Genomic DNA, 72,089 nt, shown 5'->3' with positions numbered 1-72,089 from the left:
AAACGTACTTTCTCTATATAAGCGTACCTTTTTAATGATTCCTGACCCCCAAAACATAGAGGGTAGCTGTAGTCTGGAAGATGTGGTCCCAAAAAATAACATTTTAGCCAGCTCAATTGGGCGAATAGTTTCTGAGCTTTTCTCTTTAAAAAAAAAACTGAAAGCTTGGTGACTTGATCTTAATGAATTTTTATTTACTACGAAACGTAACGCTTACTTTCTCAGAATACTAAATAATTAATAATTACATTATAAAACGTAACGCATACTAATCTTTACTAAATTGCAAAGAGCATCAGTAAATAATTTCAAAGGTAGAACAATTTTGCATTTATACAACTAGCTGTATGTTTGTGTTAACGCTTTCAACGTCGAATGCTTCTCCATGCTTGGTAAGATTTTTTCTTTTCTTCTTTTTTTTTTTTAACCAGAAAACATCTTTTGTGAAGTTATCTGCCAGGATAAAAAAATGGGCGTATCTGTTTCACTCCCAATTCCAGATCCCAAACGAAGTACAGATTTTGAGCAGCGAAGATGAATGGTGGACGTCAACGCCAATCTTAAGAAATTGATTATACAGACGGATTTCTAACACAATTTTTGCTTTTTCTATGAAACTCACACTCAGTCATCGTTAGTACAGAGTAGGATAACCGAACGTTGAAATAAATTACACCAATTTTTCTCCAAAACAATTGGGTACGAAACTGAAATATCAAAAAAAAAAAATTATTTTAATTACTCGTATAATTGTTTTCTTATACTAGTAATGTTTTCACAATTTTTTGCATTTATGCAGATTTTACCTAAATCGGGTGCGGAGATTATGTCCCCCAGTGTCATCTTGTATCAAGCGGTGTGCAAAAAAAAATTTTTTTTCTTCTTAATTTTAAGGATGTATAAATGTTTCTAAACCTTTTTCAAACAGGGACGATCAAGGGTATAATTGGTAACAGAAATGATGAATTCTTTTATTTCTAAATCATAGTAGAGTATATTTTTTAAATTAGTCTTTAAGCGCTCTCTTTATGGGTTAAATAGCATGATAATTTAGATTTAGACTTAAAATCTCAAATTTCTAAAAGTATTAAAATTTTTACACCCTATTTTTCAATTTATTTTGTTTCTTATTTACAAATTAATTAATAAAAGTTTATTAATTCATCGAAATTATAATGCACATACGCCTTTTGGTTCATTGCTTTTAACTTCTTGTGAAAGAATTATTATTGTTTAATTAATCATTCTAGTGATATGAAGATGAAATGTGACTTATTAAAATAAGATTTGAGTTGGAAATTTTTGGAACAGACAAAGCGGTTAACGTAAAAAGAAAATAGTTTTTCAAAACTTCGTCGACCCCCCCCCTTCCCCTGCAATTGGAAATGGTAAACCTGAATTTGATGGAAAAAAGGCATTTTTTCTCTTAAAAAGTACGTTTTTTGATCAAAATAAACATATTTCGCCACGGTTTCAGTTTGGTAGTGCATAGCGGGGGGATGTCTGTGATTCCTGAGGAAACAGGATGACCCTTCAAGGCATCTTTTCATGCATGCGCAGTAGCGCAGTATACTAATCATGATGAGTAACGCCTCCCTGTCCTGCCTCCGAAATCACCACAAAGACCGATCCTGACTCAAAAAGACCGGAGAAGAGAAGGAAAAAGAAGAAGAAGAGAAAGCTCTCTGAATCGACTCCTGCACCTCTCCCAGCTCCGAAACTTCCTGAACCCACGAAAGAGACCTCCTCTGATGTTCCACCAGTTCCAATCAAGACAAATAGAAAATTTCTCATTCGTGGACTTCCTGTGAACTTTGAATCCAGTAAAATTTCACTAGAAATAGAAAAATTAAACATAGATATCCTCAAGATCGTCCAGTTCAAGAAGCGAGTGGGTGGACCTATAGGCTCCTCCCACTTTTCCTAGTGATCGTTAAAGAAGCGGCCAATCAGCATCTAGTTTTCCACATCGATCGGTTCCCGGTCAAAATAGAGAGATTCCGCGGCGGCAGAAGTTCACTCCAATGCTTCGATGTCATGCCTACGGCCACGCACAAAGTGCATGCTCGGCGCCGCCGAGATGCCTGAAGTGCGCCGAAAGCCACTTCTCATTTGAATGCCGCAAGGAAATATCTACTCCACCTAGATGTTGGAACTGCAACAAAGAGCACACTACAAAATTTTCGGGGTGCGAGGCCCGCCCCTGGAAAAAATTCCAACATCATAGAAAAGCATCAACATCAATTAGGCTGGTCAACATCATCAAAGAGCTGCAGGAGGTCTTAAATAACGAAGAAGCGATATCGCTTCTGACCTCCATTCTCCGGGGTAAATCCCCATAACTCTGATGATCTCATGCACAACAAAGAATCTCAACTCCCAGTTCCAGTTGCCTACTTCAAATATCTACAAAAATATCCAATCCCACTCTTCCCTTATTGACTCTTATCTTCGATGGAGAAGTAGATAGCCCTTCGGGCTAGGAACTTTGTAAGAATTAGATTATATCAGTATCCCTGTCCTTAGTGCAGACGACTACAGAACAGAAAATGGCGTGCTTATGCGACAAGAATGCGACAAATCAAAGCGTATCAAGAAATAATAAAAGATTATTAAAAGGGTATGTAATATTGTATGTTATATTTTATTCAAAGTAATGATTTTCTGCCTTTTCATTAGAAATTCGTATTCTCTTAATAGTTGATGGATAAAAAGCTTTGCAAGAATCAATGTTCAGTTTCTTTTCTACTATCTTTATTCGATGTTAAATGTACAATGACTGGTGATTAAGACGTTAAAATGGAGCAATTGCGAACTGAAATTCAAATAAATTATTTACAGTTTTTAAATGCAAATATATTTATGCAATCCATAGTATTTAACGATCATTCAATGTAGAGAAAAGGCAGCATTTCATGTATTGAATAAAATATATTTACAAGAAGATCGCTGTCCTCTTTTGTTCACTCGTTTTTAATTGACTCAATAAAGTCTTCACATGTGATTACTTAATAAAAAATACATAAGAAATACACTCTATAACAAAAAAATCGAAGCACCAGGAAGAAGTTGTCCGATTGAAACGAAAATTGGTGGATAGGAAGACAATGTACAGAATAGTAAATGATTAAAATTTCAGAACAATTGAATAATTTATTGCAGAGTTGCAGTAACAAGTTCAATAAGGTGTTGACCCGCCTCTAGCCTGGATACAAGCTGCCACACGGCGTGGCATAGACTGATAAAGCTCCCGGATGGTCTCTTGCGGTATTTCCTGCCAAATTCGATCCAATTGTCGAGCGAGGTCATCAACATTCCGTGCCAGATACAATCGCCTTCCTATCATATCCCAGACATGCTCGATGGGAGAGAGGTCTGGTGATCTGGCAGGTCGAGGTAGAGTTTGACAAGCTTGCAGACAGTTCATAGCAACACGTGCCGTATGTGGTCTGGCATTGTCCTACTGAAAAACCAGCCCAGGGTGCTGCAAAAGGAACGGTAGCAAAACAGGTCTTAGGATGTCGTCGACGTACCGCTGTGCAGTAAGTGTACCTCTAATGACGACCAAAGGGGTCCGGCTGTCAAAGGAAATGGCACCCCAGACCATAATGCCTTGTTGAGGGCCGGTGTGGCGTGCAATAGTGAAGGCAGGATCCCCCTCTGCCCTGTGCGTCTCCAAACACGTCTTCGATGATCGTCAGGGCACAGTTGGAAGCGGGATTTGTCGCTAAAGACTATACGTCGCCAGTCGGTATCATTCCAGCCTGATCGAGCGTCGATTTTGCGCGTCTTAGTGCGTCGATTTTTTTTGTTATAGAGTGTATTTCATAAACATAATAAAATGCGACCCAAGCATACATGTGATGCATTTGCTGCTACTAATATAAAGCATGTTACCCAATTAGTCTAAGCAATAATGTAAGATTTTGAGACACTTATTTATTGAGTGTAGGTAAATTTGAGGGAGGTATGAGTTCATAACAAAGTGATGAATTCTAAAGCTTTAAAAAATTTTAGGCTAATGTTTTTAACTTTAATGCGAAATAGAATGAACTTTATTAAAATCATCGACAAAATGAGGAAATTTTTGCATTAAATTGACTTGCATAATTCGAATCAATTTGAACGTATCATTTTGGAATTCTTTTCCCAAACTCAATGCATTTAATTACCAATTTGCACAAATCATTTTAAAAAATTTATATTTCAATAACGCCTTTGTAGATGGCACCACCACTATCGATCTAAACTTTTTTTTTTTTTTAAGTGATGCTTCCCTTCCCTTCAACAACATTTGTGAAAGAACGAAAAACTTACAAAATAGGCTGTCTACTGTGTAGCAATAAATTATGAAAGATGATTGAGAGGATCCTAAATATTTCAGATAAGAGTTAAAAGAATTGAACTTATAAGCATTAAAAAATGAAAAGTATTTAGGGGCACCTAAAAAGAGCAATCACAAGGCATAGCATGAATAATTTATGCAGTTTCATTATATATATGCTTTGTCATAAGAAAATGTTAAGATTTTTGCGCTATTGTTCAAGTATACAGCTGAGTTAGAAAATTGAAATGAAATACATGAACAGTAAGAATAATTAATAAGTTCGAAAATTTGTACAACAGTTACCGTTGAAATATCAATATTAAGTTTTTTGTGATAATAATGTTGTTCGACTAACACATTTGTTCTTTAAACTAGATTGTATTTAATAATTATATGCAATTTTTTCCACATTTTATTCATTAAAATTGATTAATTCTTTCTTACACAGTTGAAAATTCAGATGAAACGCAATCTTTAAAACATTTTTTTCCAATACAAATTTTACAATTTGTTTTCAACTTCAGAATTCCATCCATCCTGTACACATGCCACATTTATATCAAAAATAATTTTTCCATTAAGCTTTAATTTTCAGATAAAAAAAATCCCTATTGTCCATATTTTCTTTTTTTTCCAGTTATATTTTTAACTTTTTGTTTTTATTTGTTTTGTTTAAATTTTGTTTTATTCTTAGACTATTCACAATTTTTTGAAAAATATTATATGAGACAAGAACACTGTGAAGAGACAATCGGAAATTTATAGTCATTCATTTTATTTTAATTTATAATCATTCATTTTATTTTAATTTACAATCATTCATTTTATTCTAATTTATATAAATTTATAGATTTTAATTTAAATTATTTTAATATGAATTAGCAAAGAATTAATAATCACGATGAAAAGGCGGAATTTAGAAAAGTACATTGTTACTGAGTAACAGCATTGAATTCATCTAATAGGGTGCACTACCTTTCTGAATGAAGGGCTACGTTCCCAAGAGTTTAGATATATGTAAACATCATAAGTGTTTTACACACAGCTCTTTTCATCAGTCACTAAGGGATAAATTTCCAATAAATTAAATTATTTTAAATAATTTTTATTCTTTTTTTGTTATCTTAATTCATTCAACTAACGCTTTCTTTTTTATCAGTCAGCTTTGTAATATATTTGTATAAAATTAAACTCTCTTAAACATTAACATTAACAACTGAGGAAAACCAAAATAATACTCTAATAAATTCAAATATTTCCTTTTTATCAAAAATAAGTAAATAAATACACAGATTTATCGAAAAATATAAAGATAGGAAAAAAGTGACTGTTTTATATCACATCAAACAAAAAAGTATAATTCAAAATCAATTAACTGTAATGTTCTTGAATGAAAGTAAAAAATAAAGAGATAAATATTTTTTGAGAACATAACTGCAAATTAAATAATTTAATTAAAGAAATCAAATGGGGTCTAAAGTGATTTAAAATAAAATTAAAAAACACGCATTATTGCTCAAAATAGGATTCAGTATTCATTTGGGATTAAGTTCCATATATTCTTAACCTTAGGACATTGCTAATTAGTTAATTATAAGAGATTTCATGAATGTTAAATCATAAAAGTTTTTTCTTATTATTTTTTTAAACTACCAAAAATTAGAAATTAAGCAAAAAAAAATCAAAAACGCTTTAAATCTTACAGTCGAATTTCGCGTTGTGTAATAATATTGTTGTATTGAAAAAATCAAACTCGAGACATAAAAGAAAAGGGAATGGCAATTTTAAAAAGAAAAAAAAAAAAAAAACGATTGTAAAATAACATGGATGGACGATGAAATCGGCAGTAGTAAAACACATCAAAATTAATGATTAAAAATGCCTGATTCGAAAGTTGCAAGTTGTTATAATGCCAGTTCAAGAATATCAGGATTTTTGAAATCCTGTGGAGAAGCCTATCAAAAACTGTTGAAAGAACGATAAAAAACCTCTTAGATTTTCGATGAAATTGGCACAAATAAAGTGCATATTCTCGATTTAGTGTCGTATTAATATAGTATATTAAAAATATCTGTATTTTCAAAACCATGAGGAAATGCGTATTGTCGAAAGTAAGCAATAGAAAAATAGCCTGTTTTTACGATAAGACTGACGTAAATAACGTACACCAAAAAAGATTATTACTTGCCCGATTCGGAAGTCTCGAGCCGTTATAATATTGTATTTAAAAGATCGGACAAGAAACATTTGGAAATTCGAGACAGGGGGGTTGGGTAGCTCTTGGAAATTTTACTTCCGGTAAAACGCGATCGAAAATAACATGGATTAACTATGAAATGGGCTCAAATAAAGAGCTTTAAAAGCATTACTAAAATTCGAAATTCGCGCATCATAATTCAGACGAGTTAAAATTGCCGGGATTTTAAAAACTATGAAAATTCGTAGTGAAAAACAATGAAAAGCGAGATTAAAAAAAAATAAATAATACATTGATTTAGATTTCGCGCGTTCAAATAATCGTTCACAATTTAAAATTCCTAACTTTTTTTCCTTTCTTCTTTTTTTCTTCATATTTTTGCAAAAAGAAAAAAATTATAGATTTTAATTATTCATGTTTTTATTTTATTATAGTTTGTATTTTATTCATGCTTTTATTTTATTATAGTTTTTATTTTATTCATGTTTTTATTTTATTATAGTTTTTATTTTATTCATGTTTTTATTTTATTATAGTTTTTATTTTTTTTATCGTTCACAATTTAAAATTCCTAATTTTTTTTCCTTTCTTCTTTTTTTCTTCATATTTTTGCAAAGAGAAAAAAATTATAGATTTTTTTTATTCATGTTTTTATTTTATTATAGTTTTTATTTTATTCATGTTTTTATTTTATTATAATTTAAAATTCCTAATTTTTTTTCCTTTCTTCTTTTTTTTCTTCATATTTTTGCAAAAAGAAAAAAATTATAGATTTTTTTTATTCATGTTTTTATTTTATTATAGTTTTTATTTTATTCATGTTTTTATTTTATTCATGTTTTTATTTTATTATAGTTTTTATTTTATTATAGTTTTTATTTTATTATAGTTTTTATTTTATTCATGTTTTTATTTTATTCATGTTTTTATTTTATTATAGTTTTTATTTTATTTATATGTTTAAGAGATACTGCAAGCCGTAGAGGGCTCACCAATATAGATGAAATTTATTAATTCCGGAAATTTATTAATTCCTTATGTATTCCTCCCCCCCCCCCCGCACCGCGGCGACAGATGAGGTGTTATTTACGCCACTCTGTTTGTTCTAAGCCAGTGTTTCCCAAAGTGTGGTACGCGTACCCCCAGGGGTACGGGAGCAGTTTAGCGGGGGTACACGTTCTTATGCGAAATATCTTGCAAGAAACGAAAATTTCAAAAACTTTTATTTAAAAACAAAGTTAGCCATGAAAATTTACGCTTATGCATTTTTCTATAGGCTATTTTTTACAGAGTTGACAGTTAATAATTAGTGGTGTCAACAGCCAGTTGTGATTTTTAACTTTTGTGCAATTTTTTCATAGTAAAGGTTTGTAATAAATTCTACTTATTTTGATTATTTTTACAAAATATAACTTAAATTCCTAACATAGAATATGGATCGTCGGTTGGTATCTACAAAACTTTGTACCAAAAAAGAAAAGGAAACATATTTTTAAAAAACTACAAACATTTTTTTGTTAGTGGTACACATCGTTATGAAAAATGTAGAAAGGGTACACAAAAGTCATAAATTTGGGAGACACTGCCCTAATTCATTCTTAATAAAATGTTTCTTTGGACAACCCGAAAAAAAAAAGTAAATTTATTTCTGAGGATGTAAGCAAATGCTTGCATTAACTCATTTAAAACTGTGTATTTATGTATTGATATAATTGTTTTATATGAATGGTCACTTAAAAATTGCTTTTTTTAATATTCATATATCAGACTTCATTTATATAGTACATCAGGGGTGTCAAACTCGCGGCCCGCGGGCCGCATGCAGCCCGAGATGAACATTTTTGTGGCCCAGTCAATATATCCGACGCAAAGTAAAAATAAATTAGAAATGTGAATTAGAAAGGAAACTAGCATATGAAATTATAATATACTTTATTTATAAACTATACGGATCATTTTAACTTGTACGCGCGAAAATGTAAAATTCTAATTGGCTTGCGGCACCTGCCATTCCAGGGATACTGCATCGTATCAAAAATACGCAGAAAAAATTTCAAATCTTCGAACGGAATTTGAAACAAGGTTTAAAGATTTTAATTCCTCGGAAAACAAATTTTGTTTGTGTTCGTCGATTTTCTCAATAAATATAGACTCAGTAGTATGTAAATGGAAGTGATTGAGATTCAGTGCGACTCAAATTTGAAGGCAAAATTCATTGAAGTGGTTATGCCTGAATTTTACAAATATTTACCAGCAAGATTTGAAAATACTCGAAAACTCGCATATGAAATTATTTCCATGTTTGGAAGTACTTATCAGTGCAAGCAATTATTTTCTGTTATGAATGGAAATAAATCTCCTGTCCGAAACCGGATTAATAACGCTCATGTTGAGTTAATTTTGAAAGTAGTCTCGGCCAAAAAAATGTCTCCCGAAATAGGAAAGACAGTAGCAGAGAAGAGATGTCAAGTATCAAACAATAATTTAACTTTATATATGTTTATTACAATGTGCTATTCAAAATAAAAATATTTGTTTCTATGAACATTGATTTTTTTTATTTTATTTATTTTATTGTTTATTTGACCCAGGTTAGCTTTTGAGTTTGACACCCCTGTAGTACATAATTTTACTGTTTATTGCTAGAGTGGATTTTGTTCTTATTTTATATTTTTTTAAACTCTTAAGGCCTTTAAATTTTTGAAATTGGAACTTCGAATATTTTATGCTTTTTAGTAACTTTGCTTTCATTCAAAAATGAAATGCAACCTTTATTTAACAAGAAAATCATATTTAATTTAATAAGAATAAAACGCAATTAAATTAATAAAAAAGCTATGAACATTGTTTCGTTGGGAATAACTGAAAAAAAAATGTGTCATCATTTAAAGTATTTTAGTTTAAATAAATCACTGTTTTTAAGTCGATAAAAAATAAAGTTATTCGAAAAAATATTTTATTTCGTTGTTTCGATAATTCTATCTACTTTTACGAGAAACTTTCTTGTATCAATTCTTAAAGATCAGCATTATCCTTATTTTATTGAAATTAAACTTAATCTCAAGTCCTTTGTTTTCATTGACAAAAAATGGCACATATTGCAGTTTTAGATACCTAAGTAAAAAAAAAAAAACTGTTAATACAGAAAACAGAGAAATAACACGAGTGGGTTGAGTAATTAATCTTCTTTTAAATTTACTATTTTATTCTTATTTTATCATGCAGCGGATTGATCGTAAAGATACGGTTCCCAGTAGAACACTGAAGTCAAGCATATCACTGGTTGCTGTCAGTAAGCGGGTGGGTGATCACTTTGATCAGCCTGCGCGTAGGGACCGAGGGTGCAAGATATCGATCCTCGTTAAACTGATCTACCGAAAAGGGTTCGACTTCGTCAGCAGGTCTTCGTGCTACCGAAGCAGGGGAGTCATCCCCTCGGCAGAGAATAAAAATTGCGATGGCATGTCTTCGTATCATCATCAGGGATGTTTCCCAGATCGCCACCAATTGCCCATTGTGCAGCTCTAGTGTGACGTAAATAAAGTACTTGCCTTCCTACTTATTCTAATCTTATAGGATAACGATGTTATGTAGAACAGAGCTGAAACACTAAGTCCGTTATATATTTTTTCTCTTTTACTTGAAATGAACCATATAAAATATCATTTATACACCGACAATAATTTATATAAATGAGGGTCAATTTTGTTTCATCACAAAAAATTAATATCAACTTTTACTTTAAACAATTAAAATAACAAAAAAAATATTTTTGCTACAAAAGTTTCATCAAAAAATCCGATAAAATGTTATTACTTTCAGTAATAAAATCGATGTATATAGAGAAAAAAATTCTAATTATTTTTTCAATTGTGAATTTTTAAAATGTGAGTATGTATGCCGATAAAAAAAGAAAAAAAAGTTTATAATTTCCTTCAATTTCCATAATGCGAGTTGAATTTCTTAATTTGAGACCAATAAATAATTATAATTTTTATAATGGTTTGTTTTGAAAAGACCTTCCTACCTATATAGTATCCGGATTCAAGAGGTTTGTAAAATCTTATGATTAGCTTTCTATTTGGGGGATACTGTGGACATGGGGAGGGGAACAAGAGTAAAAAACATGAAAAGTTTTATTTTTTTTCCTAGTCAGATTTTCCCTGTAAGATGTCACTTTCATAATTTCAAGTTTCCAAGTCTTATAGATTTTGAGCAGCAAAGAAAACTGTAATAAAAAAATAAAATAAACAGTGGAAAAAAAAATTCGGAAAAAAAGCATTTAAAATTGGAAATAACATGTAAACATATAACATATAAACATATAACATATAAACATATAACATATAAACATATAACATATAAACATATAACATATAAACATATAACATATAAACATATAACATATAAACATATAAACAAATAACATATAAACATATAACATGTAAACATATAACATATAAACATATAACATATAAACATATAACATATAAACATATAACATATAACATATAAACATATAACATATAAACATATATTTAGAGTTTCCGATCCTAATGTAAATATGATTACTGAAGAACATGGGTGAGCAGATGATCCATTTTTTCAGGGGAACGAAATTAAAATACACAGTCAAACTAATTCTCTAAATTTCGCTCATTACGAAAAGAAAAGAAAAAAAATTTAAATCTGCTAAACCAGTCATTCTCAACCTTTTTTTGAGGGCGGCACATTTTAAACGATTTCGAAATTTGACGGCAAACAATGAAAAAAATTAGTTTCAAAGTTGTTTACTTACCTACACGTGTATACACTGTGTTAAATAGTTTGTGATAATAATTTTGAATGTGAAATAAAACAATATGTACTCCAAAAGCACGTTTATTAAGGGATTAATTATTTCTTTCGACTAATTTTTTATTTGTTAGTAACAATTATTATTTTTTTGCTAGTTATTAATTGTTAGCTTGTTTTCTATGACTAGTAACTGTTACTTTTTTGTGATTTCTTGATAACTAGTTCTTTTGCTGATTATTAATTGTTAGCTTGCTTATTTTTTTGTTAGTTATGCTTTGTCAATTTGTTTTTGTAACTATTAATTGCAAAGCTTACTCTAATGATTAACTTTTATTTTCGTTTGAAAGTTAATATTTAGCTTGCTTAAAGAGTGGAAAAATTATAAAATGTATATATATATATATATATATATATATATATATATATATATATATATACATTTTATAATTTTCCACTCTTAATATACTTAATATACTTAATGATTATATATATATATATATATATATATATATATATATATATATATATATATATATATATATATGCAATATTTTATGTATATACACTTTTCTTTAATTTAAACTTTACTCGTAATAAAAAAAAAAACATTATTATTTTTATTGCATCATTTCTAATATTTGGTGGCACACAAAAGTGCCTCGTCACAGTGGTTGAGAATCACTGTGTCAAACAAATGTAAAAAAAGATGTATCATTTTCTTGCTTCTTTCTTTAATGAATTGAGAAGATTGAAGACTGTTTGTCTGAAATATTGAAGGGGGCTTCTAGAGAATTTTTTATTGCTGAGGGGGAGCAACGCCTCCGCCGCCAAAGACTGAAGAATTATGTGATCTTCGCCCTTTTTTCCCCCCAACCGAACTCAACTATTGAAGGGGTGGAGAAAGAGAGGGAAAGCATGCTTTCAATCCGTTTTGTTTTATTTTCACAACCAAACTGATCCTGCTAGACACAAGGCTGTTACACAACTACAATCTGAGATATAAAGGTATTTAAGATTCTCTATTTATTTTTCATGACTATTATACCAAATATATTTCTTCAATCACAATGCTTTTGATAGGGAATATGCATTTGTCTGTTTTTAGATTTTCGATAAGCAAATTTGATTGCATGCAATTAATGTTAAGTGAATTTTTTTAGCTTCAGCCAAACCGCTTGGCTTAAACTGTATTAAAATTAAGCGTTAAGAAAACTAAAAATTGACAAACTTGTAGTTTTAAATTTACTTATTGAAAACAACAAATCGTATTATTTATTGCAATGAAGTTTAGAGAAAAATTTTATAGCAGTTCTAAAAATTATCAATCTTATGATGCGAGCCTTTAATATTCTACCTCTTATGAAATATATTGTGCTGACAAATAATACATAATCATCAAAAGTTTGTTAAGAATAAACAAAATAAATAAGATATATAAAAATAAAAGTTTAGATTAAAAATTTAACCAAAAATCCAAGATGGCAAGGGTAGAGACCTCTTAGGAAAAATATATTGACCATTCGAGTTCATTGGACGAAGAGCTTTTGCAACTCATGTATTGTGGTGTTTTAAAAAGTCTATCCGGGGAAGGAAAAATAATGGTCAATGGGAACCAGTGATCACAATAATGCGATTACAATTGTCTTTTTTGTAAAAAAGTGTCATTATGCATGAAATTCAATTATGCTCAAATGCGGGTTAATTCCACCAGAAAGGAAGACAAAATTTCCCCAATACTTGGACCAGGAGTTCACTTGTCTTCTGGATTGGGTTCAAAATTACAAAGCTACGGAGTTGAACATTAGTAGTCGTAAACTTAAATATGCTGTTCAACGATGGTTATAAAATAAAATAAAATCTTTTTGAGGGAATTTTCCTGGTTTGGTTGTGATGTGATTTAGTATTTTTGGTCTTTGGCATTGCATACAGGTTCGAGCCCATTGTCTACAATCTTGGTCTACATATTTGATAAACGAATTGATTAATTTTGTAATAGATATGATACCTAGTTGTGATAAATGATAAATTGAATTAAAAATTTCTCTTCTAAGCTTTAATAAAATGTTTGAGATATCTCCTTTGGGGTTTTGCAGTTCGGAATCAGGAATCATAAGTTTTTTGAAAATTAAGGAGTCTCTAAAAGTCTTTCTTGTTTTTTGACGATTTCTTCATATGATCGGAAAATAAATGGTTTGGATAACGGGTTTGTCGGTGAGCTTTTCTAAAAAGGACATTAGAATGCGCATTTAATGGATAAAACCACCTAGTTCGAAATGTGCGTTTACGAAAATGGCTCAAAATGCGTGTTTATGATAATAGCTGTGCTTTTGCAACGTTAAGCAGTGATTTTAAAAAACCGCAAAGCAGCTAAGAAAAAGTTGTGTGAAGTTTTATGTTTTAATATGCATAAATTGTCATCTACAAGTTAAATACTAAATCTTTTAAATATTAGACTACTACTAATTTTAAGCATAATTGTTGAACAACTTTAAAAATTTAATACATTACGCAAAATAAAAAGAAGTGCTTTAATAACTTTATATAATATTTGAATTTTAACTGGCAATAATGAATGATTAAGGGGACTAATATTAAACAGAGCTTAAAAATTAAATTAATTACAGTAATTAATCACTCGTAATCACGATTACAACTTAAAATACTTTTGATTAAAACTGTAATCGTGATCACACTGACGAATTACAATAACCTATTACTTGTAAGATTACAACTACGCATAGTTTTGATTACTGTAACAGTGATTATAAGTAATCTGAATGAAAGTTATCATGATACACGCAATAACCATTACTTGCTACAAGATCAAAAGTAATCAAAATGTACGATTACAACTAAATACGATTGTATATTGCGTGTATAATACGAAACAGATTAAATAATGATAAATTTTATGCGTATTTACAATGACATACGTAAAAATGTGTCTATGTATAAACTTAATGTATTTACCTAAAATACATGTACGTAAGTATATATTTAATATATAATTCAGAGGCTTCCGGACCCCCCACTAATTGGAAAGCCAGGGTCCATTATTTTGAGAAAATATTTCTGTTTTGTTTCCGTAACTTTTACTTTTTTTTTTTCTCTCTATCTCTCTTTTTTTGTACATAGTGCAACTTAATGTATTGTATAATTGAAAGAAAATTAGTAAAAAATAAAATACACACAGAAAATGCACTGTATTAAAAAAATAAATTAGGTGTTCAACCAATAAATCACCGCACGACTCATAACGACTCACCACAGCTCGAATTTTTAATTTATATTGATGTAATAATTGTATTTACAGCTTACATTCCAATGATTCCCATTTTGAATCAAAACTCAATCTCAACATTACAGTTACATCAGCATTATTCAGGAAAACACTCTAGTTTAAAATCTATATATATATATTTCTCTTACACGGCGGCAAAAAAAAGCCTCATTACAACTCCCCGAATGGCAACGCTAGAAAATCGACCAATGATTGCCGCTAAAAATGTCACATGCCAAATCTAGCTGAGGTAGATCAACATATAGCGCTTTTAAAAACGGAAACTAAAATAACAATTCAGCTGCGGCAATCTCATACTATTAAGCTAGGCAGAAGTGAGTAGTCTTTGTCGATAGATCTCTATTTTAGTATTTTGTCGAAAGCGCTTTTTTTCACTAATTTATATGTTACGAATTTATTTTGACGATGTTTGATTTATATGACGAATTTATTTGTTTTATTATTGTTATTAGTTATTTATTGAAAAATGAGTCTCAGTCAATGAGTCTTTATTTGAATTCAAATTTATTTTAATGACTTAGTATTTACTAAAGAGATGTAATTTTTCTTTTTAAAAAAAAGTTGTTAAATGGATTTGAATGATTGTTTTGAATTCTTAAAATTTTGTGCATTTGAATGTACCTAAGATAGTAGCGAGCGAAGCGATCTTGGTTTGCGAAGCAAACCATATAAGATTGCGTAGCAATTTTCGGGGGTTGTCGAGCGTTAGCGAGCAGGGGGCGCAGCCCACTAGTTTTTATTTATTTTCTGTCGGAATACCAGTTCAGCTCATGAGGTAGAAAATAGAAAAGTAAATAATCAGTAAATCGATATTAAACAGCATGTACAGGCATCTACCAAAGCTGTTAATAAAGTTAAAATAATTAAATTTATTTATTTATTATCATTTGTTGCTCTTTCCGAGGACTTAATGTTAGATTAAGCAAAACACATTTTGAAGAAGTTCAATGAAACAAAATAAAGATCAACAAAACATAGCTGCCTTTGATAAGGCATGCAAACTCATTTCAGTCAAAATTTACCACGGACAAATTTCCCCATTAATTTTACTCTCGAAAAAATAACTTTTGCTATTTATTTCAATAACCGTTGATTTTAAAAGATTTAATCTCATAAAAATGTTACAAAAGCTTGACTGTAAACAAAATAAACACGATACACTGTTTTAGACGTGGATCTTGCGCTAAAATGCTTTTTATGTTGTTCCTTCAGTTTATCTGATGAAACAAATAAAAAAATATTTTATTATTAAAGAATCTGCCATAAGCGACGTTTTTTTTTTAACTAAATCTAAAATTATATTTTTCAATTTTCTTCAAAAAATATTGGGAATTTTGGTTTTGAAGTCATGTTTTAAGAAGCACATTTGATGAAAAGCATTTTGAAGCAAAATGTGTAATTATTATCGCTCGATATTCGATAACTGGTTTAACTACAAATGACAAACTTCATTAATGAAAAAATATTTTCCGAGATGCAACCAAAACTATAATTATTTCAAGTAAGGCGTAACAAGTATCTTTGAGAATATTTTTCTATGAAGACGAGATAAAAGCACGACATAGCATACTTCAGGTAGACGCGTAGATAATGGAAAAATCTGTATTCCTTCTTTAAAAACTTTAATTTGTCATCAATTTTCTAAAAAATGAAATTAGCTTTAAAAAAAATTGTAGCCTTTTTATTAATGCAGAATAGGATTAATTTAAAAACAAACAATAATCTTTGCCTCTTAGGGAATGTTCTGTCATTTCGTCATATTATCCTCATCAGTTGCATGTTAACACGAATACGAATCCCACAACCCCAGATCTTTCCTTCTTTTTTGCACTACAGCAATGATCATCTTGCTTTAGTACGCTTTGTTTTGATCTTTTACCGTTAAATTCTGCATTTCATTCGCCTGTGATCATATTAAAAATTAACACTACCTATTAAATGAAATTAAACAAAAATTATCTAACTAGATTAATAAATATGTCTAAATCACGTATATCATGAACCACATATGAGCATTACATACATTAACTCAGAGAGTTGGCTAAATAATGTCATTTAGACAATTGTCTATTTTTTAAAACTCAATTTGATACTTAAATATTCACCCATATTTAATTAATACCCAAGTGATCAGAAATTTCCATCATATTCTCTTACCGATCAAATGTTGGAACCATCATCACCCCAAAGTAGGAATTTTGTCTGTTTTTTTTTTTATCGTTTTGATGGTATATTCCTGCTGATCCAACAATAATTTGTTGGAACAATCACCTTATACATGATTTTAATCAGATTTATGATGTTCCAACATATGCAAAGTATCTTGATGTGATGAATTCCTGATTAATTATTATCACATCTAACTGTTTGAACCGTAATCTCCATGACGGTTTACAAATGCAACCCCGGTTGTTGTGTTTCAGAGTGTAAAACGTTATGCACATTTCAGTGCGAAAAACTCAAATTGTGCGTGAATTTTGATTTGAATACTATTCATAAAAATAATTTTTTATGCCCAAGACCAATTTACAACAGAAGCATTTTAAATTAAACACTGAAACATTATACTGTTGAGGCAATTATTCTCTAATATAGCAGATAGTCTTGTATCAAAATAATTGCAATCCAGGCTAATTAGCAAGAAATACTAAAGAATGTAAGCCTTCAACAGCTTAACGCAATTAAAAAATTAATCAAATATTTAAAAAAATGAACATTCATGCGAAATAAAAGCAAGCATTTTCATTTAAAATCTTTTATTTAAACAGAGCATATTATTCACGCAACTTCTTTCCAACAACAAGCACACATAATCCACAATTATAATGGCCAGTCTTCATTTACAAACTTCTTCATATAGACAAACTTCCTTTATATTCCCTATATGTCTCGTATTACAACTAGAAGAAAAAACAAGAAAGAACAATCAAATTAACAGCTTCTTTAAGTAATTAATAATAATTTTTTACTACAATTCAGTTTAAAGTGAAATTCAAAGATCTGAAATAAATAAAATTAAAGAAATTTAAAATTAGCCTACTTTTAAGAAAGATGTTAGGTTAATATTTGTATCAATTTGTGACGTTTGTTTATACAAAAGGACGTAAATGCAGAAAAATTGGCAGTTATAAAATTATGAGGATGTTTGGAAATATTTGGACAAATTATGTAGATTTCTGCATCTTAGCACAATTTGTATAGTCCAAATATTAAATTTTTTTGGAACTACTTGATGTTAATATAAAATTTTATGTAAATACTCTACTTTCTTCAAAAATATTTTTTTAAACGAATAACAAATTCATAAATATTTTTAGCTATTTAGCTAGTCAACTGTTATGCAGTTTGGTCAATTATTGACAGGGAAAACGTACGCAGTGGTTTTCTACGAAAGAAATACGCATTAAGATATTGCAGTTTTAATGAAATTCGGGTAATCACATTTAACAAAATAAATTGAGTACTCATTTTCTTGTGATCTGTATCATTAAAGGGTTCCTAAAGGTGGGCTCAGTCCAATTAAATCCATCTTTTACACACCAAATGAGTTTTTTCACATTTTATTATTTTCAATTAATTTTCTTTGATTAATTGATTGCCAATCTTTCTTTTATGCCTTTTGAATCTGAATTTCGCAAAAAAATTAGGATGAACAAATTAAAATTAGCTAAATACACGAAAAAATAAATTATATGATTAAAAAAACATATTACTAAATTATGAGATCTTTATGCTGCAATAATAAATTTTTTATGCAGCAATAATAAATTTTAAAACCAAGAAAAGAAATACTAAAAGTATCGATGATTAAAAATGCAGTTTTTAACTTTTTAAATCAATATATATATATATACTAAAAAAATCAGTTGATTTAGATTTTTTTTAAAAATCATGATTTAAATCAACAAACCCTGATTATAAGTACATATAATACAGGTTTTTGCAAACTCTGCTACATTACTCCAACTCATCAAAAGTTAAGCATGAGGACTAGTTTATAATTCATTAACAAAATATTGAATAAATCAGTTTATGCTGATGCCAGAGCTCATTCTAGGCAGAAAAAAGGCAAAAGTTTAAAAAAAAGGGCATTATTATTCTAAAAAGGCAATAATTTCTTTCTATGGGCTTTACATGTTCTATTAAAAACATTGTCAATTTTTCTTTACTTTACTAAAAGTACCAAAGCAATCATATTAATTACTAATTTTTATTAATAAATTAACATATATATATCGAATTATAAAGCTAATTAGCTTAATAATTTATTTAAAATGCATGCATATATTAATAAAATAATAAATGTATGTTTTCAAGTGTCTGTAGTTATGATTTAATAATTTAAATGATTAATAATAATTATGATTTAACGATAGTGAAGTAACTGCAAGCTTTCAAAGACAAGTGCACTATTTTTCCTTTCCCATATAAATCTATGTATTGACAGCAATGACAAACTAAATAAGAAGAGTTGAAAATAAAGAAGGGTTGAGGAAAGAAAGGACAAAAAGGATATGGAGTTTATTACTTCAGGGCACTAATTTACTTCAGGGGCAACAGGGTGGATTCTTTTGATTAAAAGGGCAGCAGGGTGTTGCGCCCTGTTTACTGTAATGGGCAAAAATATAAAAAATTAAACAAATAGAACAATGCAGCTTCTTTTCTTATAAACTTAAAAAATACAATTTCAAAAAATTTCTGGTTCCTTCGAGTTTATTTTAATTTTAATTGTAGTTTTATTTTTAACTATGTCAGAAACATGTGTTTGATTAGAAAATAAATGCTCATTATTTCTTATCAAGCACAAGTTTCTGACATAGATCATCAAAAATTATTTTGCCAAAAGAAAAAAGCAAGAAAATTGATTTCATGCATTAGAAAATATAAGCAAACAAGTATGCAACATAAAAAATAATCCACACACAGACTTTTATAAGATTGTTATATTAAAAAAAGGTTATTAATTTCAGATATAAATTACACCTATAGCTACAGGATGCAAACTAATTTAAATTAAACAATTGAAACAGGAATTTTACAACTGTGCAAAACCTTTCAATATTTTACACTTGTAAGCAATTTAAAACTATCTATGCTACAAAAAAGTAAATAAAATGTAACTAAATAATGAAGAATTTAAATGTACTTCAACAATTCATATTGTTATCATTTAAAAACTATTTTGCCAATTTTTCGTTTATTGGAATTTGTTTTAAAAAATTATTAATATAAAAATTTTAAATCAATTTTCCTATTTCAAATAAGATAGAATTTTAACAGTTGTTGAATGTTGGAAAATAATAGGTATAATTATTGCTATTGCTTGAAAGAATTCGAGTAAAAAAACTAAAAGCAGTGAAAGTGGCAACAGTAAGAAAAACATATGACTCTTTAAAAATATTTTTTTAAACCATCACAAGCTTAAGTTTTAACATTTTTATCAGAAAACAAAATATATCGCTAGTAAATTTTACTTTTAAAAAAAGCGTTGTCTTTATCCTCATGTTACAGCATTTATTTCCAAAAGAAATCTCCAGCGTTTGACACAGCTTATAATTTCTTTTAATTCTTAAAATTTTGTGCATTTGAATGTACCTAAGATAGTAGCGAGCGAAGCGATCTTGGTTTGCGAAGCAAACCATATAAGATTGCGTAGCAATTTTCGGGGGTTGTCGAGCGTTAGCGAGCAGGGGGCGCAGCCCACTAGTTTTTATTAAAGAATCTGCCATAAGCGACGTTTTTTTTTTAACTAAATCTAAAATTATATTTTTCAATTTTCTTCAAAAAATATTGGGAATTTTGGTTTTGAAGTCATGTTTTAAGAAGCACATTTGATGAAAAGCATTTTGAAGCAAAATGTGTAATTATTATCGCTCGATATTCGATAACTGGTTTAACTACAAATGACAAACTTCATTAATGAAAAAATATTTTCCGAGATGCAACCAAAACTATAATTATTTCAAGTAAGGCGTAACAAGTATCTTTGAGAATATTTTTCTATGAAGACGAGATAAAAGCACGACATAGCATACTTCAGGTAGACGCGTAGATAATGGAAAAATCTGTATTCCTTCTTTAAAAACTTTAATTTGTCATCAATTTTCTAAAAAATGAAATTAGCTTTAAAAAAAATTGTAGCCTTTTTATTAATGCAGAATAGGATTAATTTAAAAACAAACAATAATCTTTGCCTCTTAGGGAATGTTCTGTCATTTCGTCATATTATCCTCATCAGTTGCATGTTAACACGAATACGAATCCCACAACCCCAGATCTTTCCTTCTTTTTTGCACTACAGCAATGATCATCTTGCTTTAGTACGCTTTGTTTTGATCTTTTACCGTTAAATTCTGCATTTCATTCGCCTGTGATCATATTAAAAATTAACACTACCTATTAAATGAAATTAAACAAAAATTATCTAACTAGATTAATAAATATGTCTAAATCACGTATATCATGAACCACATATGAGCATTACATACATTAACTCAGAGAGTTGGCTAAATAATGTCATTTAGACAATTGTCTATTTTTTAAAACTCAATTTGATACTTAAATATTCACCCATATTTAATTAATACCCAAGTGATCAGAAATTTCCATCATATTCTCTTACCGATCAAATGTTGGAACCATCATCACCCCAAAGTAGGAATTTTGTCTGTTTTTTTTTTTATCGTTTTGATGGTATATTCCTGCTGATCCAACAATAATTTGTTGGAACAATCACCTTATACATGATTTTAATCAGATTTATGATGTTCCAACATATGCAAAGTATCTTGATGTGATGAATTCCTGATTAATTATTATCACATCTAACTGTTTGAACCGTAATCTCCATGACGGTTTACAAATGCAACCCCGGTTGTTGTGTTTCAGAGTGTAAAACGTTATGCACATTTCAGTGCGAAAAACTCAAATTGTGCGTGAATTTTGATTTGAATACTATTCATAAAAATAATTTTTTATGCCCAAGACCAATTTACAACAGAAGCATTTTAAATTAAACACTGAAACATTATACTGTTGAGGCAATTATTCTCTAATATAGCAGATAGTCTTGTATCAAAATAATTGCAATCCAGGCTAATTAGCAAGAAATACTAAAGAATGTAAGCCTTCAACAGCTTAACGCAATTAAAAAATTAATCAAATATTTAAAAAAATGAACATTCATGCGAAATAAAAGCAAGCATTTTCATTTAAAATCTTTTATTTAAACAGAGCATATTATTCACGCAACTTCTTTCCAACAACAAGCACACATAATCCACAATTATAATGGCCAGTCTTCATTTACAAACTTCTTCATATAGACAAACTTCCTTTATATTCCCTATATGTCTCGTATTACAACTAGAAGAAAAAACAAGAAAGAACAATCAAATTAACAGCTTCTTTAAGTAATTAATAATAATTTTTTACTACAATTCAGTTTAAAGTGAAATTCAAAGATCTGAAATAAATAAAATTAAAGAAATTTAAAATTAGCCTACTTTTAAGAAAGATGTTAGGTTAATATTTGTATCAATTTGTGACGTTTGTTTATACAAAAGGACGTAAATGCAGAAAAATTGGCAGTTATAAAATTATGAGGATGTTTGGAAATATTTGGACAAATTATGTAGATTTCTGCATCTTAGCACAATTTGTATAGTCCAAATATTAAATTTTTTTGGAACTACTTGATGTTAATATAAAATTTTATGTAAATACTCTACTTTCTTCAAAAATATTTTTTTAAACGAATAACAAATTCATAAATATTTTTAGCTATTTAGCTAGTCAACTGTTATGCAGTTTGGTCAATTATTGACAGGGAAAACGTACGCAGTGGTTTTCTACGAAAGAAATACGCATTAAGATATTGCAGTTTTAATGAAATTCGGGTAATCACATTTAACAAAATAAATTGAGTACTCATTTTCTTGTGATCTGTATCATTAAAGGGTTCCTAAAGGTGGGCTCAGTCCAATTAAATCCATCTTTTACACACCAAATGAGTTTTTTCACATTTTATTATTTTCAATTAATTTTCTTTGATTAATTGATTGCCAATCTTTCTTTTATGCCTTTTGAATCTGAATTTCGCAAAAAAATTAGGATGAACAAATTAAAATTAGCTAAATACACGAAAAAATAAATTATATGATTAAAAAAACATATTACTAAATTATGAGATCTTTATGCTGCAATAATAAATTTTTTATGCAGCAATAATAAATTTTAAAACCAAGAAAAGAAATACTAAAAGTATCGATGATTAAAAATGCAGTTTTTAACTTTTTAAATCAATATATATATATATACTAAAAAAATCAGTTGATTTAGATTTTTTTTAAAAATCATGATTTAAATCAACAAACCCTGATTATAAGTACATATAATACAGGTTTTTGCAAACTCTGCTACATTACTCCAACTCATCAAAAGTTAAGCATGAGGACTAGTTTATAATTCATTAACAAAATATTGAATAAATCAGTTTATGCTGATGCCAGAGCTCATTCTAGGCAGAAAAAAGGCAAAAGTTTAAAAAAAAGGGCATTATTATTCTAAAAAGGCAATAATTTCTTTCTATGGGCTTTACATGTTCTATTAAAAACATTGTCAATTTTTCTTTACTTTACTAAAAGTACCAAAGCAATCATATTAATTACTAATTTTTATTAATAAATTAACATATATATATCGAATTATAAAGCTAATTAGCTTAATAATTTATTTAAAATGCATGCATATATTAATAAAATAATAAATGTATGTTTTCAAGTGTCTGTAGTTATGATTTAATAATTTAAATGATTAATAATAATTATGATTTAACGATAGTGAAGTAACTGCAAGCTTTCAAAGACAAGTGCACTATTTTTCCTTTCCCATATAAATCTATGTATTGACAGCAATGACAAACTAAATAAGAAGAGTTGAAAATAAAGAAGGGTTGAGGAAAGAAAGGACAAAAAGGATATGGAGTTTATTACTTCAGGGCACTAATTTACTTCAGGGGCAACAGGGTGGATTCTTTTGATTAAAAGGGCAGCAGGGTGTTGCGCCCTGTTTACTGTAATGGGCAAAAATATAAAAAATTAAACAAATAGAACAATGCAGCTTCTTTTCTTATAAACTTAAAAAATACAATTTCAAAAAATTTCTGGTTCCTTCGAGTTTATTTTAATTTTAATTGTAGTTTTATTTTTAACTATGTCAGAAACATGTGTTTGATTAGAAAATAAATGCTCATTATTTCTTATCAAGCACAAGTTTCTGACATAGATCATCAAAAATTATTTTGCCAAAAGAAAAAAGCAAGAAAATTGATTTCATGCATTAGAAAATATAAGCAAACAAGTATGCAACATAAAAAATAATCCACACACAGACTTTTATAAGATTGTTATATTAAAAAAAGGTTATTAATTTCAGATATAAATTACACCTATAGCTACAGGATGCAAACTAATTTAAATTAAACAATTGAAACAGGAATTTTACAACTGTGCAAAACCTTTCAATATTTTACACTTGTAAGCAATTTAAAACTATCTATGCTACAAAAAAGTAAATAAAATGTAACTAAATAATGAAGAATTTAAATGTACTTCAACAATTCATATTGTTATCATTTAAAAACTATTTTGCCAATTTTTCGTTTATTGGAATTTGTTTTAAAAAATTATTAATATAAAAATTTTAAATCAATTTTCCTATTTCAAATAAGATAGAATTTTAACAGTTGTTGAATGTTGGAAAATAATAGGTATAATTATTGCTATTGCTTGAAAGAATTCGAGTAAAAAAACTAAAAGCAGTGAAAGTGGCAACAGTAAGAAAAACATATGACTCTTTAAAAATATTTTTTTAAACCATCACAAGCTTAAGTTTTAACATTTTTATCAGAAAACAAAATATATCGCTAGTAAATTTTACTTTTAAAAAAAGCGTTGTCTTTATCCTCATGTTACAGCATTTATTTCCAAAAGAAATCTCCAGCGTTTGACACAGCTTATAATTTCTTTAACAAAATTTTCCTCTTGTTTCTAATTCTACAAAAAACACACATTTTTTTAAAATCTTATTTTCAAAATTATTTGGAAAATATTCGATTTTGAGAGTTTATTAATCCTGTTACTAATCCAATTATGCAGCAGCAATCTATCACTTCGAAAAACTACAGTACTTTTTTGTTGTTGTTAATTTAATGAATAATTTTTCATTCATTTAAAATACCCTAAATTTGAAATCTAAAAGAAAATGCGCACAGATTTCTCTCTGTTCAAAACGTCCTTGAAAAAGTCAAGTTCCTTGTGGTAGAGGAAGTGCATTGGGGGAACAGGAAATGCATAAATCTTTCAACAACTTCACCAGCTTCCTTTCATTTCTCTGACAGTTGGGATATTATTTTTAAAGAATTTTGCTCATAATCCGACATTATATTCACACTGTTATGGTAACTGGCACTCTTTTATTAGGTTATATACCAAGTATACAATTATAGTATCTTAGATAGCCCTTAACTCATTTTAAAAACTAAGTTTAAAAAGGATAAAGTGGTAAAATTTTGCAATTATGAAAATCAATAACAATAATAATTAACTTTATACGACTATTAAATAATAGTTAACTTTAAAAATAATAACTAACAGTATAATATCAAGAAGCATGCTGAAACGACTACGTGTAATACTTTTTAAACTTAATTTATATATAAAAAAAAAATTTCTTTCTGATTAATTAAATGAAAAAATTTCAGTTTTTTTTTCTGCAATAAATCTTTAATTTATTCTTTTCTCCTTTCACGTTATTTTTTATTAGTTTTTATTCACAATGTTTGGTAAAACTTGCTTTGTATTATTTCTTTACTAGTTAAATACCTGTTCTTCGTCCGGGGTAAAACAATAAACATAAACTACACAAAAATTGAATATGTACTGAACAACACAAAAAAATCGAAAACAAAACTTAAAGACAAATACCGACGCAATAAATAAAACTAAAATTATTTAATGTTTTTTGTTTAGTTATTATTATTTGTTACCTTTCTTCGTGCTTTTATGTTATTAGATTAAACAACATCCGATCAAGATAAAAATTAACAGTTTCATCTGGCTCAAGCATCTCATGGCAGGTTACTTTTTGTCGGTAGACGGAAAAAAAGGTCCCGGTAAAAATGGTACCTCCATAGGGAAAATCTGTAGGGATATTTCCCTTCTCGCTTTCTGGGCAGCATGGATGCTTCTCGCTGTTACAATGAATATTCTTTTTATCTGTAATAATTCAGATTAGATCATTGAGGTAAGGAGAAGGGTAAGGGGGGGGACTTATGGGCTGGTTGTATTACGCTTTTTTTTAAAAATTTTATTTCATTTCTTTATTCTTCTTTGATTATTTTTTAAAACGGGAAGATACTATTTAAATTTTTCAATAATGTTTTACTTTTTCTTTGTAATTTTTTTAAGTGAAAAATGTGTTATTTTCTATTTTAAATTATATTTTGTGAAGAAGTTGCTAATGTGAGGCTTAAAGTAGCCAATCGGGGAAGTTGGGAGGATTTATGTGTTGGATGTTTATTCGTGATTGGAGGTGAAAGTATTGGTCCTTTTTAATTAGTTGAAAACGCGCGACACGAAAAAAGAAAAAAAAAAAACATGCACGGAACGGCAAAAAGCGCTCCAATCTAATCTTCTCATTTCAAATATTTTCCCCTACAGAATTTTCCCTACACAGGTACCTTTTTTACCGGGACTTTTTTTTCCCGGGACCTTTTTTTCCGTACCTTTTTTTCTGGAACCTTTTTTTTTTCAGGTACCTTTTTTTCCGGGACCTTTTTTTCCGTACCTTTTTTCCGGTACCTTTTTTTTCTAGAACCCTTTTTGATCTTAACTTTCGTGGTACCGTAAAAATATACAGTATTCCTGCAGCTATATTCGATGCTTACAAAATACTTTGTACCTATATTGGTAACTATTGAAACTGCATCAATAAGTAGCTATTATCAAAACAAAATATCATTGGTGTCAATAATAGTATGGTGACTTGTTATGGTCTCCCGTAACGAGTAAGTGCACTTTCTCCATTAATTTTGCGTTTAAGACCACAGCTGTTTTTCCTCATTTCAATTAGTATTTATTCCACAAGTAATTAAGAAGCATTGACGTCAGTAATAGTTTGTTAATTTTTTACGACATTTTAAGCGAATTAGTAACATATCGCCATTAATTTTGCCTTTCAGTACATAGCTTATTATTTTAATCCAATTACAAAAATTAATTATTATTGGTTATTGACAACAACAATAATTTAGTATCATTACTTTTTAATTTAGATAACTGTTGATTATAAATTATTTAGTTTTATAGAAACACGATTTAAAAGCTTTACTATAAAAATATACACGTGACTTCAGATAACCTTAAAAATACTAATAGGTCACGTATATGCTGTGACGTTGATCCTTCAAATTACCAAAGATTTACTAAAGATGAAAAATAATTAATTATTATAGAAAGCGCAATGAACAACCATTTTGATTAGCAAACGTCAGTGATGTTATCTTTAAATTATTCAACAAAACTAAACTGTTTATAGTTTATTTTAAAACATAGGCTTCTGCTAAACCAATGAAAAAAATTTCATTTTTTAAATGTGCCTGAATCAAAAATATAATTAAAAAATCAAAAATCCAGTTTTGTTTACAATTGTACTCATTTAGCTTCACATTAAATGTCGTATTTGTAGAGTCTTCTGACACATAAATTCTTCATTTCATTATGTATGTATAAGAAGATAATTGTACGTATTTTGCTTACAGAGGTCAGGAAAAATGTCTTCCACAAAAAGAAAAAATAACGAGTCTCTACTTTCTCAACAGGCAATTAGTGTGAGTGAAATTTAGTTTTGAAATTTTCAAATGTTCTCTTTTAAATGAAACCCTGTTTGTTTTAGGCTACCACTATTCCCATTGGATGTGTAGTATGGGTGGTGTCTGAGTCAAGTGGTGATAAAGAATGGTGGCCAGCGATCACCCTACGCTTCACGGATTGTTATCAGAAACCACCCGAAGAGGACCATACGTGGATATTTTGGTTTGCTGACTACAAAATATCAAAAGTGAGTATTTTCTTAACTTTATTTTGAATAAGTTTATTTTTGAAGCTTTTATGTTCAAATAACTGCAGAGAATTCGGTTACGTAAAGATCTTATTTACTTCAATTCAGCAAAAAGCCTTTTATTATACAACTAATGAATTTTAAAAATTGATTTCTTACTGATCACTAGGCTCAATTTTCACAGTGTTAATGAGAGCCCTTAATATTTAATTTTAGAATTCATACTAAAAAATGTGAAACATGTTGGCGGATTAATATGTAAGTGAAACGAATCCCAATGTGGAAGGCGTGACATCATTTGTTTTGCCGGTGGAAAAAAGTAACTGGAACAATCAGGCTCAAAACGTCAAAGATTGTCGGAGGTCGATGGTAGAAGTATCGAATAATTATAACAATGTGGAATAAAACCTCTTATTTAAACTCTTACTTTTATCTGAACATCTTTTCTTTATTGAACATCTTATTCAAACATTACGTTCGACATCAAAGCTTTTTTTAATTTCCCTATAGGGCAGAATGCGATTTGAGTATAACGATATTGGAATCTAATGATTCCCAATAAGAAAGGTGGGACTCAAAACATCAAAGTTGTTTTGTTCGCTGAAGAAAATAGAGAGTACAATTTTACCCACGCTTCCATGTGAAAATTAATTTTGTTTTTATTCAACGTTTCCTTAGTATTGATTCGACTATTTATATTAGGTTATTCCGAAAGTAATTTTCCAACATACGAGTTAATTGTCCCACCGTGTGAACTGAATTAACACGTTATCGCCGGGGTGACCCACCAGTGGGTCACGCTAGATTGTGTCATCTTGGCAGCGTACCGGAGTAAAAACTGGTAACAATAAATTTCATTTTTTAGTTTTTTTCCGGGAATAATAAAAATCCATAACTACTAATTGTTTTTAACGGATGCAATTTTTATATTGAATTGCTTCTTCCCCGTGATAAATTTCCTCACAGTGAATTGTTATTGTTGAGAATAGATTAACTTCTCCCGAATATTATCTAATATTGAAATAGTTCTTCTACCAGTATTTTCACTTTTCTCGGCTTGAACGTGTTAAGCCACATAATCAGTACATATATGAGTGAAAATTTTTGATTAATTTAGTTTTTTTGCCCTTTCAAACACAATTTTACTCTACACAATCATATACTTTCAAAACGGTAAAATTACAATTCAAGCGAGGAAAGAGAAGATGTAGTGCCAAAACGAAATTTCAAGCAATAAAGGCATTAATTGTTTCAAAATACAACTCGTGAGAGACCATTTATGATCATCTGAGGTTTATTCTCTAAGTTGGAAAGAAATTGCTTTGTGATGCAAGACCCATTTTTGAAGCGACGAGAAATGAGTTGTCAAATGTCAGCAAAATGTTTTAGTCGGTAAAACCTTTACTCCAAAATCGTCTGGATCAGTTCTTATGCTCGTGGAAATATTATGCTACTGCCAAAAATATGGCAAAAGGTATGAAATATTTATTCACTAAACATCCGATTCTTACTTTCAATACTTTCCGACTAACCGAAATATTTGTTTGCAATTATTAATTACTTCACAGGGATTATTCTAACAACTAAAAGGCAGTATAATATTTATACTAGTTTATTTTTACTTTAGGTATCCGTACAAGATATCATTGAATTTACTGCTGGCTACACCGATTTAATCGGCAGAGTTATCAATGAAACTCATTTAAAGGCATTGAATGAAGCTCTACAAGTAAGTATTTCTTTAATAGGAATTGAATATAAAATGTCGTCAAAAATGCATAATTTTTTATGTGATTTTAATGTCAAATAATATTACATACATCTCTGACACTTATTTGCATATCGGATAATCGAATAACCCTCTTATACGAATTAAGTTTAACGGAACCAAACCATTATATATTAAACTAATGTTAAATTTCCTCGTTTAAGCGGATACTTGTTGTTTCTACTCCCCTCTTAATTGCACTAAGAAGAGGTACTATAAATTAAAAAAAATTTTTTTTTAAGAAATGTTTCACCAGTTAGAATTTAATTTCCATTTTTCAGTCAGAAAACTAAGAATACAATAGGTGATTTTTTTTAATAGGGACTTCCTGTTCATTTGTTGCTCTACATAGGTATTGGGGGTATAGTGTAAGAATAAACCTAACCTAGCTGGCAGTTGAAGTAAATAAATTGTTGTTATAAGTATATGTATATTCAGGAAGCTATCAGGGAAATGAAATTCTTCATTGTTGAATTTGGTTATTTTTATTTGATGCGAAATATTTATGGGATTTTTCATGGATGCATATCCTTTTTATAATTCAATCATTATACTGTTATTTAGAAGGAAAAAAAAAGCATTTACTTGAAATTTCTTTCATCGCATGCACTTCATTTCCATTGTTTCATAAAAATAGCGTTAAAAACATTAAATAAATAATGGATTATTAATTGAATGAAAATTTAATTACTTGTTGTGGAAATAATAACTGGTTTAAAAAAAAAACAATTCTTATTCGGCCCTTTCCGTGAAACCAATTGGAAACCACTGTGCGGCTATTCTATTTCGAAGATAAATTTATTTACAAAATAACAACTCGTGATTGCATTTCGACTATATTTTAGAAGCGATTTTTAGAAACGATATTTTAAGTTACGAAATCACACAAAAAAACGCACTTTCTCTGAATGAATACACTTTTTTTCGATGGATTCTATTTTTTTGGGCTATATCATCACTTCCTACATCAAGAAGCCTCCACACGATTTTTTATAAGTTGTCCGCGCAGACTGTTTAAAAAGTGAAGCAGTTGTGCGCATGAACCCAAAACCTTTTATGAAAGCAATTGAGAGAAATTTATCTTATATACTTGAGAATTGAATCTGTAGTGGTTGATAAGTGAATGAGGCAGACCAATAATATTCATAAATTAAAAAAATTTTTACTCATATATTTGCTACCACTTTCTTATTTTAACTATATTCTGTATTAAATGACTCGTTCGGTAAGTGGATATCCTTCACAGTGGCCTGATCGGACTACCTATAAAAAACCGTGTGAAGGCTATTACTCCCAATAGCTTAGTCCATAAACTAAACTACTCGGACCATATTTTTAGTTTGGGACCTCCAATTTGAAGATCGTAAATTTGAATACGACGCAAAAAAGTAATATTTATTCAGAGTACGTTTTTTACGTTGAAAGTATGTTTTATTTTACAAATTTTGTATTTCATTCAGATTTTAGCGCAGAGAAGCAACTTGGACTACCAAAATTCCGAAGAACTTACTAACTGGGCAAAAAGTGATTTTGAGGGAATAATTCGCGAAAGCAATGGTATAAAATTTTCTTTTTTTTTTAATAAAAAAAATTCAATGTTGTGATTTTTATTTTATTTATTTTTTTAGACCTTCCAGATATGGTATTGAAGAAATTGGAGCGAAAGGATTTGGGAAAAGAGTTTTCAGACGACAACAAATCGGAAGGTAAGCATTATGCATAATGCTATTTTATTTTGATCCCAATCCTCCATACATATTTTTATAATTCCTTGTTGTTCCAAATTTATCTACACATTTGAGGTTTCAAATTATTAAAGCATTATCAAATCTAAAATTAATGACTCACTGCTGATTCCAAATGAACTGGTAAGTTAATATAAATTTAAATACATACATATCTGAAATTCTTATCGAAGTTTGAGTTTTCTCTTGATTAAATCATTCACAACTGCTCTTCATCGATCGACCTTGATCTCTGGGAACCATTCCATCTTTTGAAAAATTCGATCTTTTTATAATGTATGGATAATATTCTAATTTAATTGTTATATTTTTTAATCTGAGTTTCCTGCCAAACCCTTCCTGTGTTCTTTTATTAACTCATGCAAGCTTGTTTCTCTTTCCCTACTGGCTAGTCTCGTTACTTTTCTTCTATCATTCGGTGTTCAGATGCTCTTTTCGGAACTGGTTTTGAAACGAAACTATATAACCATTCCTTTACCTTTATTCGTGCTTTATGCACTTCTTCTTTATTCGCGAGTGAAGAATTTGTGAACAAAAATCCTTAAATATCCAGAAAAAAGTGTTTGTGATACACTTCCTCTCTATTTTATTTGGCAATCAAACGAATATTGTTAATTTTAAATTCGTCACCTTCTGTGGTGACTTTTTTTAAGAAAAAATGTTTTGTTTTTCTTTGTTCAAATATTGATTCGAATAAAATTCATTTTTTAAAGAATTTTCTTATTGTTTAAATATTGATTTCAATAAAATTCATTTTTGAAAGGATTTTTTCATTGTTTAGATATTGATTTGAATAAAATACATTTTTTGAAAGGAATTTTTCATTGTTTAGATATTGATTTGAATAAAATACATTTTTTGAAAGGATTTTTTTGTAAAATCAGACATTTGAAGGCCTAAAAGTAATTTCAACTTTTGCTGGAGGAAGAAACTAAATAACTTTTTCTATAAAATATTTTGCAAGTTTTAAGGTAGATTTTTTTCGTATCTGTTCACGCCAACTGTTTTCACCAAGGGGATTTTGCAGTCCTTCTAGGATGTTTTGTTTAAGTTTCTCCTGGGCCCGAAATGTGTCAAATCTTTGCTTTTATTTTGGCGTATATACCGATACTTCCAAGTTTAAATATGTTCATCTACTTTTTTCCTGACTTATTCGTGATAAGAATTTACTTTAAAAAGGAATTTTTCAAAAGGTTCACAGTCTTTTTTTTCTTTCTTCTTCTCTTAAGTCATTAAGTATTTTTTGCAACATTTTTTTAATGAAAATAAAAGGTGTTCCTTTCCGTAATGAATCCATAATGATTTCCTAGTCTTAAAAATCTTTTTTTTTTTCTTCTTTTTTCTCCTTCTTTGAAACTGAAAGCAAAATATATAAATATATGCAGTCGCATACTTGAACGATGAAGTAGCAGAAACTTAATTACAATCAGTCAAATCAAAATTGATGAAGGTAGAGTTTAAAACTTAAAAAAAAGTTTGATTTCCAGGCTTAGATGTTTTTAACCCCACTTTCCTTAGTGATTCAATGGAGTTTTATTTTTCACTTTTTATATTTTTGCTTAAATCGCCATCGATATAAAATTGTGGTCTTTGTAGAACATACTGTAAGTTAAATATAAATTACAATTAAAGAAAATCAAGGAAATATTTAAGCGTTCTTCTTTTTATCTTATTGTATAACTGTAAAAGAAATGTCTTAATTCCTTCTTTAGGTTATTCTGGTGTGCCTATCTTTGAAAAAATTGAAAATGGGCTGATAGATATCGAGAGTAAGTTATGTATCTTTATAAATTCACTCATTAAATTTTATCTTATTCATTATTAACTGACTTGCTGAAATGTAGTTTGAAAATTAAATTAATACTAGTTAATATATATATATATATATATATATATATATATATATATATATATATATATATATATATATATATATATATATATATATATATATATATATATATATATATATATATATATATATATATATATATATATTTTTTTTTTTTTTTTTTTAAATTTTTTAAAATTAATTTTGCTTTTTGCGTATTTCGCCATTTACATTCTTTAGAACAATATAAAAAGTTATAAACCTTACTGTTCGTACGACTATTATTGAATAAAATAGTAAAAATAATAAACATTCGCTAAAAGTTATTTTTTGCTTGGAATTTTCCTTAACCCTTTGACGGTTATGAACGAGTTCAGCTCGCAATCGAATCGTGCCTCATAATGAGCGCAAACGAGTTCCGCTCGGGAGCAAGATTTTGACCGTAATGGTTAGTAACGAGCACTACTCGCGTAGTGAAATTTTTCCCCAATGCGCGCTGACGAACTGAGCTCGTTCGCCATTATTATTCTGCATTGACTACGTTAAAAACGAAAAGTACGTAAGAACTGTTATTTATGTACTACGAATACTTTAAGAAATTTTTAAAACGCGTGAGGCGAGCTATCTACCGCATCCAGAGATGCCTACTTGCTCCGCTTTGTAAAATAGTATTTCCTAGTGATAGCGAAAGTCAAGTTACTTTCAGTTTAGTATTTTTCCTTTTAAGCAATTTTTTCACCACTAAATATCAAAAACTATAAGTAACATATGAAATGCAACGTTAAAGCAACAATCTACTGGTTACTCCATTAAAAAGTAGGCGTAACTGTCCATCTCCAACGAAATTTTCTACATAATTTGCTGCCACTTTATTTTAACAATTCCAGAAGACGGAGCTGTTGGCATCGCCAGAGAAGGGTGACATTTTTGGAAGAACGGAGGTGGAAAACAGATGCCAGTTTCGACTACTGTTTGCATGTAATACTGCGCGAATTAATGAAACGGAAACTGCTCATTTCCCTAACCGTCAAAGGGTTAAATAATCGTATTTCATAATTTTGTTAAAAAAATTTTCAACTTCCTTGAAAAATTCTAGAGATACTGCGAAAAGGAAAATTAACATTAAGGGATCCACATTTTTGACCGTTCTTCTGATCAAACGATTGGCAGCATATTTCCCAGATTGTGGCTACCTCCTATATTTTGGAAGTCAAAAATCAGAAGCTGTCCAAAAAATATTATGTTTATTCAGAGAAAGTACGTTTTTGTAAGTTAAAACATCGTACGCACTAATTAATTAGCAAATTTGGGGTTACTCCCTTGAACTATTAAGTCCTAGAACGTGAGTCAGGTTGGTCAATTTTTTTTTGTTTTCTTTTGTTGAGGTCTGTATATATACAAAGAGTCGTACATACGTTATAGGGTGATAGAAGATCGGAACGCAAAGACCATTTATCACGAAACAAAGACAGAAAGAATGAAAAGAAACCTATAAAATGAAGAAAAACATTTTATCAAGCCACTCCAACCACCACATTTTCCCCCTGAGCCACAGTAGCTCCTAAGACAAATCAATACTGAGGAAAGTGAGTCTCTAAACACAAAAACCTTTTTTATTTCAAGAGAAGACATAGAGAAATTGAAAGGTATTTGTTAAAAACACGGCAAATTTAATGATGCAATTTAACTGTCTTAAAATTTTCCCACAATACTTTCCTCACTAATGATTAGACAGATTACAACAAAACCAATCTTTAAGAATATCCCCTTTCTGTATAAGCATATAATTACAGTTCAGAAACAAAGCCCTACGTTATAGGTCATATATTTAATTTTATTTTTAAAATTTTACTCTATGTTTTATTCTCTGTGCGCATAACAATACTAATGATTATATGAGTAACCTATTTTCATGAAAAAATCATGAAAATAAATTATTGCCCTTATATTTAAGATTTTTTATTTTTACTACTCACCCCAAATCGCAACCTTTACCTATCCTCCATGCATCGTTCAATTCGTGGACAACCTCTTTTTTCACCGAGTAATTAACACGTTCACGCCGGGGTGACCCACCGGTGGGTCACGCTAGATTGTCTCATTTGGTGGCTCCTCACGGAAGTAAAAACTGGTAACAAATAAATTTCGTTTTTTAGTTTTTTTCCGGGAATAATAAAAATCCATAACTACCAATTGTTTTTAACGGATGCAATTTTTATATTGAATTGCTTCTTCGCCGTGATAAATTTCCTTACAGTGAATTGTTATCGTTGAGAATAGATTAACTCCTCCCCAATATTATCTAATATTGAAATAGTTCTTCTACCAGTATTTTCTCTTTTCCGTCCCGCTCTCAGGCGCAACACCCAGCGTGAACGTGTTTTTGCTAAACAAAAAAAAAAAAAATTTCTAGTTTCAGATGCACAACTGAAGAAATCCTATGAGGAAGTCCAAATAATGCGTAGAATCGGACCTCTAGTTCTAGAAAGATTAAAGTACTGTCAAAACATGCAAAAGAATTTAACATAAGCAATCCTACTCGTCCTCGATTCCTAAATAGTCTCCTAAACTGATTTTTAATCAAAGAAATTCCTAACTTAATTTTTGCCTGGATTAGACTCTCAAATCTTGCAATTTCGTGTGTGAAAATTCTATTTTTAAATCAAAAGTTAGTCATTAATTTTTTTTACGTATGCAGAAGCTCAAAATGAATGATTATTAAAATTTGATTCGGACCACCATGAAACCCGCAATCAATGAAGGTCATTAACTTTTCTCCTTAGAAATGTGCATCGCATGCCGTAAAGAAGATGCAGAAGTCAAACATCCATTCTTCAAAGGCGGGCTTTGTATTGCTTGTAAAGAAAATTGGATGCAAACTATATTTGCTATTGGGGATGACGGCAAAAACGTAAGTAACGTTTTTTAAAACTCTTCAGGATCTTCACAATTTTTGAAATGGGGAGAGAATCTATTTTTCACCCAATGAATAACTTCAGAAAATGCCAAAGGTAGCAGTAAATAGCTATTTTCTTTGGAGTTCATTTGATTAGTTCTCATCGAGTTTATTTTGGAACACAGAACTCGGCTATCCGTAAGTACAAATGTTCAAGCGTGTGAAGTTTTGCCACCCACCGTAAAAATGGTTGTATGAAATGGTGGCTTCACAATAAATTCTGGTAACGCTGATAAATTTCTTTTTTAAAAACCGAAAATGTGAAGAAAGATATGACTCATGGGTGAAAGCCCTTATATAGCAAGACGGAAAAGAGAAAAACCTGGTACGTAAAACATTTCATTCCAGCATTTTTTTCGAAAAAAATGAAATATCTGTAACTATCAAGATTTCTTTTATAATTCTGGCATATATATAAAACTGCTTCTTTTCCAAGATAAAGTAGATATTGTTGAAAAATTTAAAAAAAGAGTAAGTAAACTCCTCCCCAAAACTAGCTATAACTGAAATGATTTTACTACCAGCCTTTCCTCTTTTCCGTCTTGCTTTCACCCCTGATATGACTTTATAAAGGGTTCATGAATAACAAAATTAAATAAATTTTTTTTTTAAATAGACTAAAAAAAGAAGGATTTACTTTTGTTGCATTTAAAAACCTATCATTCTTAAGGGGGGACCCCACCCTAAATAATTCAAAAATTCGAAAAAAGTTTTATTGCATTTTTCGAATCATTGTACCCTTCCTAATGTCTGTCTAAAACGATTTCTCGGTACCTAACTTCGTTTGGAAGTTATACAGGAAAATAGAGAGTCGTCGCTAAGCAAGTAGAAAGGACCGCTCGGCCGGAATAGGAGGGGCGACATTCTTTTTGTGTCTCATCCATTCAGTTGTCTGAATATAGAAACTTATTGTAGGCCATTTATCGACCATTATATATCTATGAAATTAAACGTTTTCCTCTACCATAAGTCAAAACTTTAAGCACGTTTTTTTCAAAACGCTGTTTTTTGACCTGGACTAACGTTTTTCACATGATCTATACAACGAAATAAGCTGTTTTTTTTATTTTGAATTACGCAAAAATATATTCTTTAGAAAGTAGCATAGGATAATTTTGATATTTTTATATTTCGATTTTATAATAGTATTTTAATGAATATTTTTTTAATGAAAAACTTAACTTTTTTAAGTTGCCGCCATTTTGGTAATTTTGCGAATATTAAAAAACCGCTATGCTACTTTTTAGATAATTTCTTTATGTTTCAGAAAATATAATCAAAATCGTTTTCCTATGCTTCAGGACTCCATGAGGCCAGTGAGACCAGCCACACACGGAGCTGCCACCAACTTATTTTTTATTATTTTGTAAAAGAAAATTTTTTAAAATAGACTTAAATTGTAGCTAAATAACATAAAAAAACAAGGAGTCTTTGCATTGTCTCTATTACTTAAAAAAAACTCAAGAGAAACGTTAATATTTTACCATCTCAGGGTGGGGGCCCCCCTTAAGTGATTACGGAAGTGATAAGCCTGTTTAAGATCTGTCAAAATTCTTTTCTTCTTTTTATTCCACTTGATTAGTATTGTTTTGAAGTTCTTAGTAATTTCATTTTTATAAGTTATTAAGTATTTTTTTTTTTTTTTTTTTTTGCATATGTCAAAAAATGGTGCCTCGTAACATCACGTATCACTTAGTTATAATTGAAATTTGAGCTAGTTGGAAAGTGTGTAAAATAAAATTGATTTATTTATAAATGCTGCTTGTCGCTAGCAAAAAACAATTGAAATTTGAGATGTGATCTTTATTAAAGGAATAATCGCTATGAATTCTACTCGATGATTAAAACTTGCATTTTCGTTTTAGCTCTAGCAGAGATTTGGGATGATATTTTTTAGGAGTTTTGGGAATACAGTAGAAATTTAGCAGCAGGGGGTCTACCGAAAATGGTAAAACTTCGAAAGTGGTCCACGAGAAAAAAAAAATTGGGAACCTCTGCTCTAGTTAATTTGAACGAGGTAGAGAACTCGACTGACAAGTTCCTCATGAAATTTATAAAACATGATGAAAGAATTATTTTTATTCAAGTTAATTGAAGAAATATAGTACCTTGAAAAAAAAAATTACCATTTGTTAGAAATTTAATACAAGGAGACATCATATGCCTAAATATTAAAAGTTACATCCTTTCTCTATCAGTTAGTTCCCATTTCAATAATAATAAAAAAAAAAGTTTAAGCCTTTCATAAGTGAAAGGCAGGAAAAATTTGAATTTGAAAAATTTTGAATTTGGTCCACTACGCATATCTGAAGTTTGTAAAAGTGCCACGCTAGGTAGGGATGAACAAGGAAGCTTTTTAGCTAATTTTAATTTTTTTATAATTAATTTTAGTTCTTAATTTAATTTTTTAATTAATTTTAATTAAAAAATTATTAATAATTTAATTCTTTTAATGCATTTGTGCGTACTCTAATGACAATGAGAGTAATAATAAAAGAGGAGTGATTTGGATGTTGTATAATGTTTTCTTGGATTTTCCTTCCTCACTGCCAAGTGCTGCTATTTTTATGGTCAAAAATATCGTTTCAACTTTATTACAAATGATAACTGATGAAAAATAGAATGTATTTCCCATTAAAAATTTCGAAGTTCAGCAATTTTAACTGTTATTATTTTTTTTACTTCGTTTAAATATAAATTTTTTCACCTCCTTTTTGCATAAATTTTAGGCAAGAAATCTATAACACATGAAACACCATACATATATTTGACGTCTTCATTTATTTAATTGCTAAATCCAATGATCTTGCTTACTAAAGTATTTATTATTTTTTTTTTCAGTTTTATTGTCTAATCTGTGGAAATCTAGGAAATTTAGTCCTGTGCGATAAGGAGAATTGTGAATAGTAAATAACTGCTTTAATTTATTTCTGTTTTCTTTTCAAACGATATTTGTAAGTATTTAAAATTTTACAGCGATTTTTAATAATATTCAATTCATAACTGTTAGGTGAAGAAGCTTTCTCCGTCTTTAATGAGTCCCTGATTATTAAAAATAATTATTTTAATGACCGTTTTATTCTAACAGTTATAAATGACTGTTCTGGTTTGCGATAAGGAGGATTGTGAATAGTAAATAACTATTTTAATTTATTTCTGTTTTATTTTCAAATGATATTTGTAAGTATTTAAAATTTTACAGCGATTTTTAATAATATTCAATTCATAACTGTTAGGTGAAGAAGCTTTCTCCATCTTTAATCAGTCCCTGATTTTTAAAAATAATTATTTTAATGACCGTTTTATTCTAACAGTTATAAATGACTGTTCTGGTTTGCGATAAGGAGGATTGTGAATAGTAAATAACTATTTTAATTTATTTCTGTTTTCTTTTCAAACGATATTTGTAAGTATTTAAAATTTTACAGCGATTTTGAATAATATTCAATTCATAACTGTTAGGTGAAGAAGCTTTCTCCGTCTTTAATGAGTCCCTGATTTTTAAAAATAATTATTTTAATGACCGTTTTATTCTAACAGTTATAAATGACTGTTCTGGTTTGCGATAAGGAGGATTGTGAATAGTAAATAACTATTTTAATTTATTTCTGTTTTCTTTTCAAACGATATTTGTAAGTATTTAAAATTTTACAGCGATTTTTAATAATATTCAATTCATAACTGTTAGGTGAAGAAGCTTTCTCCGTCTTTAATGAGTCCCTGATTTTTAAAAATAATTATTTTAATGACCGTTTTATTCTAACAGTTATAAATGACTGTTCTGGTTTGCGATAAGGAGGATTGTGAATAGTAAATAACTATTTTAATTTATTTCTGTTTTATTTTCAAACGATATTTGTAAGTATTTAAAATTTTACAGCGATTTTTAATAATATTCAATTCATAACTGTTAGGTGAAGAAGCTTTCTCCGTCTTTAGTGAGTCCCTGAATTTTAAAACCGTTTTAAATTTCTAACAGTTATAAATGACCGTTTTTTTTTCTTCTTCGACATTAAAATTTAGAATGGAAAAAAAGTATAAATATTAGAAAAATTATTAATTTTTTTAATCACAATTGTAGCGAGATTTTTTCTAATGGATGTAAATTAGCAGAATAAATGAATAAATTAAAAAATTTTCATATTTTTATAAAACAAGGCAGAAAGATTAAAATATTAAATCAGAAACACTTCTCGTTTTTATGAAACAAGACATTTCTTACAAACTGACATTTTTCGCCATTTTCCTTCATTTATATAGAAAACACTGCCTAGAATTTCATATAACAGTCATGAATAACTGCTGTCACAACAGTATAAAAAAATTGCATTTTATTCAATATACGATGCTATTTTATGACGTCACAATCTTTGAAACCTTAAAATCTATATATACGTTAAGGTCTGGTTTCTTAGGACAAGCGCCTTATCTGGGCGTCAGCGGGACGTCAACGTCCCGCTGACGCCAACAAAATACTAGTTTGTTAGCTGAAGGCCTGGTTTCTTAGAACTAACGCCTTATCTGGGCGTCAGCGGAAAGTTGACGTAGAGCTAACGCCAAAAAAATACTTTTTTGTTAGCACAGCGTGAGCAGTCGGTTCAACGCAGACATTATCTCTCATTGCGCATGCGTTAATAACGTAAACAAATATTTATTTTGAATTTGTATTGATTTTGTTATTGTCGACCAGTGTTTTAGAGAACAAATAATGACTTTGTCCAAGAAAAAACACATTATAGCTAAGCTAAATGAAGAGTGCTATGTTTAATGAAGAAGCTATGTTTAATGTCAAAATCAAAATCTTGGCTGATTTCAATGTGCTGTTGAATGTTGTCCGCCATTGCTTCTGTGGTTAACGTCACGTTGTAATCGAACTGCAGTTGAGTTGGACGGCAATTGTAGTTCAAGATGAGCGTTCGATGAGGTATGCTATCAAACTCACAAATGGACCAATCAGAGGTTAGCGCTGATTTCCAGCTGACGGCGTCCTGTCCTAAGAAACCAGGCCTTTAGAGTCTCTCAGTGAATTGATCTACGGAAACGTGTCTTAATACGTTTTCCAGTTGATCATCTAACTCAAGCATGTCTATTTGCAGTTTGTGAGAGATTGGATAACTTCTTTGATTTGTTGCCTGTGAATTGACCAAGGGTGGCTAGTATTGGTTGTTGTTAAACTTTTCTACCATAAAGTGCTCGACTTCCCACGCAGATCGTCAGGCTAACAAAGCGGGGAGCCATTCCATCTGCAGAGGAACAAAATTGTGATGGCTTGTTTTCAGATTATCCTCCAGACAATCATCACCTCCTAAAAGAATCTTCAACGGTTTGTCATAAACAAGAAGAGTGACCCCCACTGCGAAGTTTTTGCTCATTACGTCGGACTAATACATTGATGCGTGTGGCGGCTCTTCTAGGAGGTGTTGCTCCAATGCGATGCGATGTAAATAAAGTACCATATGTCAGCTCGATTAGAAAGTGTCACTTTAGAAACCATCCAGTTTATTAGATTAAGAAATAGTTCTTTTTATACAAATAATCGTATTTTATACAATTCAATTCTTTTTTCTTCTTATTTCAGTTCTTATTGTCTATCCTGTATCGATGTTTTTTTGGGGGATAAAAGAAGAAAAAAAGTAAGTACCTAACTTAGAATTTAGAATTTTTTTTAAAGAAACGTTCTAGAACAATGTATGAAAATTACATCCAATCTATGCATAAATTTATTCCGAATATTGAAGTACCCGGATTAAAGTAATGCACGCATTTATTAATGAAATATATTTAATTGCCAATGTTGGTAACAAAATAATAACCAAGTCTGGATTTTACAGCCATTTCTTGACATAATCTACGATTTTTTGTTTCTATAACACTTCCGTTTTATAAGGTAAATTAATTTTTATTTTTAATGCCATTATTTCATTAGCGTTTCCAAGATAAAAACACAAGTTTTGTCTTTTTTTTTTGGGCATGCGTTTATTTTTTTCTTTTCTCTATATGTATATGATATAATAAACCTGAAATTCTCTTTAACTGTTAAAGGTCTGTAATTTCGCTTTTTAAATTAAATTGCTTTTGTTCCTCTTTTAGATATTGGAAACATCTCCTTGGCTGTGCTTCTTTTGTTCTAAAATTCCAGGAACGTTCGAGAAAAGAGAAAATTGGGAAGAAGAATTACATTTTATGTTCGAATCGAGTGCTTCAAGCAAAACTTGTTACCCTCTTAAAAATACGCCAATAAGACCAATAAGAGTTCTCTCCCTCTTTGATGGAATAGGAACAGGTAAAGAACATTTTTTTATATATACAAGGTGTTCCGTACTGGCTGCCGCCATTAATGTATATTTTTAGAACTTTGATTAAAAAGGAAATAAAAAAATGTACTACATACCTATCACAGAGCAAAAGCGTCCTTTTGCGCGAAATTATCTTTGGATAAACACGTTTTATAATTTGGTGCAATATATGGTTAAATATGCAAAAAGTAAAATTAAAATTAAGGGATTTTGGACCGCTCTCCTAACCGACTATCTTTCCCAGATTGCGACTATATTTTAGGAACAGAAATCCGTCAAAGTCTACTCAGAGAAAGTGCGTTTTTGAATCTGCGATTTCGTAACTAAATATCATCTGCACTAATCATTTAGTGTATTGTAGGTCAACCATTAAGATTGAGTCTTAGAACGTGCAGTTCCACTCATTAGATAAAAAATCATTCTGGGTTAATTTGCGCGCTGTGCGTTTATATAAATGTTATTTATTTTCCGCTCTGCAAAATATCAAGTCACTACAATCATTAGTTGATGAGTCAAACATTATTATAATTACGGATAACGAAGGAAGTCAAATGAGTGAACAAATGGAAAGAGAGAAACGGTAAAACACTGTTGCAAATTATCTGAGTTACTTATCTTTAAACGGCGTGAATCTGCAGATATACTTTTTTTGAATGATAGGGAAATGTATACCCAAATATAATGAGTGAGAATTTTGTTTCTTGGCAGGTAAATTAGTTTTGGATAATCTTGGAATAGATGTTGAAGTATATTATGCAAGTGAAATAGATGAGGCTGCACTTTGTGTATCCAAACTACAGCACCCGGATGCTATTGAATACATAGGAGACGTCACTAAGCTTTTATCCAAAAAGGTAATTATTTTAGGTTAAAAGAATTTATTGCAATTCATTTAATGTTTTTTAGCCTTCTATTTAAAGCTGTTTTAACCTTTGACTTAAAAACCACCACAATATATAAATAATCACGTTAAATGTCTAAGCAATATTGTCATTAGATAGGAAAAAATCATTAGTTGGTATTAGATAGTCATTTGGCATTAGATGGGAAAAAAATTTAAAAATTAATGAATTTATAGAAAAATATGCAAGGCTTTATTATAAATTATAAACTAAAAGTTTTACAGATGAATAATTATAAAAATTATTCCTGACACGCCTATAAGCGTAGTACGCACCACTTTAAAATGTCGTCTGGGGAAGTTTCGGTGGTGATAAAACTTTATCACGGAAATGATGCAGTTTTTCGTTTTAGGTTAGACAAAAATTAAAATACCTTTAAGCTCACTTCAAAAACGTAGTTTTTAAAACTATTATTCTATTTCGGTATTTTATCTCCTTCCGTTGTGTATCTATCAGTTTGTTTTTGTCCAACAAAATTTCATTTGCGATACAAAAGATAATTATGAAATTTTTAAACGATTGTAAATTTTAATACCCGTCCATCACAGAGCTCCAATTCCAACTTTGAATCAACCATTTAAATTTTCGATAGAAGGTTTTTATTATTCTTAATTTCCGACTGACTCTACGGGAAGTGATCAAAAGTTTTACGGACAACAAATTCTTGACACTATGGCGATAATTTTGCTTTAAGAATCCAAGAACTGATTAAAAAATTTTAATGTTATTCCTCCCAGTTTAAATCGAAGAGAGTAGTTAAAATTTAGTTTGATGATAAATTTAATTTGGCGATAAATTTTGCTGGTAGTGAGTAATAAATTTATAAAAAACAAACGTATTGTTTGTTATCATATTTCTTTTTAGTATGTTTCCATTTCTTTTTAGATCTCATCCATGTGCCCGATTGATTTGTTAATTGGTGGATCTCCCTGCAATGATTTATCCCTTGTCAACCCTCTCAGAAAAGGATTATTTGGTAATAAAATAAAATATAAATTCAAGATTTAAATATTGACTCATCAGCAAAACCTATCCTTCTCATTTTTGCTTTTTTTTCTGTTTAAATTTAGAATAAAATTCAAATAGAGTATATAACTTTGCTTGAAACAAAATTTACGTTTAAATACATTAAAGAAAATTTTTAATTCTTTCGGAATATTTTGAGTTCATAACTGTGCTCATAACGTCTGAAAGAAACCATTTTGTTTTATTATTTTCTCTAAATTTTACTTTTAATTCCAAATTTGACATTTTTCTGCGTGTAATTTGTTTGTTATATTTTTTATTTTGCTTTTTAAGACAATTTTGAACATAAGGGGATGTTTTTACATAATCTTTGCTCATTTACCCTTGTCAACTAAAATATCACTTAAAGCGATATTTCAATTGTCCCCATTTGCTATAAAACATCAAAAAAGTAAAGCTGAGAAATTAGGGATGAAGAGCATTAAAACCTATCAAAACTAGTCATCTGAACATTGTTGTTAGGGGAAACTAATCGTCTAAAAATAATTTTTCATTATCGTGGTTTAGAAACAAGTTTTTTTGAATACTTAGTTTCTTACATGGTTTTTCTACTTATCGTGTTTCAAAAAGTTGTCTTTCTCCTTCTAATATCGTTTTTCTTATTAGTATTGTGTTTTAAAAAAATGTTCTAATTATCTGAGATTGTTTTTCTGGTTAACTAGTCATTAATATGACCTTTTTTATGATCTTACTTAATTTCCAATTATTGTCTTTCAACTCGTTTTTGTTTCCTCCATCAATCAAATAGGTTTTATATATTGCTTTCAATCTCCCCTTTCTTAATAGCAATTCATTAGTTCCTTGTTTTTTTTTCTTCATTTAATCCTTTGCACTCGAGGTTCTTCCTACAATTGGATAGAAAGAATAAAAAAAAAACTACTGAGATTTTAAAAGGCAAAACCCTCAGTTTGCACAATTACCATGTAATACAGGGGTGTCAAACTAGCGGGCCGCATGCGGCTCGAGATGAACATTTTTGCAGCCCAGTCAATATATCCGACGCAAAGTAAAAATAAAATAGAAATGTGAATTAGAAAGGAAAATAGCATATGAAATTATAATATACTTTATTTATAAACTATACGGATCATTTTAAATTGTACGCGCGAAAATGTAAAATTCTAATTGGCTTGCGGCACCTGCCATTCCAGGGATACCGCATCGTATCAAAAATACGCAGAAAAAATTTCAAATCTTAGAACCGAATTTGAAACAAGGTTTAAAGATTTTAATTCCTTGGAAGACAAATTTTGTTTGTTTCCTTCGATTTTCTCAATAAATATAGATTCAGTACCCAGTAATATGCAAATGGAAATGATTGAGATTCAGTACTCAATTTTAAAGGCAAAAGAAGCGAGTGTGACTGAATTTTACAAATATTTACCGGCAAGGTTTGAAAATACTCGAAAATTCGCACATGAAATTATTTCTTTGTTTGGAAGTACTTATCAGTGAGAGCAATTATTTTCTGTTATGAATGGAAATAAATCTCCTGTCCGAAACCGTATTAATAACGCACACGTTGGGTGACATTTTGAAAGTAGTCTCGGCCAATAAAATTTCTCCCGAAATAGGAAAGATAGTAGCAGAGAAGAGATGTCAAGTATCAAAGAATAATTTAACTTTATATATGTTTATTACAATGTACTATTCAAAATAAAAATATTTGTTTCAATGAACATTGATTTTTTTTGCGGCCCACCTGAAGTAAAGCATTGTTTATTTGGCCCAAGTTAGCTTTTGAGTTTGACACCCCTGATGTAATACATAGGAAAAATTAAATAAATTGGGTACTAAACCTCAAAGTGCAACAACTTCAGCATTCAGAATAATTTAAGCTTGAGTGCAAAGGATTAAATGTGAACACTTTTATCTAATGGTTAAATGTGAACACAGTTATCTAAACATTCATACGTTCTCAGGCTAAACTGGCAGTAAAAGTAATTAATTTCCCCGTTTGTTTAGAGAATACAGTTAACTGTTAGTACCACTCAATACTCACATTACTAATATTCACACAGACTTGCTAATTACTTGTAAATTAAACTTATTAATGAATCGTCACAAATAACTCAAACAAAATTGTACTAGGTAGTAATTACACTAGAGCAAGATAAGTAATAGGGAATACTAAATGTATTTCTTCCATTGTAGATGTTACCGGAACGGGCTGCCTTTTCTTTGATTACTATCATATACTGAAAACTGTGAAAAGATTTAATAAGGATCGCCACTTGTTTTATCTTTTTGAAAATGTAGCTGCCATGACTAAAGCTAACAGGCAAATCATATCACAATTCTTATCGGTCAGTATTAATTCCTATTTTTAGATTTCTCTTTTTAAATTCATTCTTATTATAGTTTTGTTTTTTTATAGTGTTCCCCAGCTTTAATTGATGCCAAGCATTGCTCTCCTCAATCGCGTCCGAGATTCTTTTGGGGAAATATTCCGGGCCTACATGCGTAAGTATCTGATCGTTTCTTCATACAACACGCGAAAAAAAAATAGTGCGTGGAGTCCCTCCGCGTGGAAGAAGTGAAACTTCGTAATGTGGAAATGAAAATAGGAAGGCGTAGAAATTGATTTTTTGTGAAATCATATTGTTTCTTTAAGACAAACTTTATTAACAATGCTTACAATTCACAATTGATCGCATCTTTTAATTAACATTTTCGAGTGGAGAAATATCCAAATCTATAACATTTACAATGGGATTATGATAACTAAAGTAAGATACGAAATGTTTGAGTTCTATTTTTTCAATATTTCTTGCAAAAACTGCATCAATGGTAGTTACCCTTTTGGTTGTTGGATCATTCCTACCATTTATCATTTCCAATCCAAATTTGTCTTTAAGGTAGGTTAATAATGTTTCAGCTTCAGGTAACGAGAAATTCAGATTAAAATCTCCTGCAAGGATCACAGGCCGCTCACAATAATCAATTTCTTCACCAGTAACGTCTGCCAGAGCTTGTGAACCTGCAGTGGATAGTGGCAATAAAGATTTTGAAATAAATAATTTAAAATCCCTCATGGCTGCATTTGATGAAATATAAATGGAAATTAGAAAAGAGAAAACCTGACAATCAATTGATATTCACAAGAGGCGTACCTTGACATAACCTTAAATCCGTCGCATTGTCCGTGGGATTGTTTTCACTCATTTTTTAATTGTTATCCACTAAGTTTGAAAATAAAAAATACTACCCTAACAATACTTTTATGACTTTTATTATTTTTATGCTTGTGAGAACCAAAACAATATGGGAATGAATGAGGGAAAACTGGATCCTACCACGTGATTTCCTGGCCATTAAAAATGTAGCTTTAAAAGTTTAACGCAACCTTGTTGGAAGTCGCATAAGAAGTATAACTTCAAAAAACTTTAAAGAGGTTTCCATTCTGTTTTATCACTTTTCTGTTAACTTCATGATTCCGTGCTTATAAAACTTTCGTTCCTTATCAAAAAAAATTTTTTAACAAAAAATAAATAAAATAAAAAAATAAAATCAACTAAGTACGATTTGAGGTCATCGTTATTAATAAAATATTTGCCATTTTCAAATTTCGAAATGTGTGATAGCAAAGAAAGGCCTCTTTAACAACATTGGAATTAGTGGCTAGGAAGTAATGTCACATGCAATCTTCACTATCATAGTTACAACTATGATCACAGTGTGGTTCTCATAAGGATCGGAAGTGTACTTTAAGTTATCAGAATAATGAAAAAAAGGTTCATCAGTGAAGATGTTTTAATCATAATTTTTTTTCCTATCAAAATATTGAGTTTCATTTCACATTAAAAAAACCGAAATTATTTTCGTGAAACACCAATAGAATAAGTTTTAAAATTAATTAGTTACATTAACACAATGCCAGAAAGAATCTTCTGTGGATATCTTTTCATGGCTAATTATTTTTCAACTTATTTAATTGAATTTTTTCACAGAAAATATTTACTAAATTTTATCCATTTTAACCATTAGAACGATTGCTGAAAGGAAACGTATTTGAAGTCTCAGCACAATGTTTTTATTACAGCTAAAGTGTTAGATAAAAGTATAAATATTCCTCTTCGAACAAATAAATACTTATTACCTCATTTTCATAAAAGCATTTTCTGTGGATGAGGCTAAACTTGTTCCGGGATGCAGACTGCTAATCATAGTAATTCGAAATATTTATCAGCAGTGGTAAGGCAAACGAGTTCAGTTTATTAAATCAGGAAAATTTAATTTTGCTACCACTAGAAATAATTTTCTGTCATAGTCAAGTCTCTTTGTTATTGTTTTTTTTCGACCTATTTTTATATTCTACACCAGGGGTTTCCAACTTAAATGAGGCCGGGTGCCGCAATTAAAAGCACCAGTCAAATGGCGGGCCACAACTTTATCAAAATTTTATATAGGACTCTTTTATGTTCGAAGGAACATAAATATTGCTGTCAGATTTTTATCAAAGTTCTTTAATATTGAAAAACAAAATAACAAGCAATGCTTACGTATCATTTTGAATCTTCTCTTAATCAGAAGCTTAGTGACAAGATTTTTTTAAAATTTAATTCTGTGATAAATTAACACTTTTTTCGACTTATTAGGAATCATAGCAACAACAAAACTCTCGAGCATCTGAAATTAATTTTTTTTCTTTCTTTCCGCTCATGAGATATTCAATTCAAGGAATTTAGATAAAACATGATATTCATTCTCTCTTTTATGCGCTTTAAAATTTATAAATGTAAATAATTTTGTACAAAATGAGTAGTTTCAAAAAGTTAAATCGGAGAATTTCTTCGAGAAAATTTCTGATACGCACATGCTATTCACAAAAGAGAAAAAAAAGAGCAACATTCACGATTATTTTTGTATTTGAATAAATATTTTCTTGGAATGCAAAATCTGAGAAATAAATTTTTTTGCACCGTTGGTACGTTAAATTTCACAGAAACTAAAAAATTACCGCTTCCCTTTTTTTTTAAACGAGAAAAGTATTTTTAATCGTTATAGATTTTTTACGAAAATTGTTCGCAAAGAAATGAAAATTAATATATTTTAGTTCGCGGGCCACAAAAAAAGGTTTCGAGGGTCGGATGCGGCCCACCAGTTGGAAACCCCTGTTCTACACAATGAAATAGAAACTTGAGAGATTTTTTTCTTGAATAAAGGGAGCATCATGACATGGTAAACAATTCACTGCGAAAGTGAACGTTTTCAATGAACTTTCCTTGCCGGATCACGATTTTCCAATCCAGTGGTTTTTTATGACCTATTCACCCATTTGGCCTTTTCTTCAATAAATAAAACATAAAAAAAAAACTTGATTCTTGATTAGTTGACGTAAAAAAATTTGATTGCGACCAACTACAGCCAAGACGAGAGTCTCAAAAAAAAGACCGCTGCAAGGAAGAATCGATCGAAAAAAATCTTCAGATTTCTAATTCAGAACATTGATTGGTTGTTCAACTAATGTGATTTAATTTTGACTAGTCATTCTCGTATTTGCTATTCCTATGATGATGAAAGGCATGAATTGGAGAGCTGCCTCCACACTGAACTTGGACGAAAAGCGAAAGTAAGTACAACGAATATTCATATCAGTAAAATTAAGCTACCGAAAGCAGCTGATTTTAACACTAGGTTTACGGGACACGTCATTTTGACGGATTTCGACTTTTGTAAGGAAAATTATAAAACCCGTTTGAAATTTTTTTTTTTAATCTCTTGCAATGACTTTTAACCATTGATCGAAGTTAATATATATTAAATGCTATTTACCTCAAAAGCGTTGAAATATTGAAATTCTCTATGTGGTATACCTATTTCTACGGATATGCGTCCATTTGACGCGATCATAATTTAGACAAAAGTTTAAGTAAACAAGCAATTATCACATCAATAATAAATAGGAATGTACCGACAATACTTCGATTCGTTATCTCAAATAAAACAAGTGATAAATAACTGTTGCCGATAAGCAATAATAGAAAGAACAAACGCAGAAAGTCAATTGATGTCAGATTTTGAAGGTTTCAGTTGCTTAGTTCGAGTATTGAAACATAAAATATTAGAATATTTCATAAATATATATCTCATGTCTTAATTTTTTTCTTATAGTATACCATACCTGCCAACTTTTAATCCCTTCCATTATCATTTTTCCCAGTGGTATTAAAATGAAATTAAAACTTCAATTTTAAGCAAACAAATGCGTTGTATTTGAGAAAACTTAAGTTGACAACCACGATAGTAACGCATATTAATATATGTTCTTAATTTTTGTAAGAATAGTGTTGTTCAAAATCATTTAAAAATTAAGTTTATAAAAGAAAAAATAGAATATATATACTACCACTTTAAATATGAAAATAAAATTTTCGGGAAAATCCGGAATAGTTGGCAGGTATAGTTAAACTATACATTGGTTTCTAAGTGCAAAGAGGCCAACTGCTCCGGACACGCGAAAATAATTTAAAAAAATGGTAAATAACAACAAAGTAAATTTTGAAATATGAAATGGTGAATTATATAGGCCTACGAATTATTTAGAGATAGTGGTGGATAAAAATCTACTAAATTGAATTTATTAAATTAAGAATCACAATTCTTTCATACGTCAAATTGACGTGTGTCCGTAGAGATAGATATATAAGAAACGTCCGTAAACCTAGTGTTAATATATATGTATTTTAGGAATCCACACTAATCTTTTTAAATTAAAAACTTCCTTTCGAACAGTTAAAGTAACTACATATTTTTATATACTTCATAAAATAATGTCTTTATACTAATTATTAAGATATAAAAATTTTAAGTTATTGAGATTCGATGGATGATAATGGTGACAACGGACTGCAAGAAGCTAAGACAGGCGAGATGGAAAAAAATTAAAACCAGTTTAATTGGCTGATGAAATGTGTCGCTGTTTCTCTTCTATTTTTATCTTTAGCAATCAAACAATTTTCGGTGTTTCCTGTTCCGTTTTGCTCAAAAGTGTCGCATTCAGTGAGCACTTCGATGGTGAAATCGGGCATCGCTCTTAGTTGTGAGCTGCGGGTTTTTAGTTCGATATAAGCAGCCGACTGAACTACCGGTGTGTACACGTAGCAGAGTGCACGTTAAATCTGCTCTGGCCTCGAGTTTGCTGTGGTGTGGACATTAAGAGAGAAGGGGTAACAGTTCAGACATTGTTCACGTCTTCTTAACGATATCAACATTGCGCGGTTCTCCAACGCCTCCTATAACTGAAAGCCTCTACACGGTTTTTTATAGGTAGTCCGATCTGACCACTGTGAAGGATATCCACTTACCGAACGAGTCACTTAATATAGAATGTAGTTAAAATAAGAGAGTGGTAGCAAATATATGACTAAAAATATATTTTTTAATGAATATTATTGGTTTGCCTTATTCACTTGCTAACCACTAGGGATTCAATTCTGAAATATATAAGATAAATTTTTCTCATTTACTTTTATAAAAGGTTTTGGGTTCATGCGCACAACTGGTTCACTTTTTAAACTGTCTGCGCGGACTACTTATAAAAGACCGTGTGGAGGCTTCTTGATGTAGGAGGTGATGGGTTTTCCCACTAACGTCATTAAAGTATAGAGGTTGATGATGATTGAAACGTTAGATGTCGATAATGTTTTCATTTATTTTTTATTCGCTTCAATAAAAACGTTCCACCTTTAATGTATGTCGTTTTTTTAAACTTTATTTTTTTACAGTTATTCTTGAAATATATGTGGATCATTTTGAAAAACTGGCCAAAACCATACCAGAATTCCTTTTTCTTCTTTACAGGTAAATAAAATCAAAACGGTCACTACGAAAAAGAATTCATTAAGTGATATGCCAGTTGAAATGAAAGGTATACCTGACATTCTATGGATAACTGAACTCGAAAGGTAAATTTAAGTACAATATGCATCCAATTTCGAGCATAATTTAGTAATTTTGCTTGCCAAGACAACGGAACTTGACCTCGTTGCCTCACCTTTAAATAAAGGTTCGTTTAATATTGTATTTATTGATAAATAGTAAGATTTAAAAAAAAACTTTAGATAAAACTACGTTTTTCTAGTAAAATGAAGAGGAAAAGAGAAAAAAAAATTTTTTCATACTTAAAACGAAAAATGTTAATTGAACCATTTTCGTAAAATAACTGGTGTAATTTTTAGCGTTATTGAATTTTTGATACTTACGTAAAATCCCGTCAACCAAAATTTGCCAAACCTAAAACTTATATGATTATTTATTTTTGCAAATAAACTGTTCCACAAATTTTTCAATCATATGCTCTGAAATATCAATTACGACATTTTTATTAAAAGAAATGTCTTTTTGTTTCATTTCCCATTAAATGAGCGATGGTTTCTCAAGTTAAAGAAATTTGCAGCAACTTTTCTGGTAGAAGAGAATTTACACAAGCTCCAAATTATTTTTAAAAAATGGTGCCTTTTGGTATTTTTTTAAAAAGTGCTGCCATAATTCTACATGAATATAAAAAATACGGAGGATATAAATTTTGCTTGTATAGCGGCCTGAAAATGATAGAAAATTGCATTCTAATCAGTCACGGAAACGGTCAGGCCTATCAGGCATGATCAGATAGTGGTCAAAATTTGATTGAAGGATCCCACCCTCACTGGCACACCAAAACGGTATTGATAAAAGCAATTGATATACAAATACTTTTATTGAAATTTCTTCATCAAGATGTTGTCACACTCAAGATTTCCCAAGCATGGCATATGCAAATGATTAGAATGTCAACACCTTCATGTGAAGTTTTATGATTCATTTATATAATACATTCGGACTGTTCTGGCCGAGCGATCCAGCGAGTTCGAATCACAATGTAATTCGATTTCGATGTATGAAAAATTCAATGTTTAACTTAGTTCCGTACTCTATACTTCATTCTTATTTTATTTTTAAATTCCTTGTACTCATAAGTATAAAATTTAGTATAATTGCTCAATCTTTTAGGAACAACTTGATCTTATATTACTTTCTATGTTAACATAAATAGTTATTTGAAATTCAATAAAAATCAATTAGCTAAAATTTGCTGAACTTTTTTTTCCCTCCTCTGTGGAATGTTCACTACAAAAAACATTTTCCTATTTAGTTCAAATTTTACATTTAATCAGCATTTTATACTATATAAAATGTAATACTTTTCATAATAAAGAATATTACTTTTACATTTACTTTTAAACATAACTACTAAAACTTTATACAAATATATTTCTCAATTGTCTGGTTCTAGAGTTCTGACTTATTTAATGAAAAGTACCTGGTAAAATTCTTCGTTTTATTTTAATTTCTTAATCGATACGAATTTAGTTTTCTAGTGATGGATTTTTTTTTAAATGTACTTTAACAAATGAAAGAAGGTGAGTTTTTCTGATCAAGATAAAAAAAATTTAAATTAATACATAAAAACTTTCGCAATTTTCTTTAACTGTACAATTTTGAAAAAACAACTAAAATAAAATAAAGGATTATCTTGCGTTGTAAATACCATTTTATGAATAGAATTAAAATAATAGGAGGTCAAGAGCATCATAAGATCATCCCTATTAACCCTTTCGCGCCGACTGTCACAAATACGTGACAGCATTAAACTGTATCAATCAGGGTAAAAAGATAAAACTGGTAATCAAAGTATTTCTTTAGCAGTTTATTTGTGGGCGGAGTTATAATTATTTGATTTATTTAATTCACCATTACTTTGTTCAAAATAAAACCATTTAGTTATACTTTGAATTAACATTGATTATATGTATGATTAAACTATCAATAATTAAAGTAAAATCAAAGTAAGTCTGTCAAATTAGCAACGATTATATTTAAGTTACCGTTTTTTATTTAATTACAACTTGATTCTGATTTTGTACGAATGTTTTTCTGAATCACCCGTCCCCAAGGGGTTAAAGCACCCACTAATTTACAATCCAGCTGCCTTTAACGCCTCTTTTTTTTTCGGAGAACTTTGCTGTAGTTGGTCCTAATTGTAATGCATATTTCTTTTAAAATTTGTTACCTCAACAATGTCAAGAAGCAAGTTTTTTTCTTTAAATGCCTGACAGGGTGGTTAAACGCCACTGGATAAGAAAATCGCTATCCTTTTTCTTTTCGCTTTATATAAAAATAAATTGGGTACCTAGGCCGCGCAGCGGCCTCTAACCTTTACATCATGAAGTAGAACATTGTTTGAAAACATTTTGAAATTTGCAACATTATGGTAGCAAAATCTCTATCCTAATGAACACACAATAACTTTGTAATTAGCGGAAATAAGAAAGAAACTGGTTGTAAAACTATTTCATTTCTAGATTTTTTAGAAAGTAAAAAGAATGCTATTTTTACTAATGAATTATCTTCCAGTATTCCCATTCAAAAAACAAGATCCAGTCTTAGTCAGCCACGATCTTTCGAAAAAGTTAGATTTAGGTGCTCGGCAAGATTTATTAAAGCAAGTTATTTTGATTTTCCTCTTTTCTGGAGTACATACAGCTTTGAAAGGCAGAAATTTTTCTATGGTTGTCACGGAAAATAAGCGCGTGAAGGGAAAACAAGAAAGATGTTTAATCACCCTACGAAAACAAAGGAGACCGCGGTAGAGATCAAATAATGAGATTGTTAGAGACCTTAAAAAAAAAAAAAAAGAGAAAAACACGAAAACTTACGAGTAGAATTAGTTCAAGAAGTCCAATTCGGACTATAGTACTAGGGAGTAAGTAGGATAGTCAATTACTGCCATATTTTGACTCTGTTGGAAAATTCTTTTAAAGTGGTAACTAAATTTATAAAAATATACATATTTTGAAATATGAGCAATTCTACAAATAAACGCCAATTAGACGGCCAAAAAAAATTTTTTTTTCGGGGGGCACACTATTTCTACATGAATTTTCATCTTTTTTACACCCTAAAAAAGCAAGAAAAAATCGTGAACATGAAATTTTTTCTTCGTGACATACTTTAAATGTGACATATTCTTTCTGACATACTCAAATAAAACTGAGCCATTTATTCAGATAAAACGATTTTTACGTAAATATAATATTATTATAATGTCTCTCTAGAATGTATTTATAGAGATTTCATACTATAAGATTATATTTTAGTATACAAAACAAAAATAAAAAAATTTAATCATAGTTCGTAAATTGAAAAAATTGGGAAAAATTTAAAATTGGTATTTTGTCATTTAAGTATGTCACAAAGAAAAAATTTCATGTTCAATATTTTTTCTTGCTTTTTTAGGGTGTAAAAAAGAAAAAAATTTATGTAGAAATAGCGTGTCTTCCCCCCCCCCCCCAAAAAAAATTATTTTTGTTTGGCCGGTATTTTGCCTCACATGAGCAATTCTACAAATAAACGCCAATTTTTATGCTAAAATATAATCTTATAGTATGAAATCTCAATAAATACATTTTAGAGAGACATTATAATAATATTATATTTACGTAAAAACCGTTTTATCTGAATAAATGGCTCAGATTTATCTGAGTATGTCAGAAAGAGTATGTCATATTTAAAGTATGTCACAAAGAAAAAAATTCATGTTCACGATTTTTTCTTGCCTTTTTAGGGTGTAAAAAAGAAGAAAATTCATGTAGAAATAGTTCCCCCCCCCCAAATATTTTTTTTTTTGCCGCTTAATTTATGTTTATTTGTAGAATTGCTCATATATATATCTGATAAAAAAAAATTTCGTTTATTTTTGTTTATCGGAGTGGGAAACTTCAAAACTGATTTTATAAAACTAAATTTGAAGTTAACTTTATGAAATTTTAAGTCGAGTCTCCACTCTTTACCCTTCACCAGTTTGTGGCTACCCTACGTGCACAAACATGTCTGCAGAGGTCTCAGCAAATGATAAAGAAATTTTAGTTTTGAAAATGCATTGTCTTAATAGTTTAAGGTCACTTTGATAAAAAAGCGAACTTTTATAGCACAAGAAGTGGGTTAATAAAATAAATAATACTACTTTCTGTAAAATCATTTCTCCTTGCAAATTTATGATAAGTATTAATATTTTAGAGTGTTTGGTTTCCCGATGCACTACACAGACGTTGGAAATCTTTCGCCAACCAAAAGACAAGAACTTCTTGGAAGATCCTGGAGTGTTCCAGTCATCACGCAAATCCTCAACCCCTTACAAAAACTGTTCAAGAAGTCATCTGTTTAATTTTATTCTGATCTTATCTTACTTTACGATCTTATTTTTCTCTTATCTTATGATCTTATTTTTATTTTTCTCGTTTGAAATATCTTTTCTAAAATCTGATTTAATATGTGTCATTTTTCAAATAAACTCACTTCATTTTGAGTTCTTTATTAAACTTGATACCGTGCATAAACACTCAAACTTCCGATTGCAAACTTCTGATATTTCGAGAGGGCATTTAATAAATAAAAGAACATTTCACTTATTACATTATTCTTATAAAATGTAACAAAACATAAATTAAATTTCTTATAGTATGTTTTTAAAAAAATTTAAAAATGAAATCTCTCTTTAATTTAAAAAAAAAAAAAAAAAAAACTCTGGTTTTGATCAAACAAAAATGATTTTCGCTTGATTTACACCCAGCTTAAGATTGATGGATGCCAGGTCGAGAATTTAGAATTTTTATACTTGTCCATCAAAATGTCTTGTCTGAAATTGTTTGGTCCTTCAGAATTTTTCCAATTCTAGACAATTTGAAAAAATTTTTAACTCAACAAAGTTCAAACAACTTCAAAATTTTTCAAAGTTTAAACTTCTGCTAATTCTCATATAACCGCTTTTCTTTTGCGACTTTTTTTTCTGTCAAATTGTCCCGATTTCGAAAACTTTTTCATATTCTGAAAAAAAATTGTAGTAATTTTTAAATTGTTTGCTATTAGAAAAATTCTGAACTTCGAAAATTTTTGAAGTAGAAGAAAAGAAAACAGGCTTATAAATATCAGAAAGTTGGACTTAGAATGATTCTAATGTTATTTTAACTAAGTTATTTTCTTGAATTTAAAAAAAAAGTGCACTTGAAAATTTTTGAATTGTCTAGATTTAGGAATTTTTTTTTAACTTGAAAAAAAATTATTTGTACTTAAAATTGTCAAATTGTTAAGATTTAAAAAAAAAATTCAAACTATTTGGATTTAGAAACATTTTTAAGTTACTTGGATTTAGAAAACCCATGAGGATTATAGAACTAAGAAAATTTCTTGAAGTTAAAATAAAAATTATACCTAGAAAATTTATAAAAATTGTCTAGATTTAGAAAATGTTTTTAAATTTAGAAACGAAATTGTTTATTCTCAGATAAATTTTAGCGTCGTTTAAACTTAGAAATATTCTTTAGTTTCTTGAACATAGAAAATGTTTGAAATTAGAGAAAAAACGGGTATATACTTAGAAAAATTTTCAAATTGTTTCGACTAAGAAAAATTCTAAAGTTATTGAAGTAAGGAAACTTCTAGAATTTAAAAAATATTGCACTTCTAAAATTTTTTGGTAATTTTAGACTCAGAAAATTTTTTCCACTTAAAAATTTTTTATTTACGAAATTTTCCATGTTATTTGAACATACTATGTAGCCTTAATGGTAATTTTAATATCAAAGGAAAATTCAAAACAATAAAAAAAAAAGAAATTCGCCTATTTAACTGTAATAGATTTTTTCCTTTCCTGCAAAATATTATCATCTAAAAATATTTATTTATTTTCTTCAAAAATTCAAAATAAATAAATCTTTTGAGCAACAAAATAATAGGCAATGGCAGAAAGACATCTATTTCTATGTGAGTGGAAGAAATTCAACACAATGACAAATTAGTCTTCACATAGAACATTGATTGAATTACTACAACAAATAACTACGAGGGAAATAAAGGACACGCCTTCATGTAAAGATATTGAGAGAGTCGATTCGTAACCTTGAAGGTCACGGTCGAAAAAGAAACCGAAAGTTATTAGGGGGCCAATGGCGTAAAGAGGTGCCGGGATTCTCGAAGTAAACTACTTGATTAGATGTTCCCCAAAGGACGATTGTAATTAATGCAGTAAATACAGTAGTCGGAAAAAAGAGAAGAAAAAAATTGGAGCATTTTTATATTAATGTAGGCCGTAGTTACACTATAGTGAGCAATTCACTATTTCAAAAAAATATTCTGAATTTTTCATTAAATGTATAAAATACATAAATTTAATGATCCCTAAAACTTTATTACTAAACTTCATTATTAAATCCCATTCATAAAATATTTTGCTTAACCCAAACATCCATTAGATAGTTTCCTAATAAAAATAATAGCCATGTAATTAGTCTTAGAGTCCATAATCGACAACTTTATGCTTCCTTAGGCTGAAAGTTAAGAATTGTTTCTCCTTTTTTCAAGAAAAAAATAAATAAATATTTACATATTATTTCACTACCCTTCTTCTCAGTACTATTTTACTACGCCTTCATGCTTCGGCATAAGTTCAGCATTTTAAAGTAGATGAAGTAAAAAAGGATTAAAGATTGGAAGAAACAATATAGTGTTTGACAAGTGTTTAAATATAGCTTGAATTCGCATACTAAATATAGTTTTAACAATTTTAACAACCTCTTCTCATAAGGGAATAATAAGCTAAAATATTTATTGTCTTAAAAAAAGAAAGAAAGAAAAAAATGCGAAAGAGAGAAAATAAGACCGAGGAGATAAGAAGGGAGACAATAAGACTCGTATTTTGTAGGAAATTTTTTTCTATTTTACATGTAGGAAATATGTATCAATATCAAAATTTGGAAAAATATTTGAATGCTTCTACTTTTTGTATCACAGAAGAAAAAAAAATTAAAACAAGGAAAATGCAATTATGAGCAACCTGCCCTCACCCCCCATATGCCCTGGGCTGGATTACCCATTAGGCCATGGCCTGGGGCCCTAAATGATTAGGGGCCTCCTTAAAATGGATTTTTTGAAAATAAATTAAGAATAACAATGATTTTTTCAAAATGTTCTGATTTGTTTTAGTTCTAATTTAATAAAATAAAGTAAAATTTAATTTACTATTATCTTCTTTTTTAAACATGCTTTCTTAAATGAAAAGATATATAAATACTTTTATATTTGAATAAATAAAAAAATATACGAGAAAAAAATTTAATCTAAGGGCCCCAAAAATTTGAATGGCCTAGGGCCCCGCTTACGCTTAATCCAGCCCTGCATATGCCCGAGCATCAAAAGGGCAGGGGGGACAGGTCACCACGTATCCGACATTCCTGCAAATAAACTTAAATTGCAAACTAGCAGGCAAGGCTATCACAAAATTCTTGCCAATTTTTAAATACAAATTTGCTCAAAAATACTAACCTGTTTCATCTGTTCCAAAATACTAGGCTGTGACAAAATACTAGCTGTGGTAAAAATAACAGGCTGTTCCGATATGGCATGTTTAAAATATTAGGTGGTAGTTTTATTAATAATAGGTTGTTAAGACACAGAGGTAGAACCACAAGGGGGGGGGGGAATGCTAGCAGTATACTATCCGTAATTGAATTTTTTTTTTAATTTAAACCTTAGAAACTCTACTTTTTATTAAGAAATTTAAGACACCCTAAATGTATTTGCAGGATGATCATTTCCTTAGGAGAGAAATAAAAAAAAGAGGCATATAATGATTTACTTCGGACGCAAAATAATTTTAACGAAACGAAATTTGAGTACTATTATTAATTTATGATTGGAATTAATATTTAAGTTTATAGAGCGACATTTAGTTTTATTGGAACTAAATTTAATGACTTCTATTACAGCTCTTTTATTTTTTAAACTATGAAAACACAGAAATTGAGACTTACTATGATTTCACATATACGTTACAAAACTTATCGTATGCTACTCACGTCCCGCAGTGGACTGATCGTTAAATTCTACTACACGGTTCCCATTAGATCACCGAAGTCAAGCATCCCTGGCTGCCGTCCGTGTGCGGGTAGGTGACCACTTGGATCAGTCTGCGTAGGGACCGAGGGTGTGCGGTATGGGTCCTCGTTAAACTATTCTACCGTAAAGCGCTCGAATTCGAGTGCAGGTCGTCGGGCTACCGAAGCGGGAGTGCCATCCCCTCTCCAGATGATGAAAATTGTGATGGCATGTCTTCGGATCATCCTCAGGGATGCTTCCCAAACCGTCGCCAATAGCCCATTATGCAGCTCTAGTGTGACATAAATGAACTACAACGTATGCTACTCACGCGAGAAGTTTTTAATTCTTGCTGATACAAGTAAATCGTTTTTTAAAGTCTATAAATTGCTTTTAAGTCTTGAAATATCATGCTCACACTTATAGGGAGGGAAAAAAAAGACTGTTGAGAAAATTTTGTTCTATTGATCGGATTTTCACGTTTTAAGTGCTATCTATAATAAGTCAAATTCTTTGACTAAACCGATCTTTTGTTGGATGAATTTGGGTTATTTGTTTTTTCTTTTAATTCTATTTAGGCTCGTAAATTTTACTTTTTACGTATTCCATGTAAAAAAAAAAAAGTTTAAACGAATTAAAAAAATTTTATTCATTTTTATAAAATTTGTTTAACTAAGGTAAATACAAAGTAATCTTTTCGAAATTATTTCTTAATTTATATAATTTTGTTTAATAATGGTTGAAACAATTTTGAATACCAAGGCACATTAACTCATGTATAATTTTAAATTATGTAATTTTAAATGACGCAAAGCAAAATTCGAATGAAGTCATGTCTTTTTGAAATTTTTTAACTTAGAAACGATTTGATCAATAATGATCAAATTTTGCATTTTAAAATTACACAGTTAAAATGATGTAAAATTTACATAGCTTAAATTTTAATTTTCTTCTAATTATAAATAACAAACAATAATAGATAATTATTTAAAATTAATTTTTGCATTCAATTTTCTTTAAATAAATACATTTTTTAATTGTGTGATCAATACTTCCAACTTAAAATTTCTTGAGATATGGCGATTAACTGAAATAAATGTGAATAATAATACTAATTGTACTTAAACTTAGGATTTAGACGACCACTTTTTTGCTTAAACTGTAGGGACCATAATTTACAGACTCTCCCCCAAATCAAAATCTGTTGAATAAAAGATATTGTTATTCATGTAAAACAGTTTTTGTGTCCGATTCGATTCTGTATAATATTTAATACTAGCTAATTATCATATTTAGGGTTAACCTTAATATATATATATATATATATATATATATGTAATACAAAAAGTAAATACTTTTGTATTAATAAAAGAATTAAATCTCTTTCGTTTTCATAAAATGTCTTTGTTAAAGAATAAGCGTAGAGAGATTCTATTTTGGGAATTCAAGGCTGAAAACATACCATTGAAATATAAATAGATTTATATTTCAAAGGAAGAGTTATTTTTAGAATCGTTCCCTTTTTCAATACCATATAAGGAAGCAGAAATGATTTTCCTTAATGCGTAAGGTTACAAGGAATGTACGAATGTGCCTTTTTACTTCAAATCTATGTTGGTATAAAACGTAAGAGCGCATAGTTTTGCGTGTCCTTTTAATCATAATGTGATCCTGATAAGCTGTGCCGGAATTGTCAGAAGTCTTGTCCACTCCCCCTCCTTTGCAGGAGTGGGGACGTGAATTGTTATTACAAGACGCCAGGATAAATCTTGCGGAGGAAGGTTACCCATTTTTATCTCGCAAAAACTAAGAGTAAAGTAGACTGGCTGACTGCTAAGTTGAAATTTTCCATCACCCCCGGAGGAGAAAAAAATAGGCAGTGAAAAAAACGTTGAAGGAAGGATGGCGATTTTCCACCCGTACTACTTGTACCTCGTCGCGCCTGAAAAGCTGATCTAGGAAGGACGATCGCTGGAAATTGTCCCCTGAAACCAGTGAAAGTATCCCATCCGATGACCCTACAGTTCCATAGTGCCTCTAAGTTGGAAGAAACATCCATGGTAGTGATTCGACACCGAGTGATCATACAATTCTTACTACTCAGTGAAATAAAAAGTGAATGTGCGCGAATCTTAATCATGGATATTCATGAATTGCTACGATTCAAGTGCGCGAAAAAAAAAAAAGTGATATATTTTTTCTTCTTCAACGAGGAAGGTCAAGGGCAAATGGAAAGGATTTACTGTAGATATATATTTTTTTTTCTCTCATTATTTTTTCGTTCTCAATGTTATGATTAAATATTTTAGTAATATTAGATATGAGTAGTAATCTAAATATTTTATTTTGAATAATGGAATAGAGTATTATTATGATTAGATTGAATTTCTTGTGTTTATATATATTTTTTTTATATATAATATTGATATAATACTGTTTTTATCGTGCATCTAAAATTTTTTTTTTTGGAAAAAAAAAAAATAGTTCAAACGTCATTTAAATTAGTGACGGCTAACTAAATTAAGTTTTTTTTTTAAACTTTTGTTTCCAAATGATTTTTTAGATTTAACCACATGAAAAATTAAATTGTTCAGAACTTTCTTTTGAACTTAAAAATGAAGAGTTTTCAAAAAAATAAATAAAATCTTAAAGAAATTTGAAATTCTGTTACTTTTTCGGACTTGGTCAAAACTTAATATTCCTATTTTAAAAAATGTGAAACCCAAACAAACGGACAGTTAACACTTAACAAAATTTGTGAGACTCCCTTATTACGATAGGCCAAATTTTTTAACTCAGCAAAGTTTTATACTTGATACTGATTTACTATATGCTTTAGTAGGGTTGTAGACTTGCAGGGATTTTTGTTTGTTTATTGATTGCGTCGGGCCAGTTGTTACTCTATTTGGTAAGAGACTGATCATCTCTGCTAATTCTAAAAGTGACAACTTATCTTTGCACATTAAACAGCAGAATTCTCAAAATGTTAAGGTTAAAAATGGTGAAAAAGATGTTTAAAAAAAAGTAAACATCGAAAAAAGAAAAGAATGATGTTTCAAAAAAGTAAGCATCGAAAAAATGAATGTTAAGGATGTTTCAGTAAAAGTAAACATCAAAAAATAGAAAGAAAGAATGTCCAAAAAGTTCAAATGATTCGAAGATAGATCTAGGTAATGGATGCGTTCATTATCAGGTTAATATCGACGAAAAAATATGTAAAGGGTAACAAAAACAAAAAATAAAAGGAAAAATAGGAAAAGGAAAGAATGACCAAGAAACTGATTACAAAAACAAAATAAATAAAAAGAAATTTAAGTAAACAAAATTTTGAAATAGTTCATGTTTTAAAGCATAGGAAATATCACAAACCACAAATGTTGAAATTAAATTCTAAATAAATGACACATGTTGTCCAGTTCGTTGTGCATAAAAAATGTTGTATATTTTTGTGTGAAAATTTTAGTAGAATAGTTGTATTTCATCAAGTAAAAAATACTTTTAACCACACAGAATCTTAAATTCTGATTAAATGACACTTGTTGTCCAGTTCGTTTCCATAAAAAGTTGTATATTTTTGTGTGAAAAATTTTTTTGAAAATTTTAGTACAATTGTTTAGAAATGTTTAATTTTTCTTTCTGTTTAATTGACTAAACAGATAAATTGCATAATTATGTTTTTCATATTTTTGTCATTGTAAATAATATTTTTTCTTCTCATAATTGAAAAGATGTTGTTTGTAGTAGGGATAAAGGAACAATCGTACCAACCTAAAAATTTTAAATTTAAAGTATTCTAAATTTTTTATTTTGGCTCACCAAAAATTTTTTGGGGGGGGGATGTAATACAAAAAGTAAATACTTTTGTATTAATAAAAGAATTAAATCTCTTTCGTTTTCATAAAATGTCTTTGTTAAAGAATAAGCGTAGAGAGATTCTATTTTGGGAATTCAAGGCTGAAAACATACCATTGAAATATAAATAGATTTATATTTCAAAGGAAGAGTTATTTTTAGAATCGTTCCCTTTTTCAATACCATATAAGGAAGCAGAAATGATTTTCCTTAATGCGTAAGGTTACAAGGAATGTACGAATGTGCCTTTTTACTTCAAATCTATGTTGGTATAAAACGTAAGAGCGCATAGTTTTGCGTGTCCTTTTCATCATAATGTGATCCTGATAAGCTGTGCTGGAATTGTCCGGAGTCTTGTCCATTCCCCTCCCGTAGGGAACTTGGACGTCAACTGTTAGCAGTGCCAGCCTACATTTAATAAACCTGTTTAGAACGTCTGATGGCTTATGACTGCAACTATTTCAAGCTAAATACAACACTAATAACAAGGTTGGAGCCCTGTTATTACATATATATATATATATATATATATATATATATATATATATATATATATATATATATATATATAATACAAAAATAATAAATACTTTTGTATTAATAAAAGAATTAAAACTCTTTCGGTTTCATAAAATGTCTTTGTTAAAGAGTAAGCGTAGAGCTATTCTAATTTTGGGAATTCAAGGCTGAAAACATACCATTGAATAATAATTAGATTTATGTTGGAAAGGAGGAGTTATTTTTAGAATCTTGTCCCTCTTTCACTTTCATATTAGGAAGCATTAAATGATTTTCCATGGTGCGTAGAGTTACAATGGCATGTACGACTGTGACCTAAGTACACCATTATCTGTAGTATTTAATGTGAGAGCGAATGTTTTCGCAAGTCGCTTGCTGAATAACGTGTTCCACAAAACATCTGTCGGAACCATCCGGAGTCTTGTCCACACCCCCTCCTTTGAGGAGGGCGGATGTGAAATGTTATAACCACCAGCATATCTTTAAATAACTTATTATGGTTTTGACTGCATTTATTAGTATGAATACACCAATGATAACAGAGATGTAGCCCTCTTATTACATATATATATATATATATATATATATATATATATATATATATATATATATATATATATATATATATATATATATATATATATATATATATATATATATACACATATATATATAGATTATAGATGGCAGCATAAAGTGCGTGTGCCATATTGCTTACCTTAAAATATCTAATAATAAATAAAAATATTAATCTCCGCGCTTCTCCCTTTTCAAAAAAGGGTGAGTTCAATGTTTTCAAGACGTGGAGGGTGGGGGGGGGAATTCATAGAGTGGCTCACGTTTCATAGGCGGTATTCCTTATAAATATTACAGTAGAATTTTTTCCCCAACCTATACAAGACTGCCTAGGCATGGTTTTTGAATGCAGTTCTAGTGACACCACGCAATAAGTAAAAAAAAAATCTAGATAGAGAAATATTAACTAGTGAATTAGAGAAAATAAACTATATATAAACATTTTTTGGATGATTCATTTGATTTCAGCAAAATGACTCGTTAAATTATTAGATTTAAAACAGCTCTAAATTAATTATAATACTAGAAATACAGAACTTGTATAGACCCTTGCAATGTCTGGCGACGCCTATTTAATAATGAATAAAACGTGATTTTTTTTATTATTAAATATATACTGTACATTATATATTTAATTTATTGTTATATTTAATTTATTGTTATCTATTTAATTTATTGCTATTATTATAAACTGTACAAAGATTGTCAAAAAAAAAAACAGTTTAACATTTTAAAATAAGTAGAAAAATTAATTTTTGCCAAAATAATTGAATTAAAATTTTGCCTAATATTTTGGAACAGGCCTTTGGAAGGAACTTGTTATTTTTATAACAGGTATGATTAAATAACAGGTGCAAAATACCTGTTCCAGGAAATATTGGACATGTTTAGTTTGCCCAATGCAGCACTGACAAGCAATTCGTTGAAAGTCCCAGCAATTATCAAAGCTGATAGGATCTTTAAGAGACTTAAATTTGATAATTTGTTCCTAACTTAATAAACTGTTTTAAACAGGTTCAATTGCAAATCTAGTATTAACCGTATTAAAGTAGGTTTCTGATCTAAAGGTCTGATTAATCTTTATTTTTAATATTTTCCATTTATGCAAAATAATAGGCTAAGTCATGTAATGGCATCATGGTTTTATTGCGTATATTTTCAGCTGCATTTTAAATTTTTCCTAGTCCGAAATGATTATAAATTAACGTATAAAATTGATAGTGATGGTAATAGCGCACACCGAATACTGATGGACGGTCGTAGATCAATCTCCATACTGTATAGTCTAAAAATCAGACGAAATCGAAAATTATCGATTATGCACAATTGTAGTTAAAACAAACAAAAATCAGAATAAATGTTTTTTTTTTCTTTCAAGAATCAGTGGCGTTTCTTGAAAGAAAAAAGAAAACTAACTTCGACAAAATCGCATTTAAACGTGCATAAATATATAAAACTCTTGGTAAATATTTGATTTTTGTTGGTTCCAAATATAGTTATAGCATTTCTCTAAAAATTTTCAAAGAGACTTCAAAATCTGTCGAATAGTTTTTCTGCAATATAAAGGTCCAACCCAAAGGTATGATCGTTGGAAAATCGCGTTTAAAGTCTTAAACCTTTTTACATTGTTTTTTAAGGTTTTGTTCTCAAGGTCTCCTAAAATTGTAAAAATTTTACCTGCGCACGCTTTTCACTGACGAGATAAGTAACGCCTATTTTCTACTGAAAGCCCTGTACGCAGTACAGTCTTGCAAACAATAGGAAATGATTTTCAAGTAATGAGTAAATTTTAATTCCATATCCTTTCAAACGAGCATAGATAATAAATAGGGCCCTATAAATTATGCGGACATGTTTTAAAAATTATGCGACAAGGATGCGGTATCTTTTAAAAATTATGCATGCAGAAGTTAGTCCAGAAGCTGCGTTTTCTTTCAAACTCTGTCTTTGTTTTGTAAAAATTTGGCCGTGGCAGGATACAGCTCTTTCACAATCTACTGAATTAGGAAGCACTGACAGCACTTGTCTTGCTATTTTTTGTAAGTTCTGGAAATCTCTCTGAGACTACCTCTGAATTCCAGAATCTAATTAATCCTGGTTTGAATATTCTTTTACATATTCTTTGTAAGCAGCATACTCGAGTTTTATATCTTGACCACTCATTCCTGGAATATTCTTGAATACATCGTCGTCTTCAATATTGAGGTTGACTATTTGTTCTGGATCGAAAACTCGAGCAGCTTTCATGAAATTTAATGCAGGTTGACTAAACTTGGGCCCGCGTTTTTTGAATACGTCTAGTTCTGGAGAGTAGTAAGTATTCAACTTTGCAATTGTTTTGTGAAACACTTCTTGAAGAAATACGTTGCGTGAATTTTTTCGTGAGTATGATGCCTGAGAATTACATCGAAGTTTAGACCGCAGATCAAAAATCTTATTGTAAGCTTTGTGAATAGATACACCACATGTTTCGAAAAAAAGAAGAGTATCCATTAATATCTGAGCGTGTTCTGCAATGAACTGAAAGTCTTTGCAAACGTACTTGCTTTCCACCAAAACTTTGCACTGATTGAGACAAGCAGCGTCGGGAGTAAGGTGTATTTCACTGCTAAAAAATTCGATGTAAACATTACAATATTCAGCATGATATTGCACTGATTTAAACCAGGAATTCCACCGTGTCTTTATTGGTGCTGGACAAAGTTTAGCTTTCTTATTGTCATCTGTTAAAAACTTTAAATAGCGGCGTTTTCTTGCAGGACAATGCTTGAACAATTTCTTAAAGTTTCCTGTGAATTTGTCCACCTCTGTCAGATTCTTGGAAAGATCTGACCACCTCAGGGCTAAAGAGAATAGAAGGGCTAGTTCACTCCGCTCTTAGAGCTGAAGCTACGATTTCCCTCCTCATGACGTCACTGTGTCCACAGATCTCGGAGATCGCAAGCAAAGATATTATGATAATTTTGCATCTTTCTCTCAAATAAGTTAGACTTTTTCTGGTTATTAGCTTTCAAACTTTACGTAATTAACACATTATTTCCGTTCATAATCATAGTTCAAAAAAACTTTCTTGGCCATTATATTAAAAAAAAAATACCATTTCAAACTTATAAAAATGTTTTACTAGTTGTCGAAAATGACACTATAAATACTTTATTTTAAAAAGTTCAGAATTAACTTTAATTATTAAGAAAAATTAAAGCATATATCAACACTTTTTTTTATCTACATATTCTTTTATAGCAATAAGTTGAGTTAAATTTAGAATCCCCGATTTTAAAATATGCCGTTAATAGCAATTTGTTCATACTTAATCATTAGGAAACATCAACCTTAAACGCTAATTACTGAAACAAAATAATAATTTAGGTTCATAATGACATTAGAAATTTTACAATTGCTTATAGACATTCAAATTTACGATGATATAATTTATAGATATTTAAATTGAAGAGAATATATTATTTAAAAAAAATCATAAATATTTAGAATAACTACATTAAAAAATATGTTATGAAATTAGGAGAATTCCAATTATATACTATATATTTTATTTATACTTTTTACTTACATTTTAATTTTCTTTGACTTCATCCAATTTTTAATTTTTTTCACCTGCCTTTCTTTTTGAAGTAACGAGGCGGTTTCTATTTAGATAATGAATTTTTGTAAAAGTTCTTAACGACAGAATAAACGTATTGCTGTTTTATATTAACTGTGTCATTTCGAAATCCATTCTTTGCATAGTTATTCATTTACTTTAGGGAACACGCGGAAAATTATTTTTTTTCCTTTTGTTTTTCTATCAAAATTTTTTTTCAAGTTGCAATCGCGCACACTGGCATTTCGATAATAGTTTTAAATTCTTGTAAATTCTCTGCAAAAACTGAGGAAAGTCATTATAGAAAATAACAAATGTCTTAGAATATCTCACAAAAAAAAAATGCTCCATCTAGAGCTAGTAAGGCCGAACGCTCCGTTCTTGAAGTAAAAGTGCGAGCTTTGCGCCAAAGTGACGTCACTAGAGAAAATCGGAGGATTGGTGCGGCGAGAGCTACTTCAAAGGAGTGAACCAGCCCTTCTATTCTCTTTAGCCCTGTGACCACCTGACCAAAAAGATTCTTGGAATTGAAAAAGAAGATATATTTCAATTGAAAAAAAAAAACCCTTAAGGAGAATTTTATCTGGTAAGCGAACACATTTTGCTGAAAAATAAAAATTATACAGATATGCCGCGATTACGCGGAAAATTGTCAATTATGCGGGTTTCCGCATCTTCGCATAATTTATAGTGACCTAATAATAAACTATTACCATACTATGATTTTTAATTGTAAAATGCTCTGTCACAAGAATAATAATTAAAAATACCAAGAACTTGATGATTTACCATTTGATGAAACGTTAAAAGACAAACCAAATGCACCATTTTTTTTCAATGGATGTATTCTACGTTAGGAGGCGCTGAAAGCACTTGACTGCATACTCTTCCGGGTGAATGTTTTTATTGTGTTTACAAGCCACTAGCTTACACCATGATCATTGTGTTTTAAGACTCTCTTGAGTTGTATTTCTTGTACATTTAAAAGTACAAGGCTATGGAGTTGAAAATTAGTAGTCGTAAGCCCAAAAAATTGGATCGGCTGTTCAATGAAGGCATAAAATAAATAAACTCATCAGAATAACTTAATATCTTATATAGCAAATTTGATCTTTGAAATTTTATAATTTATTTCTTGTTTTAAAAAAAAAATTATCTCTTTGAAAGCAGTATAAGTTGTATGTAAGTTTCCTCTCAGTATAAGTTGCAGTAAGCAGCTGTATACTTTCAAACTGGAAGTAGAGAAGGTCAAGATTTCGAGATAGTTGTTGTTTACATTTCGATTGAAAACACCATCCAATCCATCAGAGTTCCAATTTCTTACCTATTCTCTTTGAATTCATCTTTTTGGGACGGGCGAATCATAAACATATTAGTACGGAATCAGAATAGTAAAGAATAAAAATCGGTTGCTTGGGGCATAGCTAATTTGACTGACGTATTTTTGCCTTCACTTCAAATTTAACGCATCCAATCAATGCGTGTTAAAAGTATCTCTAAATATTTTTTAATTCGAACATAAGACACTCTGATTTGAGGCATTGCACCCACACCCATACCTGCCAATTTTTAATCCTTTCAAGGATGATTATCCCCAGTGGTAGTAAAATGAAATTTAAAATACAATTTTAGGCAGAATCTTTCGCTGTATTTTGAACAAGCTTATGCGGAATACAACAATAGTATTACATTTTATGATATATGTTTAATTTTTTTAAAAATAGTGAAAGATTAAAAACATACCCTCCAACTTATGAGGATTTTGAAAATAATTCTTTCTAGTGGTAGCGAATCAAAGTAGAAATTTTTAAAGCAAATGGATCTCTCATAAAACTTTTATCAAAACTTAAGAATCTAGCCATATGGCCTGCACTTTTATAAGTAATAGTAGACAAGTTACGCTAAAATTAATTTTTTTTAAATATTAAGACATTAATTTTGCTACCGTCTGAAAAGAAGATTTCTGAAACTACGGAAATTCCGTAGCAGTTGGAGGGTATGTAAAAATATTATAAATCAAGTTTATAAATGCAAGGAATATAGAGAAAGCATATATTTTACTACCACTTTAAATATAGAAATTAAATTTTACGCCAAATGCGTAAAAGTTGGCAGGTACGCACACATACCCTCCAACTGCTACGGAATTTCCGTAGTTTCAGGAATCTTCTTTTCAGACGGTAGCAAAATTAATGTCTTAATATTTAAAAAAAAAAATAATTTTAGCGTAACTTGTCCACTATTACTTAAAAAAGTGCAGGCCATATGGCTAGATTCTTAAGTTCTGATAAAAGTTTTATGAGAGATCCATTTGCTTTAAAAATTTCTACTTTGGTTCGCTACCACTAGAAAGAATTATTTTCAAAGTCCTCATAAGTTGGAGGGTATGCGCACACCTGATGCAATATAAAAATTGTAGGAAATATAATGAAACTTCAAATAGTTAAATACTGGTAGCTTGAAAGCACTTTTTTTTAAGTAGAGTTTTTTGAAATTTTTTTTTTTTAAAAGACAAAAAAAAAAAAAAAAAAAAAAAAAACAACCTCCCATCATAGATTACGTTTTATGAATAACAATGCAAGGTAAGCACAGTAAATTGCTTTAATTGTGTAGGACTCACTCCGATTGCCAGGACTTTAATAAAATTACGACATTTCATAGTACCATTTTGGTTGTAAGTGCCTAAATAAAGGTGTGTGTTTACAAATTGTTTTATTATTTCATAAAATTTTAAAAATTTTAACCTACTGGACATTTTTTATCTGAAAATTAAATTTTATTCACGCTGATCGCTGTTTAACTTAAGATAGTAATTTCCAAATGCAAGCTGATCCGCACTGCAGAATAAAGCATGGAAGATTAAAGTAAGCGTTACTATCTAGTGTATATTAACTTTGTTGACGATTTGCACCATAGCGACACCATTTGTATGTTGACGATTATATGAAAAGCACTCAGAAATAATCCTCTTCTTCCTTCTAAATATACTCGTAATAAATACTCTTCCTTCCTAAAATAATATGAATATTAAACCATAGGTCATCTATCATTACACTTCATCTTCTCTTCTATGCATTATTGATTGTTTACTGTTTACCTCTTTCAGATTGGCGTGACATATATGGATTCTCAAGGTGTCGATAATCAGGGTAAATAGATAAAACTGGTAGTCAAACTATTTTTAAAGCAGTTTATTTGTGGACGGGATAATAATAGTTTGCCTTATTTAATTCACCACTACTTAGTTCGAATTAAAGATAGTATACTAACACTTTTATCACGCATGGATTGGACTACTCCCATACCCTCCAACTTATAAAGATTTTGAAAATAATTCTTTCTAGTGGTAGCGAACCAAAGTAGAAAT

At 29.7% G+C, this 72,089-nt stretch overlaps 1 protein-coding gene across 1 annotated transcript; it reads left to right on the top strand.

Annotated features, from left to right (window-relative positions):
• Window positions 1-12,206: 12,206 nt before the first annotated feature.
• Window positions 12,207-56,611, top strand: LOC107438447 (DNA (cytosine-5)-methyltransferase 3A). The gene is made up of 18 exons (XM_087163514.1): window positions 12,207-12,326; window positions 27,443-27,511; window positions 27,577-27,741; window positions 29,369-29,470; window positions 30,970-31,066; window positions 31,138-31,215; window positions 32,967-33,023; window positions 35,869-35,996; window positions 38,883-38,947; window positions 41,620-41,674; window positions 42,132-42,324; window positions 43,046-43,191; window positions 44,125-44,215; window positions 46,420-46,571; window positions 46,643-46,728; window positions 49,753-49,837; window positions 52,069-52,172; window positions 56,323-56,611. Exons 2-18 carry the CDS (start codon window positions 27,455-27,457, stop codon window positions 56,468-56,470), a joined length of 1,809 nt encoding a protein of 602 aa, XP_087019640.1. The 5' UTR covers window positions 12,207-12,326; window positions 27,443-27,454; the 3' UTR covers window positions 56,471-56,611.
• Window positions 56,612-72,089: the final 15,478 nt, after the last annotated feature.

Source organism: Parasteatoda tepidariorum, chromosome 5 (assembly GCF_982258835.1).
Source record: "Parasteatoda tepidariorum strain Cologne lab strain chromosome 5, Ptep-v5.0, whole genome shotgun sequence".
Lineage (NCBI taxonomy): Eukaryota > Metazoa > Arthropoda > Arachnida > Araneae > Theridiidae > Parasteatoda > Parasteatoda tepidariorum.
Note: the sequence above shows the minus strand (reverse complement) of the source record. Positions and strands in the feature narration are given on the sequence as shown.

Coding starts and splice junctions, on each gene's coding strand:
- LOC107438447 (XM_087163514.1), top strand. CDS start 27,455: ATGTCTTCCACAAAAAGAAAAAATAACGAGTCTCTACTTTCTCAACAG. Junction 49,838..52,068: donor AACTTGGACGAAAAGCGAAA/GTAAGTACAACG, acceptor TCTTCTTTACAG/GTAAATAAAATCAAAACGGT. Junction 52,173..56,322: donor TGGATAACTGAACTCGAAAG/GTAAATTTAAGT, acceptor TTAATATTTTAG/AGTGTTTGGTTTCCCGATGC.